Genomic DNA, 72,089 nt, shown 5'->3' with positions numbered 1-72,089 from the left:
GTCATTGTATTCAGGATACAAGATTAGTGGAACCACATACTGACATCACAATATTAAAACATTTATATTTAAAGCCCCATAAAAGCATGCAAAAAATGTTACTAACAGGGACCACAGCTTACGTATGAATAGACAAGGTTAACTGAACTAGCAAGGCAGACAGAATGCACAAAGATCTGAGACTGCAGTTTGGAAGGACGTCCATGAGGATTGGTGATGTTTCCCAGGTCAGACAAAGAAAGGAATCCAAAGAAAATAAGCAGGAACCTTCAGGATCTAAGTGTGTGCCGCTGATTGGATCCATATTTTATCTGGAGTGTAACGAGAAAAGCAATTCCAAGGACAAACATCCATGGACAGCGTTTGGAGCGATGCTTTAAATCTGAAATATTGGAGCTGTGATCAGATATTTCAGATATATCAGATATTTTTTTAAAAGCAAAAGTGATAAAAAAAAAAAAAAAAGTAATTTGTTTCATATTCTGAGATGTGGATATTGCCCTGGTCTTAATTGAAACTGCAAAAATGATACAGAAGAGGACAAGTCCACAACCTTGTTCTCCTTACCCTTGTTAAATTGGAATCAAAATTTTGAGTAAAATAAATAAAAGAAATGGGAATAATGTGTGAAAACATTACATTAAAATGTTAAAATGTTTAAGAAAATGAAAAGGCAGTGAGATAAACAGAGCCAACGTTGACAAGAGAAAAATTTATTTAATCAACCTTTAATTCGAACCTTCATTAAAAATAAAGAAGGTGACATGCTCTGAAATAAGATTAGGAGGGAGGGTAAAAAGGTCTTCCACCTGATGGACAGCTAGAAATGAGTAGATCTGTCAGCGTGCTGCATCACCTAAAAGAAAAAAAGAAAAAAGGTGTGATATCTCTCACCTTATGTACAGAGCTGGGAAGTAGTGCCAGGTAGAAAGAAACATTAGGGGGTCCAGCTTTCCAATTAGTGACCCAAAGCAAGAATGAGGGAAAAAAATAGGTGAAAGGTAGGTAAAAACAAAGAAAAGAGAGGAGAGAAGCAAGGTGATGACAAGGTGTGAAAAAAGAGGGAAACAGGTGTGTGGCTAAAAAGGCTGAATTCACAGTGCCTGGAAGTGCAAAAATATTCCAGCCCACGTTACTGATTACAATGCGGATGAGAGATGTTCCGTATTCCTGCACTGAACTGTCACCTTCCCGCTTTTCTTCCTCTTGGCTGTAGAAATATAACTGTCGTGCAGGAACATCCTCTGATGAGTCGGCCAAACATAGCAATGGAGGTCGATAAAGGTCATACATGACTCATTGCCCTTTAAAATCATGGTTGAACAAAGAAAGCTTCTAATGAGTCTTTTCTGATAACTTTTATTAATTATTGTACTTTGTTCAGCAGTACAATACTTTAAATTACAAGGTGACGAGTCGTGCCACATAAAGTATGTGCGTAATTAGACTGATTCTTTTAAGCAGCAGGGGTAGTTTTAATGAAATGTGCTTACAAAATAAATATTTTTTTGTTGGAGCTAATAAGAGGGTGTCGTGTTGTCTACCGTCTAATTGTTTGCTTCAAAAACATAATCACGCACTTGCAGCTTGAGCAGCAGGGCAACTCTGTTTTATTCCTAAAGACCAATGCTTTAAAGAAAAATGGCGCAAAAACAACCCTATATTCACCTCAGGAAAGCAGAACATGAGATATATATATATATATATATATATATATATATATATATATATGTATGTGTGATATGGGAGTCATATTTGTGACTTTAATCCAAATACACACTCAACAGTCAATTCATTTTCTACTCCTTCCCTGCAGGAGTTAAAGTGGGCTGGAAAGGTCTGGAACGGCATTCTGACTCCTTCAGTTAATGAGCAATTAACTCTGACACGCAGGTTAATGCATATTATACATGTGTATTTTTTTTTTAAGTGGCAGGACATTTCAAATGGAACTTTTGAAATATTTCAACAAATATCAGCAAACACACAAACATTTCTGTGCAGTTTGTCACAAAGTGTGTCTGTGAGCTAAATGTACAGCTGCTGTGTTTTCCAGGGAGAGGGTAAAAAAAGTTACTGTGCTCTGACAGATGAGGAAATTTTTAAGAAAGATGGAACGTGACAAGAACATGAGAAGTTGCTGAATTATTTTAAATGAAAAAATGTTGCGTTACTTAAACACGTTAACTTGGACTACTGCAGTGAAGTTTACATTGATGCCACTATGTTTGACTGGTGCAGAGCAGGCTGTGGTGTTCATGGTCAGTGATAGGTTACATCAAGGCTAAAATATATACTAAATATATACGGATGATTTTAAATTACATTTGCTCACTGAAATTTACCTCTTTACACTTGCTTTACAGTGATAAATAAAAAATAAAAATGTGCTTATATCTTGTTGATTAAATCCACAAAGATAGTTGAATATCAGGGCAGCAGCACGATCACAGCTTGTGCACAACAAAAACAAAAAGTCTATTTGTGCTGCCAAAAATGTTATGTGACCTATGTAGGAAAGAGCAGTGAGAATGAGCAGAACATCTTTCACATACAAAGTAGACAAATACATTTATTCATACTGGACTAAAATCCTATTTTAACCGGTTAAGCTTTTCTTTCACCGGTGGCCTGGGTTACATTTACATGAACATACAGACCCTCATCTCAAAGCTCAAGGTCAATCCCATACAGTATTATAGAAAGCAAGGGAGTCATACTGTATGTTTGCATCATCTCTGCACTTTACGACAAGATAAAGAGGTCAAAGCAAGACAGAGTCAGCGTTTTCCAGAGGCAGATTACACAGGCCCCTATAGCTGCAGGATTACACACGAGAAGGGGCCACAAGATTAATATTGAAGGGATTTAAAGGAAAACTTTGCCCTGTGTGTTATACAGTGTTTTCATTCATTCGTTGTCCTCAGGTTTTCAAGTTTTATGGCACTTTGAATTTGCTTCCGTCCTTGGTTAAGGTCATCAGAGAGCCTGGTTTTCCTGATTGCCAAAATTAAAGATAGTCAATGTCGGCAACCCCCCCCAAAAAAAAACAAAAACAAAAATCACTGTTTTCAAGGTGAGGAATGAACTTACTGTAAGCTGTTTAGACATTAATAAATGTTACACCATTAGCAGTTAATTTTGATTGTACTGTTTGTTTGCAGTGGAGGCACTGGATCACTTCTCTTTATAGTTCAGTCATTAAGGTTCCCCGTGTTCCCTAGGGAAACAGAAATGGTTCTAACAAGGACGAGGAAGAGAGACAGAAAGGGAAACGCAGTGTGGGGTTGTCTTATCATTGTGGAGCAGGGTCGCTCCGAGACTAAAAACCATGAACTAATTTCATACCAAATTTACATGAAAATTGCTATTAATTAGTTGGCGATATTAGGCATGTTGGAAACAATTATTCGATCCACATACAAACATTATTATGGAAATGTAATTTTGCTTGTGTTCCCTGTGCGAGGCTGTAAGCTGGCACTTAAAGAAAAAAGCCTAGTTTTTCAAGGCCAAGTGTGTGTGTGTGTGTGTGTGTGTGTGTGTGTGTGTGTGTGTGTGTGTCGGGGATCCACTCAAAAGTTTCCCCCTTTTGTTTTGATTTGTTGGATTCTGCGTCGTGTGATGCTCCAGGGCCACGACCCTTAGAAGTGAGCAGCATGAAGCGGTCGCATGGCGACAACCGGCGACAGGTTGCCACGACAATAACTGTTGTGATAGATCTCCCAGCCTTCTATTGTCTCTTGGCAATGCTGCGGTGTTTGTCTTACTATCCTTCGCCATGAGCGCTCATTCATCATCCTGCAGCTCAAAGCGGGCACATCCCTTGCTAACAGTGGACCTGATTAATATTTAATCGCTTTTTAAAACATTGCCAGATGTGTGTGTGTTCTTTTTTCGTTCCCCCCCAAACTTGGCTCTCTCTGAACAAAAGTAACATTTGCTCCACTTCCCACTGCGTGTCACCTCTGACACATTTTAAGTAATGAAACACTCCGGAAATTAAATCTGAAGGGCCACAAAAGTGGGGCAGCTCAGCGTGACAGTCCATTCTAATAAAATTTGTCTGAATATGTAAGCGTGTGTGTCTCATTGCTGCCACCCTGCCTCTTCCTGTGTACATCCTCCAAAGTTTCATGTTCGGCCATGAAGCACCACCATCTGAAGCGTTGATGCCTCAGGTTTGTGTGTGCGTGCACATCAGAAGTGGAGAGCAGCTGTTTGAAGCCACAGCAGATGGCTCCTCCTCCGCTCTCCTGAAGCTCATCACATCTAACCCTTTGAGAACATAGACCTTCACATCAGAGACAATAAGATCAGTGTTCATCTGTGCAGCATTTATATATTTACTGTGGGTTGTCTGAAAACAGCCTTGAGGCCTGCATTTAGTTACTGCTAATAACATGATTTGTTTTTACCTGCCTAATAAAACAGTTAACTACTTTCATCTTTATTGTATTTATCTATTACAGTATTTTTAGACTTTGTGGGATGTGGTGCAATGTTGGGAAAAATGGTACCCTTTAAACCCCTGAGTACAAAAAGTACATTTTGGTTTGGTGTAGACTGCAAAAGCAGTCATTTTCCCACATAAACATGCTGTTCATAACGCAAAAAAACAAACAAATAAAACCTGCCTTTTTCTGTTCATTTACATGTAAAGTAGTTCAGTGCATGCAGTCATTGAATATTATTGATTTATTTTATTTGAAGAAAAAACAGAGTGAAAAAACGGGAAGCTACAGGGCTGTGTCAATACATGATTTAATATTTAACAAAAATATAGTGTGTTAGACTTTTTCTTAATGAAACTGAATCATAAAGTAGGTTTTTAAATGAGTGATGAACTTTATTTTGTTTTTCTCTAAGCTACTACGGTCAGATGCCCCCTTTAACCTCTTGATGTCTCCCATTATCTTCCCATCTCCTCACTCGCTTCATCATCATGCTCAAATCCATGTCCCTTTTGGTTTTCTTTAGATTCCTACGTTGCTGAAAGTTTATCAACAAATCTCAATTAGGATTGCCACTCCAGTGACATAATTCTAGGATTCCTTCACCTTCTCTCTGTAGTTCAAATTCTATTTCAAGATAAACTCACTCCTATCCACTTGAGCCGCTAACACATTACCCTCAGTTCTGGAAATCCCAGCATGCTTCTCTTTAAACCTTGGTTGTTTGTTATTGCATGAAGCCACATATCGGTCCCAGACTGGATTCTTATACCCACTTCCATCAAGTTGCAGCAGATGGCAAGAGGTTTCTTCCTGTTGAAAAGGAGTTTTTCCTTACTATTGTCACCAAGAGCCTGCTCAAGGACAGTTGTTTAATTGTTAGGGTTTTCTCTATATTATTGTAGGTCTATTATTGTAGCACCTTGAGGCAATTGCAAATGTAATACTGAATAACAGCAACCTCCAAAATCTTTGTAAATCTCAATCAGTGCTGCTTTCTGCTCTCTGGGGATCTAACTGGCCTTGGAGCTGTTGCCAGTCCTCACTTAAATTTTCCCCTAAACTGCAGTTTCAAGCTCAAACATCTGCCGTTCTCTTTCAATAAATACTTTCTAATCATAATTGAGGTAGTGTCCCTGCTAGTGAATTTAACAGCTACGCTTTTAAATATGTTATCACTTCAGACCTTCTATAAAAATGCACTTCATTGCTGCAACAATGAAATAAAATTAGCCAGACAAGGCTACATCTTAAATCAATTAACTTTTTTTTTAATCTTTCTTAATAAACTTCAACCTTGACTGAATTTATTTCCCTTCACTTAAAAAAATATATACAAATTCTTATCCCAAACTGGCTCTGAGAAACTGCTCCATGCATTCATGTCAAACAGGATACTGTGACACTCTTTTTTGCAGAATTGTGATTTCATCTTATTCAGAATGCAACAACCAGAGTCAATACATGGAAATGTTTGAACATATTACATTAGTATTGAAATCATTTGCTGCCAGTTCAACACAAAGTTACTTTAAAATCCTTCTATTAGTTTATAAAGAACTCAGTTGTTTGGCACCCCAGAACATCTATGACTTGCTCAGTGTCTATACCAAGACACTAAACCTCTCAGATCATCAGGTACAGCTCTTCTAACTGTTCCCAGAATTAGATCTGGTGGTCATCTTCTTTGGAACACGCCTCTGATCTGAGGTCAGTTCCATCTGTGTCTACATTCAAAAACAGTAAATGTTTTTATTCTTGCAGGTTTATGTTTTTATGTTCTTATCTGTTATAGTAAGCACATTACGTTTACGTGCAATATGCTATATACATGAAATATGGTATGTAAATAAAACTGGCATTGACATTTAAAAACTAACCACTGTAACTTAAAGTTACAGTGGTTAGTTTTTTACCACTAGATGTCCATAAATTGCAGAATCCAGTCAAATCATAATATTAGCTTTGATCGCTGCCATAATCATGTTTTAGTCAGCCAGGATAGATTTAAAACTGTACGTCATAAAGGTCGTGGCTGCTCGGTGGCTTTCTACTACTTTTTGAACTGGATCCAGATGCACCTGTGGAAGGCTTTCAGTTTACTGTTTATCTCAGCTGCTAATGCTGGGTGAGAAATATCTACCCCTATTTGCTCTGGAAGAGGCATGGCTTTGTGAAAGGAGTCTGATATGGGTCAATGAGTCAGAGAAGCTCACTTCTGACCAATGACAGCCATACTGAGGTGAGTTGTTGAGGATATGTAGAACTGCTAGTAGGCCTGCTGTGTTTGCCACTGTCAGCTGCTGTTTGCTGTTGTTAGTGAAACTGTCTTTGAATTCAACTTTGCTGGACTCACAAGCTTAGTGAATAAACTGTCATATGATGCAACACTTGAGCCTAACATTAGCTGACATAGTTCTTGTTGTTATTTAACAAGCTCTTGCTGGCTATCCAGATTTCTTTCAAATCATTAAGTGCACTTTGTTGCCCAATCAGACAAACATGAAGAAAACATTTAAAACAGATTTTTTGCTCTGTTTATGTCAGATTTTCAGCAAGACCTGGTTTGTCCCCCACTCAGTTTCAGTGTCACAATATTTTGAACATTTATCTAGGTGATGTTTTGTTTTGGTCTGAACCTCCGGTGCTCTATGTAATATTCAAAATCTGAATATCATATAAGGCAGCTGATAAATGCTGTCATCATCCTGCATGTTACATGCTGCCAGCAATAGAAACAACACTGTTCAGGAAACAAGTTAGACCTGGTTTTTGTCAGATATAGCTCTTGGCATACAATAAAGAAAGTTTAGCTTTTGTTGTATTAAATGACAGATTTAGATGACGACATGCTTCTTGGAAAACCTCAGTAGAGGCTGTCATTATCATTTACCTAGAAGTGGCACAGAACTAGTTCTTCCATCTCTCCAGCAGAAATCTCAGTTTCAGTTCAGGCCTTCTGAGATAACCCCATATTTTGTGAACGTGAAGCAATTAAAAATCTATTGAAATATTGTCTAAAAAACACATGTAAAAGTCACACTAGGTTGTACAGTGCAACATGGCACAGAATTGAATATATTCACATCAAGTGATTGTGGTTGAAAAACAAGTTGATGCAAGGAGTTTTTTGTTGAAGTTAAACTCTGAAACCAAAGGATGAGGCGATTTCACTTGAAGCACTGGTTCTGACTGAAGGCAGAATTTGTGTTTGCTATAAAAAAATTAAATATCTGCAGTGAACCATCTAAGATTAATGGCAGATAAGCTGGTAGAAGAGGTTTGCTGTTTCATCTCTCAGCCCTCCTGTCCACATGCTGAAGTGTCCTTGGAGAAGACACTGGACCCCAGGTTTGCACCAGTGGCAGGCTAGTGCCTTTGTAATATGGGAGAGATAATCAACCAGCTTAACTCCCAACTACTCGCACTAACAAGGACGCATATGTCCGCTTTAAGACCGCTGACTTTGCCCTGGGAGATTGGAAAACAATCCTTCAGTGCAGCTATACAGACTGTGTTCCATAAAGCAGGATTTATGAGCTTTAACTTAAAATTAATGGAAAAAAAATGATCCAGTGAAGGCCCAGCTGCCAGAAATTAATTATCAATGTGGCCACGTTTTGGAATGCACATAGCCTACACATGACAAATAACAAAGTGTAAATAAAAGGGTAAAATAAGATAAACCCTAAAAAACACATGAGGCACGTAAAGTTTCACAGAAACTCTCAAAAGTTACTTTAAAAGCTCTTTCCATAACCTGCATAAAAGTTGTCCCCCACGTACTGTTAAGTTACATGGTAGGATTTTGCACTACTTAAATATGACGGGCTAACTCTTCAACTCCAATCGGATTTGCATCTAAAGTTTCTAAAGGCATAAGCCTGGATTTCCCAGTGTCACACATTGTAGCCAACCTTCAAATAGTAGGAATGGAAAGTAAACTTGTGGGCTTCAGAAAGACAACACATTGCAACTGCCTTGCATATGTGTATGACACCCAAATCAAAAACCCAAGAAGTAGAGGCCTTCATCAAAAACATCAACTCAATGGACAGAAACATCACCATCACTGTGAGGTAGCTTGCTGGAAAGCAGAAAGACTGGCAATCTGAAAAAATACAATAAAATCAAACACAGAGAGAAGAGTGGTTGGCACAGGGGAGCGGGAATTAAAAGCCACCTGGGTGTTTGCATGAGAAGGAGAGTGAGTGTCTTCTGAAGTAGGACAGAAGCACATTCTCACACACTCAGGCTTGATCACAACCTCTTCAGCAACACTTTTCAAAATACAGGCTAGTGCTCAGCCTTCGGGTTCAAGTACCACAGCGGTCTGACATTTTTTTTGTTTTCACTAGCTATTTAGTTTGATTTCAACATTGGGTTTATAGGGAAATAACCCATGATCTGTTGTAGTCTGAAGTGTTTGCTTATCCTTCCAGAAAGTGCACAGTAATGAGCCAAAACATTGTGGTTAATAACACAGGCATGCACTCGGTTACCTAACAGAAGCCTGTGGTATACTGGTGTGAACATGTTATTGGCCTCAAGTCCAGTTATCTGCAGACTGGAGCTGATGATGAGCTGAGCATGATTTATACTCCTTCTGAAGTCTCCACTTCAGATTGTTTCTTGTAGATGGATGAGCCAGTAAAGGCCGCCTTCTTCCTGAAAGAGAAGACACCATTTGGGATTTTAAGCCTGGGTTGGTAGCTAACAGCCCTGTAGCGGAGCCACCACTTCTATTCCTTCAGGAATACTGCTGCTTTGTGTTCCTTTTTGTGTTACTATGCTTTTTGCTATGTTTCTCTAAGAAGACAAAGAACAAGAGTTCTAAGAACTTAAAAAGAGAGTGGGGTCAGAAGAGCAGGTAACATGTAATAGACAGGCTGGTCCACTGTCCACAAATGCAGATGTGGGATTACTGCATGCAGAAGTTGCATAACCAGGAGGAGGAGATTTGAATGTTTTTTATTCACTACCGACTTCTTGCGTTAAAATGTATGAAGTGCTTTCCGGGGTGCTTAAATGCCAGATATGATTAAGCTAGTCAGCTAACATGTATATCTATGTAAATGTGTTAATAATACCTGTTTAAGCGATTTCCCATGATTATTTTCATGTTGGCTCAAAATAAATTATCTCTCCCTCCTGTTACTGCAACTTACTCCAACTTCTGCATGTGTGTCTGTCCTCTTCATATTTTGGAGAGGCACCCCCTCCCCCACCCCCCTTAAAATAATAGCTCTTTAATTATGATGCAAAATAACCACAAATAAATGAAAACTTGCAGGCAGGATGGGATTACAGTTTAGTTTTATTATGTTTTCATGAATGCTTGACTTTTCATGTGAAGATCTCTTAGTTTTGGAAATTTTCATTTGCACTGTTCTTCTAGTGTCTGTGACTTTAGAGTGTACAGACATTTTTATTAATAAGACCTCAAATTGCACATTTGTTCTACACAAAAATGGAGTAATTAAAAAGGCTTAGCACCTTAGAATTATGTGACGAAGACAAAGGACAAGTTACCAGAGGAAGGGAAGCAGGAATAATTATTGCGAGAGAGACAGATGCACAGACAGGAGGGTATAGGGTTGAAAAGGAGAGAAGCATGCTGAGTGCAAATTATCACACTGGGAGGTCAGAAATGTATGGTGAGCTTATGAACTGACAAGATAGTACAGAACGTGTCTAATAAACTGGGCTTGGGTGGGACATTTGTTTTGATCTATGTCCTCCTAGATGTCTTCATGATAACAGTTTTAGATCTTACAGCTGCAGGTGAAAGGGCTCACTTGTTCCCACTATTCACTACATCCATTCCCCAGATATCAGTGTGGAGTGCCGTCAGGTATCTTCAATTAATTAATTCAATTTTAACCTTTTTTTTTTTTTTTTTTGGATGTTCTCCTTCTCAAGACCTGCCAACCTGACAGCTACCCTGGTGCCAACTTCTGCCACTTTCTGAGAAGGCTGGTGTAAGCTGTGAGAAATCACTCTGGGTTTAGAGGAGACTTGGAGGAAGTGGGGGAAGGGAGGGCAGGGGAGTCCTTGTCCTTCCCCTTGATTATTTTGAATCTGCCAAAGGAGTTTACTTCATTCTCGGTACAGGTGAGAAGGATCTTACTTTCGACCTTACTTTCGTTGAGCTTCGACCTTCGTAGGACCCCCATTTATACCACAGATAGATTAAAATCTTGGAATATATGGGGGTCAGTGAATTAAAAAAAACATGATTTATTGTCCTATCCAACTGGGAGCCAGACTGGGAAGCCTAAAGTAACCCTGTTAAAAGTTTAATCAAAGCAGACATCTGTGCATACAAGGACTTTAAACTGGATGAAGAAAGGCCTGAGCCTTAATTGATGCTGAGAAGCAGATGATTAAGGAAAAACATGGGTATTGTCATTAAATTGGTCAATAAAAGGCCCCAAAAGAGTTCTCATGGATAAACAACAGTATAGGCTGTAAGCAAATAGACAGCTAGAAAATAAACAATACTTTAAGCAGATCCCCCAACACAAATCATCATCTAGTCCAAGGAAATTAGAAGACAATACACTTTCCATATCATGCTAAGTCCATACTGTACCTGTAAAGCAGAGGAACCTCTTAAGGACTAAGGACCTGCTTAGTCTGTTGTATCTGCTGCCCAAGATCCATAAAGCAAGCGCTTTATGGATCTTGGGCAGGTAAAGGTAACGTCTCACCTGACCAACCAAGCTATGTGAAGGACACCAGGACTCCAAGAAGGATATCACTTCTTGGAGATTATCCACCTGGCAGCCATGCCCCTAAGAAAACCCTCCTCTTGACAAGTGATGCTAATACTCAAATGGCTTTGAGGCCTGTTTTCAGACAATGTCCCAATGTCAAAAGACTGGATTAAGGAATCTGAAAAAAGCCATGAGGGGAGAAATGTTCACAATCATATGCGAGCATATATATGAGCGAGTTGGAGAGGGGTACACTGGCTTTGTGCTCTCAACACCAATCTTTTACTTTAGGTTCTGGGATAATATGTGCTCAAGGCTATGAGCGACTTTGAGGCTTTGCATACATACCCAGTGTGTATGCAAAGGCACTTTACTAGGCACTGTGGTGTAGTTTGAGCAGATTCAGGGAAGAAACCAAAACAGGATGTTGACAAAGGTCTGCTTCAAGTAGAATGATATGCATGCACTCTTGCATAGGTCCACCTAATATTCTTCACACACATTTGGGGGTATAGTGAAGTTTCAAATGATCCACTTCCACAGAATAAGAGTAATTTACATTGGGTGGCAGGAACCCTGTTTCAGAAATTCAGAGTCTCAAACGGAGGGGATTTCTGTTCAAGAAACAAATTTGCAGGGAAATTCTGACATTCTTCTCTTACACCTCTGACACAAACCCTCAGACACATGTCCTGTCTTCAAAGAATGGAGAAACTGTAGTTCATGTCCTTCAGAGGCCCCAGATATACAAGAAAACTATTTTTGCCCTTCTTGAGTACTTTCAACACTATATTGTTCCGGAGAGAACTTGAAAGAATTGGCTAAAATTATGGTTTTTGAAATGAAAAAAATTAAAAAATGGTTTGATGTAAATGAGTTATCACTGAATTTGGAAAAAACAAAGTTTATGATATTCGGAAACCGTGTAAAGGAGAAAGAGATAGTATTATCTATAGAGGGAGTATTAATTGAAAGAGTGACAGAATTCCGTATTCTGGGTGTAATAGTGGATGACAAGTTAACATGGAAATCACATATTGAACATGTTAAAAAAAAGTTGGCTAAAAGTATTTATATCCTGGGTAATGTTAGATATATATTAGATTACAAGACAATGAGAATATTATATTTTTCATTGTTTCTACCCTATCTGAGCTATTGTATTGAAGTATGGGGAATACATACGTGACTAATATGAAACCATTATATTTATTACAGAAGAGAGCGCTTCGAATTATGCATAATGTTAAATATAGAGAACACACTAATAATTTGTTTATAAAATCGAAATTGTTAAAACTAGAAGACATAGTGAAATTACAGATTTTAACTATTATGTTTAGGGCGAAAAATAAAACACTACCTCTTAAGTTACAAAGTTTATTTGTATTGTGTTCAGAAAACGGGGACGGCAGAAGGAAGTTTTATTTTAAGCACCGGTTTGCTCGAACCACACAAAGGCAAATGTGTCCAACACTCATAGGCATAAGAAACTGGAATTCTCTCAGTGATCATCTTAAGTGTTGTATAAATGTTTCTCAATTTAAAATCTGCTATAAGAATAAAATGATAAACCAATATGAAGAAGTTGAAAAGAATAGAATTTAATTGTAGAAAAATGATCCTTTTAGTTTGATATTTAGTGGTATTGCTCATTGTTGAGTATATTGTTCTGTTTGCTTTGTTTTGTTATGTGCAGAACATTGTCATAGTGTAATTTTGGTTGCCTACTTGTATTATCACAGATAGGGGGCAGGTATCAATAAGAATTTATTCTTCTTCCTGCTCCTTTTCATGCATGGAAACAGTGTTACTTTAATTGAAAGGACGGTTGTGTATGGGAATGCATTACTGCTGTACCATGTGTGAAATAAAAAATATTCCCTTTCAATAAATCCTAGAGACAAGCTTTGAAAACATTCAGGTGGAGTTATATGCCTCGTAGATGTAAGGGGTCATGAGGGCATAAAAAACATAGACCGATAGAAGGGTGGTGGGGGGTGGGTTTTGCACTCTTTTGCTTAACTATTGTCAGCAACATCCTGTCACCGCCTGGAGTGGTTGACTGGTGGTTGTAGATTCAGAAAGTAGGTACTTATGTTGAACATTTTTCATTTTCAGTGTGTAAGTCACAACAGATGTAAAGTTCCCCTCTTTACACAGTGTTTTGTAGAATACACTTTCCCCTTCCTGTTCTCCTCTTTATTTCTTCTCACTCTGCCGCTGTCTAGTTATGTACTATAATGGATAATCCTTAATATCCCAGGGGTGGCTGTAGCTCAGGATGCAGAGCAGGTTATCTACTAGTTGGAAGGTCGGTGGTTAGATCCCTTGCTGCTCCATGTCAAATAACCTTGAGCAAGATACTAACCCAAGTTGCTCTCCAGTGCATTCATCAGAGTGTGAATGCTAGATAGAAAGCACTCAAGCTTAGAAAACAGTCCTTGTATGAATGGGTGAATGAGGCATGTTGTAAAAAAGTGTTTTAAGTGCTCAGGTAGAAAAACATTATATAAGAACAAGTCCATAACCTCTCCATCATTGGTGGATAGTCACAGGAGCACATTTCAGGAAAAAATCTCCATTGATGCAACACAGGAAGTCATCCCAACTAGCAGTCATCTAACATCACAGCTCCTCCCTAGTTACTTATTTACTTTTGCCATATTGGCTCTTGAATGGCCTTAGTTTTTATAGAGTTGCGTATGGTTTTGATATTTTTCCTGTCTTCATATTTTCTATCTTCAGTATTTACTTTTCAGTTGTCTGCAACCAGTTTCCTTTTGGATTAATACAATATTCTGATTGTAACAGAACTGTGTCATTTCATAACTCACATTAAAGTTACCCAACATTCTCGGGATGCACACATTTAGAGGCCATTTTCATTTATGACTATAGCTTTGTAAAGAAAGCACAAGTAGCTAGATGTCATGTTTTTTGCACTTTGAAGGGCTAAAAAACACAAGGATGGGCTACTCTTATTTTTTGGGCCCAAGCTGAGGACACAGTCAGTGTTGATTGTAATATGTCAAATTAATTAATCGGCTCTCTCAGAAGTCCCAGGTGGCCTACATCTGAGTTAAGTTTATTTATTTATTTATTTGAATGACTCAAAAATTCAGATGAGTGGGTTAACAAGTCCAAAAAGGAGTTGTTTTCTAATAAGGTCCTGCTTGTCGCATTTAATGCATCCCATCTCCAGTTGAACTGATTTGGCCATCACATGTAAGTCACCGGTTAACTGAACAGAGCAGCTCTGATCACACTGCAGACACATCTGACATCAGGTCTTTAGGATGGTGTCCTTTGTCATTTATACATAATTATGCCAATGTGGATCCAAAATCACACTTCATGGTGTTGGGAAATATAGACTTCTGAAAATAAACCCCAGCAGTTTGTGAAAACAGAATGTCAGGATTTTGTTGTCAGTGAACATGAAATTGTAAACAACATTGTCAGGAGAATGTTTGTTTGTTTTTTTATTTATGGAGAGAAAGCAGGGAGCATGTTTTGCCAGTTGCCATGTTACCATGGTAACTGGCAAAACATGCTCCCTTTCCAATTTACTTAGTAAAATCCACCAGTCTGCCACAATAAAGGAAGTGACTGCTATAATTCTAAAAGCAATCTTGACAGATGCTTATGACTTTATCGAACAGATGAGCTTGTCCCTCTCCCCACACCATCCCACAATTGATTGCTACTGGTGCACTTAAGTAGAACTACAGACAAAAGATTTAAAACTCTTCAAAATAGAGAAAGATGCATGCACAATCAGCATTGTATATGCTCTAGTTGGGCAAGGGTCAGACTGCTGCAGATGTTTAAGTTCCTAAATCAGAAAGAGGACAGGTAAAGCTAAAAAAGAAATTATCCAGAGTAAGAGCTGTAAAAAACAATCTGCAGAACATTCAATCTAAAGTTTCAATCTTTCAAACGTTACAAGGTATTTCACTCACCAAACTAACGTGAGCATTTATCCTGAAAGTGTAGTGAATATAAAATGAAATTATAAAGCCTCCGTCTCTCTTTATCAAGCTGCTAATGAGGATCCATGTAGTGATTTAGCTGAGACAGTAGAGATATTCACCCACTTTTTCAGTAGTACTCCCAGTGAGATTGGATTTGCTTCTGTTGCAAACAAGAGAGATATGATGAGTGGAAGTTTCTGTTCAATCCAATTAAAACTGCGTCAGAGGAAGGACAGACTGAGGACGTCAAACCATCGTTTGTTAGTAATGAAAGTGTTTTTCTAAAAAAAAAAAAGGAAATTAGCTCATCTATCATTTCTGACTCTTTGTGTGTGTGTGTGTGTGTGTTTTGTGTTTAAACAGTTTTTGGCCACATTTGCCATAATCCCTGTGTTAACATTAATAGTCCAGAGAGTACTTTAGAGTGAAAGACCAGTTAATCTCATTTAAATCTGCTGATTATAAATACCAGCGTCACAGCTGTGCCTCTCTATCATTTGCATGCCACAGGGATTAGTGTAGGCTGAATGCCACTTCTGACCAAGCTACAGAATCAATCTACCAAACAAAAAAGGTTATTTCACTGTTCCTTTCAATGTGTCTTCTGGCTTCTGCAGAAAATGGTGAAGTCATGCCAGGTTTAGCATATTTGAAGATGTGGAGTCAAAATCTTGGACCTTACCCTTCAACTTGAATTTAATTTGGGGGGAAAAGGGGGATGAACTTTCAGGGAGCCAAATCAGGCTTGTAGGGCAGTAAGTAATGACGGTGTTTGTGTGGCCAAAAGTCATAATACACATGTAGTAGTGTAGCATGCTCCTGGTCACACGCTTGACCTGATATGGTGCTTGGGTTTGGATGCTATTGACTCACCCAAGGGAAATGGTTGTTAACTGACCCAGCTTTCATAAGTGAAGACTATGGGAGGGTTTCCAGCTATGAAAATTGGTTTGCTTTTCACTGTGTAGGAAGCAAACATCACTTATACTCCTGTATTTTCCCTTTTTTATTATCTCTGGTGGGTTTTCTCATAAAAACCAAAGAATCCCAACAAAATAACAGGGGTAAAACATTACAACATCGCTGCCTTAGCTGAGAGTGTTTGCTAGTGCTGCAAATTTCCTTCTAAAAAATTAAAAAGAAAAATACCTGGGATTCCCATGAGGGTATGGGGCTGTTTGGAGCTTTTTGTTTTTGTTTTGTTTGTTTGTTTGTTTGTTTTTGCCTCGTGCGATAATCCAACCCTGTATTCAGGCCAAACATTGTGTAAACCTCTGCCTGTCTTGAAGTGGCTGGGGTGCAAGCACACAGGGCTCCAGCAGACATCAAACAATCAAACCAAACCCACAGTCATGTGACAAGAGACTTAAACCTTTGTCCAGTTCTCCCACAGTTGAAACATGCAAGCTGTGACCTAAAGCATGAGATCATTCCCTCCTAAACATCACAACAAGCCACAGTACAGATATCAGGCTGCACTGTTTAGTATTCACGATAAAAACTTGCTAACAATTACATATTTCTACTGCTAGACTGCCACTTAGTAATAGATGGAACTCTTTTTTTTCCTGTGTGGGAAGGAAGGTAGACTGATGTAAATCAACACAGCGTGCATGAAATATAATGAGCTGACAATAATAAGCAATAATAAAAGGGCATCCAGCTGTGAACTGTCTCTTCAGAATAATGAAACGGAGGCTACCTCTGTCACCGGCACGACTGTCACTGAAACCATGTTGATGATTATCCCATCATATCCTGTGGTACTTCATCAACTGGTTACCTCAAGTGAAAAAGTGAGTCAAAGGTGGCTGACAAAATTATTTTCAGGCAAAATTGAACATGTGCTTCAAAAGCACAAAGACGTGTAACCAATCACGTAGAGATGAACTGACAGTTCATACAGAAGAAGCGAGATTTGTCTTTGTCACGTAAAGAATATGGAGATGAACGGCACTTATTTATTTGCTTACTTCCCAGACACTGTGCTTTACATTTTCTGGCAACCACCTCTTTAGCTTTCCTGTATTTGGTTCTTTAAAAAAAAAAAAATAAATAAAATATATATATATCTTTCAGTGCATTTTGCTCAGAAATATAAACAAAGAGCTCTTTTTAAAAAAAAAAAATTATTAAGCGCTCAGTTTGACTTATTGCAATTGTCAAACATTTTCTGACTCACTAATTTGGCTCTTGTAATACAAAACATTATATAACCTACTGGTACTGTTATTTCAATTTGTAACATTCAGTGCCTGCAACTTCTCAGTATAATTTGATTAAAATACAAGCGCTGTGTTATGACACTCCATCACAACAGAGTAACTGTTTATGATCTAGTGTGATATAAAGGGCACTGCAGTTAGTTGGAGATGTCTGGATCTGATAATCTGCAACCATCTAATCTGTCTGATTATGTAATTGGTGTCTCTGCAAGTGATAAGGCCATGCTGCACAGTTTATGATTACATTCCAGACAGATAGATTCAACACAACCTTATATGTACATGCAGGAAGAAAACCTACTGTGAAATATTATATTCATGTTGAAAAAAGGCCAAAGCAACTTCATGTTTAAAAAAAAAATCTATTGAAAAAATTAATTCTACATGTTTTTCTGTAGTATTTATGCTGTTCCTTTTATAATATTTTAATAGAACTGGGTTGTCCTTGCAAATAAGCTTGAAATAACTTCAAGCAAGTGTGATTCTCAAATGCACACCAGAACCACTTCTTCAGGGGATTCAGTCATTTTGGTTTATAAGCCTTCATCCATTTCTAGCCTAGCACAGCATGGTGCTAATTCCAAAAGGAAGCATAGGTCTGTGCAGCAAAACATTTTTAATTGGCTAAACTATTTATGCAACATGGTGCAACATCATCACTCAAAAAACATCCTTAGATTACCTCACATGTGCAAGCGTGCATCCAGTGTAATATACTGAATAAGTTGCGATATTGAACACATAGTGTTCTATGTGTTAGTATTATAAATTGGTGACACTTGGACTTCCTGTAATACCATCTCACTGTACCTTCTATCTACCTGACACATCACTAGCATGTCAGAAAATGGGGCTCCCCTCTAACACAGCAGTAGCTGACACTCATGTACAAATAGTGACTTTGCTATACCTCTTGTACTAAACCTCTCTACTACCTCAAAGTTAGAAAATGATTTGCATTTCACTGAGATAAGTATTTGATCCCGAACCAAAACATGGCCTATAACACAGCAGTAAGATGCTTCTTGTAGTCTGTTACCAGTTGGTTACTCAGGATAGATTATGGCCCACTCCTCTTCACAGGAACTCTTTAAATCCTTTAGGTTTCTTGCCTGCTGTTTGTCAATGAAAAACTTCATCTCCCTCCATAGATTTTCTACAGGATTGAGGCCTAGAGATTGGCTACTACATGACCTTAATGTAGTAATGTCTTCTTTAACCACTCCTTTTTTGCCTTGGCAGTATACTTTGGGGCCAGACCTGGGGTGATTGATGGTTATTTTATATTTCTTCAGTTTCCATATATTAAGGTCAACAGCTGTCTTCTTACCAACTTTCTTGCTGATGGTTGTGTAGCCCATTCCACCTTTGTGTAGGCTCACAATCTTATCCCTGATGTCCCTTGACAGCTCTTTGGTCTTACCCATGGTAGTGGGCGGTGTGGAGTGGAAGAAATAGATTTTGCAGACAGGTGTTATGTGAGCTGAGATCAGTAGTACAGGGAATTGACTGATTATAATCTGTGTACCGCATTTCTCTCCCACTGTAACATCTTTTTATACCTTCTAATTTCACTCCTCAAAAATGGATCACAAACTTTTTGGACAAGCTATGCCATCACAGCAGACCATATTATTTTTTATTTTATTCAATTAAAATGCTTCAAATGATACCAGCAGTACAAATATAGTGGAAAGGTTCAGTTCAGTGACTTTAATTAGAGTAGGGGAGGGCTAGCAGATGATATATCCAAATGAATAAAAATTTCCAAAAGACTTCTAAATAGCCTTCAAGTCTGCTGGCTGTTTGATAATAAACATGATAAAGGTGTCACTTTTCATACTGGAGGAACTATTTCTTTACACTTTTTGGGGCCAACTTTAAGCGGCAGTTAAAACTGTTTTTTGGTACTTCTCCACTGATGAGGTAGTGACCTAGTGGTAACATGTATGAAACTAAAAATCCCTGATAAAAGTGTTTTCAGTGTTTTCAGTGTAATGTAACTGAAACTGTGTGGAGCCACACTTAATTCCTGCAGCATACCATCCTCCAAAAGATGAGATCAAGTAATCCACTATGAAACCTCTGCTACTGACTTGAGTGAGTGTGTTTGCAGCCGTCAGCTCATTACATATTCATGGCCGTCATTTTGTAATATTCCATTCGAATGCTCCAAATACTGTTTGCTTCTCAAAGAGGCCAAGACTGGTAATCTGTTTTTCTCTCTGTAATAATGCCTGTGTTAATAATTCATGGATTAATCACCACATGTGAATATGGAGAAAGTAAACTGACACAGTAACAGTGAGCTAAAGCTTCTCAGGAAAGAGACAAAAAAAACTTTCAATGAAGGAAAAATACTGAGACATCCCAATCTGTTTCGGATATTATTTCATTTATGTTGCATAAGCAAAGGAAAGTACATTAGGAGACAACACAAAACCACACTGCCACCAAACAGAGAGACGCAGCAGTTTTAGAAATATCAGCAACTCAAAACACTGAAATACCTTACATGTCCCATGTAACATGGTGGAAGGTCCCTTTAATGGCTTTTGTAACAGTCCCAGCTCTGGTGAAAGGAGACTTATATGCAGCAAAGTGTAAATAAAGATCTAATAAAAACCATCTCAGTACTAAATTGCATGAAATTACTCAAAAAATCCTTAATACTCTGTATCAAATCCTCTAATAGCCTACTGGTTTGGAAATTGGGTCAGGAAAAAATGCTTACCCTCCTTCTTCAACCAAATTGGAAAAAAAAAATCCTGCTACAGTATCTGCAAACATAGTTGACAAAACATCAAAAGCATCATCCAGGTAAGGAAATTCCAAAAAGTTGATTCTGCTTATCTGGACGTAGCGTTTTCATCTAAGTGACTTCTTCAGTCTCAGCTGACTGCAGGTTTCCGCAACCTTATAAACAGTGCATGTGCATTATGAATGAAACTAGCACAACTGACGAACAATGGGCCGTGATATCAGTTTCCTGATCACAAATGATCAACAACCACTGATCAAAGACCACTGATTAATGACAATTGACAAAGGGCCACGAGTAACAATTTACAGAGTTCAGGAATGGCTGCAATCACAGCATTGTAAGATGGGGAAAGATGTACCCTTAGGTCCCCTCCTCGATTCAGAGATGGCCTTTCCTTTTTCACATAAATGGCCTCCTCGACTCCCTGATCAAACCAGCGTTCCTCCCTGTCCAGGATGTGTACATCCTCGTCATTGAAAGAGTGTTCATGGCCTGTAGATAGGCTAAGGAGTCTTGGTCTGACGAGTTTGCTCTTCTGTGTTTTGCATTTCACTTATCCGCAGGTTGTCTGGTTTCCCCGATGTATAAATCATGGCACTCCTCCTGGCACTTGACAGCGTACACTATATTACTCTGTTTGTGTCGGGGAACAGGATCCTTGGAGTGGACCAATTTTTGGTGCAGCAGGTTTTGGGGTTTGAAAGCCATGGAGATGCTGTGTTTATAGGAAATGCATCTCAGCTGTTCTGATACTTCTGACACAACAGATCACTAAGGGCTTTTGCTTAAGCAGCAGTTGTCCTTATTCTCTCCTGGATTGACCTGGATTTCACAAATGTCCAACTAGGATAATCACATTTACTCAGGGCCTTCTTGATATGATGTTCTTCTGCTTCCCTGGCCGCTGTATCTGTGGGGCTGGCGTTGTAGTGTCCTGAGTATGCCCAGCATACTCCAGTGGATGATGAGAGTCATAGTAAAATGGACTGATTCTTATATAGCGTTTCTACTCTCCCAGAGTACTCAAAGCGCTGTATACAACATGCCACATTCACCCAATCACACCCATTCTCACAAGCACTGACTCTAAACCGAGTGCTTTTCTAACGACATTCACACACATTCACACTCCGATGGATGCATCGGAGGTAGTATCTTGCCCAAGGATACTTGGCATGCAGACTAGAGGAGCCAGAACCACCAACGTTCCGATCAGTAGGTGACCTGCTCCACCTCCTGAGCTACAGCCACCCCGGAACCTTAAATAATTAGTCAACCCCAAGGATCAGGTCCCCCAGCACAGAGTAATATAGTGTATGTTGTTAAGTGCCACAGGATTGCCATGATTTATACATCAGCGAACCTAAACAATCTCTGGCTAAGCAAATGGCACCACACGGTATAGCTAACTCGCCAGGCCGGCAGTGTATTCACACCTACAGACAAGTGGACACTCTTTCAGTGATGAGGATGTACACACCTGGACATTGAAGGCCATTTATGTGAAAAGGGAAAGACCATCTCTGAATCGAGGAGGGGGCCTAAGGATACATCTTTTCCCATCTTACAATGCTGTGATTGCAGACATTCCCCAACTCTCTGTGAATGGGTCAGTGGTTGCTGATCAATGGTCATGACACTTTGCATATTAATGATCAAGGAACTGACCTCACAGCCCATAATCCCTTTAGTGTGCTAGTCTCAGTTATTATGCAAATGTACTGTTTGTGAGGTTGGGGAAACCTGCAGTCAGCTGGGACTAAAGAAGTCACTTGGATGAGTGACAAAACGTTTGTCCCAATGTAAACACTACGTCCAGTTGAACAGAATGAACTTTTTGGGATTCCCCCTTTGCACAAACAAAACAAAATGAAAAAAAAAAAAAAAAACAGGGATAGTAATCATCACCAAACAATTCAGTGGTTCTGCAAAATGTTCCTGAATTGGTTCTGTTAGTTACCGTACATAAAAAAACCACACACATATCCATACAAGCAAAAAGCTTAGCTTTTTTAAGCACTCTGTGGTTTTTTTCATTTCTCTTTGTAATTGATTTACCGGCACATCTTCCTCTCCATTGGGACATCTGAATCATTAAAGTGCAGTCGTGCTTATTTCCATACCCATTACTGACATACTAGCAGTGGCCTAATAAACATGCTAATTACACACACACACACACACACACACACACACACACACACACACACACACACACACACACACACACACACACAAATATACACATCTGAATACACGCAAATAAAGGGTTTAATTTCAAACGCAATTAATTACATAAAGACACATACTTGCAAACACATTACAATGTGCTATAAACCATTTAGTAAATCTGTATATACAGCTAGTAACTGCTAAATAATGGGGGCTCAAATCAAAGTGTTGTCGATGTATCCGTTCCAAATGCACTGTTGTTAAAACCAAGCATGAGTCCGTCCACAAAAACAACCATTATGTAAGCAGAGCCCCCATCTCATCGTGATTAAACAATTAGTAAAAGCGAATATCCACTTTTTCTAAAACAGCAGGCTTCTTGTTTTGTAATCTTCCTCTCCACATTGGCACTGCGTGGGTCATGTTCTGACCATACATCCCTGACCATTTCTGCAGAATTAGGTAGAATTATCCGTCTTCCAGTGTGAAAGAAATACATGGTCCTTAATGGTAAACTTTAGGCAGAGGTAAGTGAGCTTTAATGCAACATTTGTGCTCTTGTGTACAATGGATGTGATTATGTCGGATACCTCCTAATGGCAGAAGTGTGTGGTTTTAACACATAGCACTCTGTGTAGCCCTAATCTTCAAATCTGTCTTCTGATTTGTACACAGAGCCTCTATCCCTGTTTGCCGACCTCACACAGCAATGATAACCTGTTCTGGGCATCCCAGCTTGTATTTAAAACTCCCACTGCGGTCCCACTGCAATCGTTCTTTCCAGCTATTAAGAGGATTTGTTTCTTAATTGGAGACCTGTTCTCCCGCTCGTTTGCGCCTTCTTGTTTCTCTGAGCAGTCACCTCCTGTTGTCTCTGTTTTTATTCCCTATAGTGAGCCACCAGAATCAGTTTAGGTTTGAGGCTGACAGCAGTAGGAGTTTGGGAAACCACACAGTCTCTTTTTGTTGGAGATTGAGCCACGTGATTGGCTTCCTGCGAGGACTCATGAATGGAGTGGGGTGTGGGCAAGGCTGTGGATGGAGCGGCGGCAAACACCTGGGGTTCCTTCTCATGGCGGTTGGAGCGGAATGTCTTAGTCACCCGAGAAAACGTCTTTAAGGTGGAGCTCTGCTCAGGGATGGAGCAGCTGAAGAATGCTGTGAAACACCTGTAAAACTACACAAAAACACACAGACACACACAGGATTAGCCGCAGAGTGGTAATGAGTTTGTTAATGGCTGAAATCTGTAGATTTGGGTGTTTGGTTAGGAGGTAAAAGAGGTGAACGTGACTGCAGGTGACTTTTGACTTGATGAATATTAAGATCTCTGATCACCTTTTCACCTCACCAGATAAAGCTTGTAACCTCTTACCAGAAAGAAGGCCAACTTTTTCTAAGCACATTTTGCAATATGTGTAATATATTGAATAAATGTTTTAATCAAATGCCACTACTCAAAGCTTAATAAAAAGGATATCGAAGAATAAACATGATATAAAAATGATATAATTCCCACAAGAGACATAACAAGACTTGTTTCAGTAGTTTGCAGTAAAATTTAGGAATAACTTAAGCTGCTTTAGACTGAATAGAACTGTGGTACATCTACACACTGCTTTGCAACCCACCTCAATGCCAATTCACCCTTTCATGACTAAATAATTCAGTGTCACCTCTGTCACTGATGCTTGCTTTTTTGTGTTGAATACAGATTACTGAAGTTCAGAATAACCATCTTATTTTGACTTCCAGGGGTAAAATCCTAATGCATGCTGTAATGACATAGTACTATGAGTAGAAACAGGTTTGGGCTCCAAGAAGTGACTGACAGCGTTCCGTTACGTTTGCGTGTGTTTTATGCTGCTGCACATCAGATGCTTTCCGCATGGTTTTGCATGGTGGATGGTGCTTTTCTGCAATCATAATTGACTTGACTCTGGACAAGATGTTGATGAGGAATTGAACCACATATCAGACCAAATGCCACTGATCTTCAGTCCAGTTTGTGTGTAATTTGGCATACTTCAGCCTTTTCTCACTGTTTCCCTTCCTTAAGAATGCGTTTTTGACAGCCATCCTTCCACTGAGTCCATTTCTGATGAGGGTTGAGCAAACAACAGATGGATCGACTCAAAGGGCAGCTGTATCTCTCAGGCCCTGAGTCAGGTCTTTGCTGTATTTTTTCCCCTTTTTCTTAAGGACGTGCCTTTCAGATACTTTTATTTTGCTGTAAATAATGCTTTAGGATATCAGTACACACAGCACACCGTTCTGTGATATATCGTGTTTTCAGCTAAAGCTCTTTGGGAATCCCTTTGTTGGATCAAAAGTGCTGTTTCATGCCTGTCTGACGGTTACCTTTTGTAATTTTTAGACAGATCACTAATAACGATGTGATTGAAGATCCTGAACTGAAAATGAGTGAAAAATCAGACAACATCCAAAGAAAAACTAGGAAAAGAGATTCAAAAAGGATGGACAAGTTTTGCACAATACTGTAAATCCTGTACTTACTAGTAGTAGTAATAGTATTTAACTGAGGTTTGCACTGAGTATAAAAAGTGAAACAGACAGCACAGCAGAAAGACTGGAAAACAATGGAGAAAAAAAGTAATAGTAATCATTCGGCAATAACAGCAAACACTGAAAATACTGATAAGAATAGATGTTTCTCTCCAGTGTTCATAACTTTGGTATATTTCAGATATTTGTTAACAGAAGTGTATTAATGTAAGGAATAAGAGACAGCAACGAAATGACCAAGAGATCAGAACTAACTGGATGTTGCACAGACAGAAATACCATTTAATGATAATCATAGTGAAGTCATTGAAAAATAAGAGGAGGTTTGCAATTACACACTTTCAAGTTTTCTGTCTTCTGCATGTTTTGAGTCCGGCAGGCATCCCCTGGATAAACGTAGTGTACTTAGTATACTCCCCAGTTCCACATGTATACTTAAAGTCTACTACATTTCCCCAGGGTGCTGCAGATCAAACAAGCGTGCTGCATGAAACACGACACCTCGGCATGCAGTTTCCTCCAGCATGTTAGCACCCTTTGAAAATGTAGACACCCACTTATTGATATGACAAATGAGACCAGTTTGTAGTGCTTTTTAACTAAGACACTTGAGCAATTGGCTGATAATTCCTCATATGAGCCAATTAATTTCTGTTACCCTGAGGAAATTATGCAGCTTTCAAAATTAGCTGTGTGCTTTAAATCTGCTCGTCTCAAATCCCAGTGTGTTAATCAACTAGAGAGATGTGCCTGGGGGAGAAAAAAAAAGAAAATGTTGGTTTGAAAGTAAAACCGCAGAGAAAAAAGAAAAGGAGAGAAGTGGGAAGGAGAAATTGGGGAGGAAGGAGGGCGAGCTGACGTCAGGTGGGATTACAGCTGAGATCAGACACAGACTGGGATCTTATGATGAACTGATGAGTGACCAAATCCTCACCTGCCACTCCAAACCTGTGGGAGTGATTAACACAAATGAACATGTGATACCACCTTGATGTGAAGTGTGGTCTTTAATGCAAGAGACTGGGGTTGGTGGGTGGGAGCGATGATGTGAGGGTTTCACAGTTGGTGGTGTGTTTTTCATCTTCGATGGGCGTCTGCAGCTATTCTTTGCAGTGCAGTGTTGAAAACAAAAGCCAGGCTCATTCAAGGGATTTACTTTATTTTTCAGACGTATGAAATAACACCTGGCAGTGTTAATAAACATGCTCAATATCATCATTTCTATTGTGCAGAAGTTCTGGTGGTATACAGCAAATAGGAGTTTGCAAAAGGTAAATAAATAGACAGTCGTTTTATTATTTCAAGACAAACTGGAAAATCTATTAAACCTCTAGAGTTTGTGCTGTGCTGGAAAGGTGTTCACAAGAATAGAGCCCACATTTATGATTCCAAGAGGAACTTATTTATTAACTTATTTCAGTCATGTATACTGTTAAAACCTCTGATGCTCGTATTAATGTGGCCAGAGTTTCAAATAATGAAGTAAAAATGCAAACAAACCCTATAACTCCAAAACTTTAAATACTCCAAACACTATGCTACTTTTTCCTGAAGAGATATGTAGCCCTCACAGCACACCAGAAAACATTAGTAAAAACTGGCATTAGTAATACTAATCCATACATTGAAACACTTAAAAGGGACGATTTTCTGCTGAATAAGTACTTTTAATTATTTATGTACAGTTGGCCAGTCATACATTTTATCTGTAGGTGTTTTTACATTGTTTTATTGCTCAGTGAATAGTTCTACAAAAGAAAAAGAAAATACCTCCAACACACGACATTGGCAGCTAATGTTAAACATTTTGCAGCTCACTATATAGGAAATACTATTTTACAATTCCTCAGCCAGGAAGCAACGCTAAAAGATGAAGACGTCCATACAGAGTGCAGCAAGATGCAGGCAGTGAGCACACAAAAGGAATAAAATGCATGTTGTACAAAATCATGAAAAGGTCCAATTTACCTTGGTATACTGTGGAGGAAGGTTTTTTTTTTGTGTGATTGCCCTATTCACAAAATGTTGTTGTCTCCACTAAACTATGACATCATTGTGGATATTAAAAGCAATAAAAACGCTTGGAAAAAACAGACCTGCTTGTGTGGTAGCCTGCTTACATGCTGATGGTGGTTATATTGATTTCTTTATTTGATTTCTCTCAGCTTTGGTAACTCTGGTGAAATGGACTGCATCACAAAGAGAGACTGAAAACGTAGCTGTGTGGCCAGTCTTCTGGAAACAGACACAAGTGATCAGTGCTGCATGTGTCCAGTTGTTTCATATCGACATGATTTCACCTCTGCGCTGCGGTCGGCCCCCGTGAACTGTCTTTATGTGTAGTTTCTGTGTTCGTTCATCTCCTGTGTCTCCCCAATCAGTCGTGTCTCCTTGTCAAGTCCGCGTCTCCATGTCTGTCTCCTGTTTCCTGCTTTATTTTGATAGTCCCTGTCCTGTGTGTGTGGTGTATTCTGCTTTGCTTCCTTTGTCTCTTTATGTTTAATTAGTCCCAGCTGTGTTTCCCTCATCCTCGTTGCTCCCTGTGCTTTCCTTTGCTCTTTGTTGTGTCTCCTCCATATTCCTAGTTATCCTCACTCCTAGTTTAAAGTTCCTAGTTTCCCAGTGTCTTAGTTCCCTCGTGAACCTTGCAAATGGTTTCTGAAGTACAAACACAGATGGCCTATTAAAGTAAATTAAGTACATAATGTCAGATAAAAAATATGTAACAGCCTCCAGCCTGAATTTGTTAAAAAAAATCAAAGAGCTGTGTGCAAAGTTATATTCAGTTACATCATCGTTAGCTATAGAACAAAGGAAGCTCCCTGAAGATTGTTTCTAATGTAACTGAAATAAGACTGAAGTCCACTGTATTTTTGTCCATTATATGATAAGTTTAGAGTGTGGTAAGGTGGATAAATATTGAATTTTTGATGTGTTCGCCTGGAAAGACGATTATAAGAAGAGCGTGCCCATATGGAAAAGAAATAGTAAAACCTTATAAAAGACTTGCATAAGATGTGGCCTACTTCATATAGTGAATATAAGGCTTATATGATTTACTCATGAAAGTGGCCACTTTCTCATTACTTTCATATATTATTTTAGTAAAACATACAAGTTTCATTTATATAATTTTTCAGGGGATCTTATATCTGTTTTCACTCTTGTATGCTTTTCATATAAGTTTCACACAAGACAGATACAAACTTTATAAGATTTATATATATCTTTTCCATATGGGTGGGGCTGCTTTTGTTTTGGTGAGCCTACAACAGAAGACAGTAAAGCTCTTTGTTTGTAATGTAAGAAGTGGGTTTTTTTTCTTATTATAATTGTGGGCTGAGTACTTTTATGCGCTTGACACAATTAACTAACCACAGTGTGGCAACTCTAAATCAGCAATATTAAGATTTCTTCTTAACTGAAAGCACATGTGCTTTTAGCATCAAATCAAGCCAAAATCATGTCTGTTAAGTTTTAAAAAAGAAATTGGTTAAATATACCGCTGCTTTAATGTGTAATCAACTGAATATTGTAGCTAATAAAGATGAGGCTTTTTTGGAAATGTTTGATTTCAGGGCATGAGAAGTAACCACAATGTAACAGCCAATAAAAAGAATTTCAAACACATAATGAAACATCACGTTACACATGGAATGTCTTAAGAGAAATCCTCGAGGCAGGTTTGTCTGTCTTGTGACTGATAAATAGCTAGTGACCATCGCTTGTGACTAATAGATTTTATCTCGCTCTGAATTGGAGATTGCTATACATGCATTTATTTCGTCACGCTTGGATTATTGTAATTCGCTGTTTATGTGTCTAAGCAAAGGTTCTCTGGATCGTCTGCAGGTTGTGCAAAACGCTGCAGCTAGACTTTTGACAAAATCCTCCAAGTACTCACATGTGACACCGTTGTTATCTCAGTTACACTGGCTTCCTGTTAAATTTAGAGTCAATTTTAAGATCCTGGTCTTGACCTACAGAGCTGTGCACGGACTGGCACCTGCCTACATCTTTGATCTGCTACAGCCCTATGTCCCTAGCAGGTCTTTGAGGTCATCTGATCAGGGCTTACTTGCTTTAAAAAATACTAAGAGGAGGACTAGAGGTGACAGAGCTTTTGCCACTGTGGCCCCGAGACTGTGGAACTCTCTCCCCCAAACATTAAGAACTGCGGACTCAGTAGCTGTTTTAAAAAAAAACAACTCAAAACTCACCTTTTTAAAACTACTTTTGGTTAATTTTTTGCCTGTTTTATTTTCTCTTTTTATGACTTGTAATGTGCAGCACTTTGTGATTCTGTCTTGAAAGGTGCTATATAAATAAAAATGTATTTATTTATTTATTTAAGGTGGTGAAGGCTGAAATATTGAGAGCTTCAAAATCAAGATGGTTGCCAATGACGATAGCTTAATACATCACTCTACGGATATAACAGATCTTTATAAAAAAAAAACCTGATGATGTTTCATTCAACATTCTCAGTAATCCTGTAAGGTCAAATTGTTCATGAGTCACGAGCCACTCAGTCCACAGTGTTTTGCAGCACAAAATATCTTGGTGGAGAATTCAGGGGAGAGTCCAAACATACACCATCCTCTCCAAAATAAACAAGCTACCAAGCAGCTGGTCTCTTTGGGATGGAACTGGCTTTGGGCTCCACATTTGTAGTTCAACTAGGGGCGTCAATTACATTAAAACATCATAATTCCTCATTTTATGGCATTTGGCACTGGAGTAAAAAGCATTTTTCTTACACATGATGAATTTGAATTATAAGGAAGAATAGAATATAAGTATTCAAGTCTAAATTCCTATACATTGTACTTACTTTCAATATTTAGTTGAAATATTGAAAAAAAAAACATACAGCGGGTAGGAAATATGCACTTGCTTAGATGAAATGTAACAGAAATATAAAAGATAGTGTTAAACAGCCAACATGTAAAAAGTAAATAAGATGCTCATTACATTGTCTGTATAAACTGGGCTGGAAAAAGTAGCAGCTGAGGTCCGGGTCGTGAATCTGCACAGCGCTTAAAGTCTTCAACTCGCCTCAACACATTGCTGCCATAGTTATGGGCTGGGAGGAACTGAAGACTGAAAGCGCCACACAGTGCGGCCTCCCACATGGCCTCCCGAGAGCTTATCCGAAGTCCTGAAAGTTCAGTTAGTTGCTTAATCGTCACATACAAACCCTAAAAACTTTACCGTCGTAATATGTCAGCCATCAAAGACGGTTTAAATGTCTCACGAGCTCAAAAGTGACAACTTCAGCACCTGAACGACAGGCAGAGGCAGCAGATAAAAACAGACAGAGGCAGATAAAAGACTGTTTGCGTGAACGTATGAGAGAGAGGAAAAAAGGAAAAGGTCACCACGGCACTGTGTCGCTCCCTGATAGTAACATGCTAATCAAAATCAAAGCCACGCTACCTTTGCAAGATTAAAAAGAACTTCATCCTTTACTCCTCCTGCCCATCACCTTTCTCTTTCCCACCTTTCCTTCATCTTAATGTCTTGTATACTTTTCCAACTTCTACTATATTTCTGACATTTCTTCTTCACTTCCAGTCTAACAAATTTTCATTTCATTCCTTCTTTCTTGAAAAAAGTTTCTTCATTTTCCTCCCCTCTTTTAACATCCATCCTCCAGCCTTTACGTCCAGCTTCCTCATTACAGTTATTTCTCCTGTCCTCCCTTCCTCACCTTGGATTTTTTTCTGTTTTCCCCTTTTCCTGTGTCATTTTCCATTTCCTTCTGTAATTTTTTTTACCTGCCTTCTTTTACTCTTTCATCCTTAATCTAACCTTGCATATTATTTCCTTTTTCCCGGTCAAGTTTAGCTTTTTCCTCCACCCAATCAACACGTTTGAATACCTCATATTCCCCTCATTTTTTCTTATGATTCATCGAGATGTCACAAGGTATTAAAAAGAAATAATTTTGTTGAGCTCTGGAGGTCACCGCTCATGAAAATGTAACACGGGGCATCTGAATCCTGTCAAAAACCATCCTGCCGTGACAGATTAACACATTAAAAAAAAACGCCTTGCGTCACTATACAAAGTACCATCGGAAAACATCAAACGATAGCTGAATTTAAAAATGCATATATCACAGATGACAGGATATGACGGAAAGAAAATTTTGCAAGAATACAAATGGATGAGATACGTTACGTTGATTTTGATGTAATTTGGCTGTTTTTCTGAGCTTGTTTTTTGAGTAAAAAAGGAGAAAAATATGTTTTAAAATTTAAATTACTGTGAGAAACTACTGAGTGGTTGTTAGGACTGTCATCACTCCTCCTGCTCAGCACTTTATTAGAAGGTTCCACTCTTGGAAAGAAATTGGCAAGAACAGCGTGAATCCAAAGACACAACTGGCTTTGTGTCAGCAGTTTGCACTCTTCCTGGTGTTGCTGTGAAGGTGTGAGGAAAGTTTTCTTGGCAGAATTTGTGCCCTTTAACACCAGTGATTTGAATACCACAATGTGAATGTCACTGCTGATTATACACAGCATTATTATGCTGGCTTGCTGCAGCATAATAATGCACCATATTACAAAGGAAAAATCCATCCATCCATTCCGTTTATCCTTTTCAGGGTCGTGGGGGTCGCTGGAGCCTATCCCAGCTGTCATAGGGCGAGAGGCAGGGTACACCCTGGACAGGTCGCCAGTCTGTCGCAGGGCTAACACACAGGGACAGACAACCATTCGCACTCACATTCACTCCTGCATTCACACCTATGAGCAATTTGGATTAATCAATTAACCTATTCCCACTATGGAAAAATCCAGTTTGGCTAAAATAACAGGCTTCTCTAGTCACCCAGACAGTTCTCACTCCCAAGATGTATGCTGAGATTTTGTCAAAGCCACGGGCATAAAGATATATATAACATCAGGTGTTGTAAACGCTTGTATCCATTCTTCCTACTATATGCCATTTTTCTTGGGAAACAATCCAGGTAGTAAAAATGATTAAAATGGGGAAATGAGTGCACCTGAAAGGTGGGAACAGCCAATGTTTCAGTTAAGTCTCTCTCCATTTGTTTGTACATCCATTTGTTTTGTTTTGTCATTCTCACACCCCACTGTATTTTGGTTTAAACAGAACTGAATAAATAAACTTTTTTTCTTTTTTTTGAGTTACAGGGAGGCTGGAGCCTATCCAGGCTGTCTGTCGCTGCCTCTTAAGTTCCAAAACAGAAAAATAGTCCACGAAAAGGCCGTGGGTGGCAACAGGTGGTTTGTTTCAGAACACACTTCTGACTTCTTTGAAAATATATGGCGTTTATTTCATGGTAAAATACAAAGAAAAAAATCAACCCAATAATGTCTTACAACTTAAACATAAACGAAAGTTAATTTGATTATATTTCAAAAAGTGGTCAACAAATCATTTTAAACCCTCGTCCCAACTGACATTTGTTAAACAAACAAAAAAAAAACATTTCCACCACACCCCCTAGTGTGCTCTTAATCCCTTAATTAATGGGAGGGTCCAAAAGTTACCAAACTAACCACTTTTCCAAAACTTTCCCAAAAGTAAAATTAATTACAGACTGACAAAGCAAACTATGATATTCTTATTGTATTAAAGAAAAATCAAAAATGGATACAAATTATGTTTCATAAAAATTCAACAAAAATGGCCACAACACTGTCCTAGGGTAAGAGACCAGGTGCATACTTACAAGTCACTAGTGGCTGGGCTAATGCAGAGTGATGGACAGCCACTTACACCCACATGTACACGTACAGCCAAATTAGACCAGAGCCATACTGATATATCAGTCATATGTGTCAATATTTATACCAGCTGATGAATGAAACTTCAATAAGTAAAGCGGAGGGAGCAGAAACACCTTTCACGCATGTTTTGAGTTTTGACACTGCATAGTTTGTCCACTAAAGGACACTCTGCTCAGATGGGCTGGTTGTTGCAGGGCGTAAAAGACTAATTCATAACTTGCTCTGAGAATTATAAACAAGATTATTTTTAAGCTTCATTGTCATCAGTTTTGTGAGGATGAGTAAATAACTATACATAACAAATGTTTGGGAAATATGTTTTGTGTGTCTGAAAGCAAATAAATATAAAAAAAATACTCGATATTGTCTAGTATCAGTCTAAAAACTCCCACATTGGTCGGGCTCTAATTTAGAATCCCAATAAACCTAACAAGCATGTCGTAGTACTCTAGGAGAAGGCTGGAGCGCTTGGGGAAACTTCTACAGGAAACTCTACACAGAAAGACACCCCTCCCACCCCCCGACAAGTTCGCAGATCTGAACCAAGTGCTGAGGCAAGAGTACTGATCACCGCATCACTTATGTTTTTCCCTTACTCAGTAAGGCAGGAAGATGAGTCCCAGGTGGACTCTTGCTTTAGATGTCAAATGCCCAGCATCCACCTGACATGACCTCCTCAGGAGAGGTCGTCAGGAGAGAAGTCTGACTGGAATGGTACACCTGTCAATCTACAATTCAGGTGTCCTAAGATGAACTCAGAAAGGACACGAACCTCCCCTGAAGAACAAGAAGGGCAAAAACTTGCTTGCTCTTGACTTCCAGTATGAATATGAATGCAGTGGATAAATCTGCAGAAATTATGCGATGCAATCATGTCTGCATGGGGCAGAAGCTCAAAGGAATCTTTCTAATGACTTGTAGAGGTAAAAAAGAAAAAAGAAAGTAGATTTTACCCAGTATCATTGTTTAGATGAACTTTTGACAACTGTGATAAGGTTTTAAGGTTTACTGACATAACAGGAGAAACCATAGAAACCATCGTTTTTTTCTCACTGTAATAAAAATAATTGCGTAAAGCCATCCTCTGTGTGCTGATCTGATTTGTTTGCAGTCATTAAATTAATCTGCTAATGACTGCTTTAAAGATTTATCGACAGTGAAATTGCTAAAAAGCACCTTGAAGTTTGATCTGCTGTCATTTAGGAACAGCAGTAACATCAACTAGATTTTCCATCGTCCGTAAATGTCACTGATGTGTATCACAACTGAACAGCGGGGCGAGGTGGGGGTGTTTTATGACTTTGACACCGTTAGAGTAATGTCAGCTCTGTCTTTGTCTGCGCTGCGTCTTCATGTGTGTTCTAGCTGAATATGTAAAGAAAGAGACAGCAGAGGGTGAGAGGACGTCTGCTTGCTTTCTCCACAAGTGTAAATCCTATATTTCTTTAGTCACTGGATTTTTGCATAGAAACCTTTTGATACTCTGACAATTGAATGTTCTCATTTTTTTTTCCAAGCAGCATATTAATGGACAGAGCATCAGTCCTTACTGTTTGCAAGCATACATCACTGTAAATCACTGCATTTCACCTGCTTTGGTACTAACGAAAGTGAAAACGGGTGCACTGGAGAGGCAACAAACAGGCGACTCCCAAAAAGTGATTTTTCTAAAGAACAGCACAACAGAGAGGCCTCCCAGTGGCGTCCGCTCTGTTCACAAATAAGAGCAAAAATGAGGTGTAAGAACATTTTGTCCAATTTAAATACAGCACTGTTTTGTTCTCTAACAGATCATTATGAGCCTTTGGTAGGGACAGTGGCTGATATTCAGATTATTAACAAGAAAATATTTAACTTTTATTGTTGCCTCTGGTTGAGAAGTTTATGGATTTAATTGGAGTCAGAGCTGATACAAATGGCTTCTGGCAACGCTCGGTTAAATCAGCAAATCCACTGAACAATCAGCTGCTATGTAATATTTTTGTTTAGCTAAAAAAAAAATATCAAGGAGAGATAAAAAGATAATAGATTATTTTGCCTTGAAGATGGAGCGAGTGATGTTTTGCTCATATAAAGCCACAATTCTAAAGCCTGCATATGGCAGTTCAAAGATGAGTTTCTTTGAATGTCAGTGGAAGATGCAAACAAAGATGACGCTGCCTTGATGGTCGGCATGTAGAACGCAAAACTGAGAAAATGAATGTCCTTGAGAACTGTGCAACAAAAAAACCAAAATGACAATTGACTGCACTCCTAGAAAAGTTGCAAAGAAGCATTAACAGTGCAGTAAACCTTAAACAACCAGCAGTGAGCAACTGCAATATGAAGTTGAACCAGTCTTAATAACTACACCCAGTCAGCCATCAAGACAAGCTGAACTCTCTGTTTTAAGCATTCTTTAAGCTATCTCAATAAAAAACATCCACCCTCCAATTGTCATCCATATTTTATGAAAACCCATAAATTTACCAATAGCCTCAGAATAACAACGGTATGATCTTTGGAGAAGGTCAGAAGGATGTAGTGTCCTTTACATGCCTTTTATTATGTTTGCACTGTGTGTTTCTTTCTAAGATATCATTGATTTTTAAAGTTGTCCCTGTCAAACAAAGCACCTCTCTGTTCTTGTTCTCATGCCGCGTAGTGCTCATGCATTGAAAATGTCTGCAAATCCTCAGATTGTGGTAGTATATGTGCATTGTTAAGTGAATGCAAGTCAGCTGGTTGGAGTTTGAGGGTGCAGCTGTCTCTGGAACCGGCTGGCCATTAGTGATAATGTTTTCCCCTACTACTCACCAACGTTGCTTCTGGAATGACCTAAGGGAAGCTCCTCAGGGACATTGTGAGTGGAGTTAATTACATCATCAAGTATTATATCAGATTAAACTTGCAAACCATGTGACAGACTAGAAGAAGACTCAATCTCACTGTTTAAAAAGGTTCTTACTCAATTTATTACCCTCTAAATGTTAAATGTATACATCTCTTTTACTCTGTGTAAATGACATTAAGCCAGTGCTGTGAGAAAATTTTTTGCCCCTTTCTTGGTTTTGAAAACACCTAAATTTTATGGTTCCAGCTTTTAAATGTAATGTAATGTAAACGATCTCGTCTGCCTTTCAGTAATTTTGATAAATCTAGAAATTTGCGCTGTTGGTTGAACCAAGCAAACATTGAAAAGGTGTCATTTTGAGCTTAGAGTAGACTCAGTTAAACCATTTGTGCCATCAATCAGAGCTGTGAAATCACAATTTAGTTTAGATATAGCTTCCAGGTGTGAAAAGAGTCTCTGTAAAAGGGTCAAATGTTTAATTTTTCATTTTGTCACAGAAAAACTGCTTTCGGTTTGGTTTAATTATAGGTAGGAAGGAAGGGCCACACAACATCCATTTGGGTAGTTACCCGCGTTTATGTCTGCATAAATTAGGTACCATAAACTGTATGCTTATATCTCCAACACTAACTAATCCAAACAAGATGTAGACAACCTTAAATGAATTATGATGGATCTACAGTTATAAAAGAGATGCTGCCTTTTCTACTGTAAGCATGTTTTAGAATAAAACTGAAGAGATGTTGAGAGAGAGTGATGTTTGCAAAAAAGTCATTAAGACAAATAAAGAGCACTAACCCACCTGTTTGTTCATGAATATGTAGATAAAGGGATTGATGACAGTGGACAATTTGGCCAGCAGTGACGGCATGATGGTCGCCTCTGGTGTCAAAAGATCATGCGGGCCGAAGGTTGCAAGCAGAGCTGCCACACCATAGGGCAGCCAGCAGACCAGGTAGCATACCACCATTGTGACAACCATCACCAGCACCCGCTGTTCTCTGCGACGGGTCACCACTGAACTCACGCTGCGGACCTGACAAAGAGGAAAAGACACTTTACTGATCTACTGTCATGATGCCAAAAAAAAAAAAAAAACAGACAAAAAAACAGTGGTGCTGCAATTTCAGCAGCTTGTAGACTTTTCTCCCCCAACAGTGGCATTAATCTCTGCTTTATTATTCCCTATGTCTGTGCCCCCCTGACCAGTTATAAAGCTGCCATACCTCCCCTCCAAAAGCACAACTCAGAGCTGACTTATGTAAAAACACACCTTAAACCAGAATGCAAACATTAGTTTTCAAAAACCAAAACACCTGATGCACAATAACCTAAGACCATAAATGCAGACAGCAGCACGATGAACATCAAATAATTCAATCAATTGGCGGGACCCACAGAGGCCTAGAGCAGTAAAAGCAATATTCTTTTAGCAACAACAGAGACTAATCTGTATGATTTAATACGCTGGAAATCATAAATAAATAATTTCTATCATACATAAAAGAAGATGCGATTTTACTCAGGTAAGAAAAGAAAAAGGAGAAAACATCATAAAAAGTTACTTTTGTCTTTTTTCCCCATTTAATTTTCATCAAACTGAATTTTCAAGGTGGGTTTACAAACTCACAAGAAAAGAAAGAAGACGTCCTCAGACTGAGAGTGCTTGGAGATGAGTAAGAATTTTATTTAATCTAATGAATAATTAAGTGTTCATATTCTTCTCAGTATCTAGATTTATACTTATTTTGTTGATGAAACCTTTAAAAAAAAACACAGGTATGGCTTTCTTGTGTTAGTGAGTTTATGACGTTATCAGTTAATGCCGGTGAACGCTTTAGTCACTGGGATTAAATCAGAACTGAAGCATTGTCTGTGCTGTTAAATGTTAAATGGACAAACATTAAATACTGGTCTCTTGTGGCATGTAATTAATTTAAACATGGACGTCATCCAACATGTCAACTACTTCCAGGTTTAAACATGCACTTGGCACGCACTGGTTTGTATTACAGACAACAAACATGCACTTGTGTTTAGGCACTTGTGCTTGTTTCCATTATGTGTCAACTGTTGAAATTTCAAGTAAAAAAATGAACATTTGGAGAACAAAATCACGTCTTCCACATTACTCTCAGCAAACTGTAGCCTCTCAATCCATGTGACAGCTGCTGTGTCAGCTGGACGTGGAGGATGTTTGAAGATTATTTCAAGCCTTTACCCCCTGAAGCACATTTTTAAGGCAGAGTGTGCTAGAAAAACTAAGATATGTTTGGACATGTGACAGCATCAGGTCAGACATAGCGCACAAAGTGTCACACGATCAAGGACATGTTCCATCACATTGCTGGGTTGACGGTTGGAGTTTGCATACAAGCAGAATGTGTGAGCATCTCTAGCTTTTCTTTGGAAATGATGAATCTGAACTAAGTTATAGATGTTAAGTAGAATGATAAGTAAAACATGGGCATCAAAGGCTCCTGTACACAGCAGTGGACAGAAGCTCAAGACTTTCCCTGATGAGTTTCTGCAGGAATCAAAATCTCATCAGTACTAAGCTGAACAAACATTTGCCATATTTCATGCCTGAGAGATTTAAAGCATGTCCTACAGACCTCATCTGGTTGAAAGAAGAGTACATCTGGATCTTCTCTGTAAATAAATATTGTCTAATGTTATGAATATATATTAGTTTGAACTAGTCTCAAAGTAAAAAGTGTTTGTACTGTGGCACAAAGGGCAAAATTGCAATTCAGCCCTTCTGGTCATTTGTCCCAGGCAAAAGCAATTCAACAAGCAGTCTATGCATCCGTAATTCCTGAATGGAAGGAAAGTCCAGACCTTACTGTCCAATATACTGAAGGAGCTGAAGGATGAATGAGATTAAATGTGTACAGTTGTATGCAGAGCAGAAGGTTCAGTCTGCATCCTGAATCTTAAGTCTGCAACTCTTCACAAGGAGGAGATGAAAAGTTCTTGCCAGCCCATAAAACTGCAACTCTAGGCAGCACAATGTTCTCATCATTTCCTAATCAAATAGATCAGTTTTTATGGACATCAACTTCATTTTTATAAAATCACCCAAGAGATGACAGCACGGGGATAGAAAAAAGTATTATTAAGAAAGCTTTGTGTAAACCAGAGGGACAGATGCAGAAAGGAGTGGAGTAGTCAGATTACCAGATAAATAAAACTGTCTAGAGGCAAAATGTACAGCTCTGTGAAAAAGCATTCTTCTTAGTTTTTATATTTCAGATAATCAAGCAAAATTTAATATTAGACAAAGATAACCTGGGTAAATCCAAAATAAAGTTTTAAAATGATGATTTCATTTATTAAGGGGGAAAAAAGCCATCCAAACCTACCTGGTGCTGTGTGGAAAAGTAATTGCCCCTTAACCCTAATGACTGGCTCTGCTACCCTTGGCAACAAGAACTGCAATCAAGGAATTTGAATTAACTGACAATGAGTTTTTTGACTAATGTACCCCAAAACTTTCATTTTGTTTTTTTGTCCTGCTGCCGAACCCAAGCACCATCGAGCCTCAGGACATAAACCAGACATTATCCAGCCCCAGACTATCACACTACCACCACCATGTTTGGTATGATTTTCTTTTTATGAAATGCTGTTAGTTAGATTTTTTTGGAAGGCTTAATTTCTGTAACAGATTAGACTTTTTCTCATCAGTCCACAGGATATTTTCTGTGAGTCTTTCTGTTCATCTTGGTTAACGGTGGCTTTCACCTTGGATCTCTTTCTTATTGTTGAATCATGAACTCTGACCTTAACCAAGGCAGCTAATGCCTGCAGTTCTGTAGATGTTATTCTGTTGCTCATTTAACTGCATTTTGCATTTACTCGGGTCACCATTGTCTAACATCAAACTTTGTTTGATGATGTGAAACATTTAAAAGCGAGAAATACTCAGTGCTATTGAATATTCTGACCTCACATTTAGTCCTATTTTGGTAATATAAATTATTACAAAAATTCCAACTTAAAGGGGTCAACTTCAAGGGGAGGTATTAGATTTAAATTATTTGCTCTAATTGCATTGGTGGATGCTTAAATTAAACATAGATTAAAGATGGTTTAAACAGGTTTAAGCAGAGATGGATAAACTCGCAAAAAATAAGGTCAGCCAAAAGCTTAGGCTTTGTGTTCTGACCTAAATGCTTTAATTTAATAGTTTAATTCTTAAAACATTAGCTCAATTTTTTGCTAAAGAATTGGAGACAAATAAATGAATTGAATTGAAATAGTGTGCAGACTTGTTCCCCCTTTTAGAAAGACAAAAATATATTAAATGGTGCAGCCACCATTTAAAGTGTATGACTATTAAATTTTATCAAAATTATTTCGCATCACATCAAACTTTGGCAACTGTTTAATACATCTCATAAGCTGAGGGTTACATTAAGAAAGCTCCTTTTAAAGTCCTAATGGTAGTTATACAGAATCTCCTCGAAAAGACAACCCACGGTGAAATTTCCTGTCTGTTTCACCAGTTCCAAAGTATTAAATTTAACCATATTAGTAAGACTGTTACACATAAAGCAAGCCAATGGTTTGAACTTCCTTTCATTTTCAGTCTAAGAGTGGTGAGGTTACTCGAGGCTGTCACTCTGTTTAAAGTCATCAAGGTTGCAAAGAAGCTCTAAAAGGTCAGGGACAAGGGCACAGAGTTCCACAGGAGGCAACAGTAATGTTGCTTTTTCCACTCACTGGGGAGAAAGCTGTCGCATCCCATGTCAATTACAGTTTTGCAGACTGAGTCTGAGTTGCTCACCTTAACAGTGAATGACTTGCAAAACAGCTCTACCTGCTCTATCTGCAAAGCTTCTGCTGAGGTGTTTTTCAATGCTGCTACCAAACCACTCCTATAACCTGCTATTACTGGAGGGATCTTCTCTTTTGGTCATTTGTTTACATTCAGTGCCAGTACGTACACTCTACTCTTTCATCGCTATGTTTGTCATTTTAGCTTATTTTAAAGCCTCCTTTCTACTTTCTTTTTCAGTCCTGACTGGTAATCATGGGTACCTACTACTCTTTTTCTTGTCTCTTCATTCTGAATAAGAGAAAAAACTGGAATCCAATAGCTTTATTTGCACTCAATAGCCAATTCTTGCCTTCTGCTGGAGGCCTCCAGCTAGTCTGTGGAGATGCATTTCATCGCCTTCCTCTCGTCAGTCATGTGTCACATTGTGCTTTTTGTTTTTGTTTGATTTGAGGTGCAATATAACTTTATTCTCATAGGATGTCAATCAAAATTTGATCCAAGATGATCGTCATGGGGTTTTTTTTTCAAGCTAAAATAATTGTGCTTGCCTTTGCATGTTTGCAGACTGAGATTCGGAGTCATTTTTAGTAGTAGCACCTGTAGTATCAGTTTATAAACCTGTGCATCAGCAATCAACCAAAAGTAACCTAATAATAGAATAAAATCTATATAGGCAGAAAACAACAAGTACATTTAAAACAATATATTGATATATATCATTATGATAATTAATGCATAAAGATTTGATGACAAGTCTTTGTGGTACTTCACACACAAAAGCTCCGTCAGCTGAAAATTATACACCAGGTTCTTGCAGTACACGTATTCTTAAAGAAGCTTTAAGGCTAAGAAACAGAAACATTTTAATAAATATGTTTGAAATCTCTGACGGGCCCCATCAATAAAACAGATACTTTGCTGACTTTGTTTTTCTGCCAGTGAATGGGAGTAGTGCATTTCAGTAGATTCTCATTTTTTTTCAAGGTTTAACATATCAGCTGTCAGTGTTGTGTGCTGCAATAGAAAAGAGCGAAGTGTTTACAGAACCAGGATGCTGTGTTTGTTAAACCAAGAGCGGTTTAGTTATGAGATTGTTTTAGAATGGGGAACACTTTCTGATTAATTTCACTTAATTTAGCTACTTGGGGATTAAACTATTTTTATTACATATTATCAGGCACATTAAGACTATGAAGGGAGAATGATGGTTTTTGTTCTTTAATTAGTGGCAAAATTAACCAGCTTTAAACCGCATCTTTAGCCACTTTGTTAGCAGTTTGTCTTTAAAAAAAACACATTTATTCATATAATTATGTAGCTTAATCTGTGAAAAATGCCACAGATAATACAGTTTGACTGGCATTAAACGGTATTTCTGCACCAACAAGGTGATTCCCAAAGAACTATTGGTTATTGTCCACTTGACATCTCTCAACATGGTGTGGAGAGAGTTTAAAGAAGTCTGAAGAAATTGAGTGGAAGCTCTGTCATGGTTAGGGGCTGCATTTCAGCCAGTGGTACTGGCGATACTGGAAAATTGAAAGAATTATGAACATAGAAAAGGCCTGCCATGCAATACCAACTGGCAACAGAATTTGCCTCCCCAGATTTCAACATTATTAAAGCAGTGTTGGATCATCTTGACAGATAAGAGAATAAAAAGCAGGCAATATCCAAAAAAAGAGCTTTGAATGCATCACACCAGTTGCACCTTGCTGCTGTCTGTGAAGGTTGTATGACGTCACATCAGTCACACAGGTTAGAAACGCGCTGCTGTCACACCCGTCACACTGCCCGTCACACCTGTCACACCATGCTGCCTGCGCGGTTTAACTGGCAGCTCGGTTTAACGGGTATTACAGTTTCATGGGTAGTGTGTTTTTATAGGCAGCGCGGTTTAACGGGCAGCGCGGTTTTATGGGTAGCGCGGTTTTACGGGTAGCGCGGTTTCACGGGCAGCATGATTTCACGGGTAGTGTGTTTTCATAGGCAGCGCGGTTTCACGGGCAGCGCGGTTTCATGGGCAGCATGGTTTCACGGGTACCACACTGTCATGGGTAGCGCGGTTTGTCACACCTGTCAAACTGCGCTGTCTATGAAGGGGTATGTTGTTCGTGTGAACTGACCATGTGAGATCCTCTGCCAGATGTACAGCTAGGAAACGGAAGCTGTTCAATCTTTCCACAGCAGCGCTGTTGATGGTGATCGGGTATGTGCTTTACTACACCTCTAGAAGGTCATGGGTGACTGTGGCTCATGGGGTTGAGAAGCGCATCTGTAACTGGAAGGTCGCCGGTTCGATCCCCGGGCTCTCTGTCCTGGTCGTTGTGTCCTTGGGCAAGACACTTTACCCTACCGCCTACTGGTGCTGGCCAGAGGGGCCGATGGCGAGATATGGCAGCCTCGCTTCTGTCAGTCTGCCCCAGGGCAGCTGTGGCTACAACTGTAGCTGCCTCCACCAGTGAGTGAATATTCATTCGCTCACTGTAAAGTGCTTTGGGTGCCTTGAATATAAATCCAATCCATTATTATCATTAGAAGTCCACTATCATCTCTTTTTTTTTTTTTTTTTTTTTTCTAAATGACATCAGAAACAGCAGTATGCGACATTACGTGATGGCAGAGCTTCAGTTCATCCTTTGTCATTTTTTTTTTTTTTTTTTTTAATAAATAGGACAGGGGGAATGAATGAGAGAAAGAGGGGGAGAGGAAGAAAGAAAACCAAAGGGGAGAAGAGACGGTGAGAAGGGGGGGGAAGAGAGAGAGAAAAAAAAAAGAACTCCTGGGTCACCTGTATGGAGAAAAAAACAAAAAAAACCAAAAAAAAAACAAACAGAGGAGACAGCAAACAACAAAGAGCAACATAATAATAGAGAAAACAAAGCACCATCACAATAAACTAGCTAGTCATAGATATCAATATTTACTAAATAATAAACGATATTGTGCAGCACGCAAGATAGACAGCGCACAGTGTGCTTTGAGGCAGCAGCCAAGAAAGCTTTAGTCCGCGTCTGTGAATACCCATGTGTGCATACCTGTGTGGATCAGCATGCTTGCATTCCAAAGGTTTCTCCATGTAATGATCTGCTAGGGAGTGTGGGGGGGCCACAGCCCCGTCTTCCAGGGTGTGAAGCGGGTATGGAGGAGATCAAAACTCCAGACATCCAGAGGCCCCCAGAACACAAGAGACCATGGAAGACCAACAGAGGGGCAGCCGCGCCACTGTTCCAGTAAGAGCTGAGGAGAGTCCCAGATGAGGGCTCGCCCAGCAGCCGCGGAGTCATGCAGCCACTATCATCTCTTCTGTTTTTGTGACATTGAGGGTGAGATGGTTCTCTTAGCAATAAAGTTTAAAGGCACTGAGATCCTCCTTCACAATAAAATAAGAGATACTAGTGGCCGTGCAGTCGTAGGTGTAGAGTGAGGATAGGAGAGAGCTCAGTATACACCCCTCACGTAACAACGCGCTGCCATCTGCAAAGGCTGCGTAACATCATACCAGTGACATCGGATACACAGGTCACACCTCGCTGCGGTCATACCCGTCACATAATGCTAATGCTAATGCTAAATTGTTTTAAATTACGGGCTCCGAGGTTTCAATAAAACTGTAAAGGATTACAAATGTGGAGTAAAGCAAGCAAAACTCACATTGCTAGCAAAGATGCAGAAGCCTGAAGGAACTCTTCTCCCTCTTCAGTTTCAGTTTCTTCTGCTTGGTATGTGGCTTGAACAAACACACTCAAGAGATTCAATCGCAAAACTAAGGGGATGGCTTTATTTGTTTGTCCTGCAAGTGTGAAAAATACATGCTGTGTAAGCAAGGGATTATCTTAACCCCAGGTAACCTTACGCCTACGCCGCTGTGAGACGACAAACATCAGCACACATACAAGGCAGCAAAGCAAAGCTAAACGCATTCCCCAGCTGATGCCAATCTTCCTCACCGTGAGCATTTTCTCTTGTCTGTCTCCACGGGAAGCTGCATTTTGCTGCGGTTAATTAGAAAACTTGCCAGCGATCCTCACGCAACATTCGATTATAAAATCACCACATCACAACAAAGCTGAGAAAGTATTTTTAGTATTTTAGTATTTATTTATTTATTTATTGTCATTGTCAAGAACAATGAAATTGCGTTTGGGGCTTCCATACAACCCAAAAAAAAAGAAGAAAATAATAAATACCCCTTAAAACCCAAGTGTACATATTTAACCCAGTGTGACTCCAATGCAATAAGACAATCCTTAGCAATAATGTTCGTAGAAATTCAGACAAAGACCTGAGAAACATGACAAAATACAACAATGCAACCCATTCAATATTATTGTACTGTGAGATATGATAGTTATCTATTTAAGAAAGAGGGGGGGGGGGGGCAGGAGGGGGAAGAGAATAAAGATATGATGCACCAATGCAGACCAGTTCATTGCTATTAAGAAGTTGGATATGGTTATTGTCCGTGAGAGGGGGGCAGAGAGTTCAGGAGCCTCACAGCCTGTGGATACAGGCTGTTGGCCAGTCTGGATGTTCTGGCCTGTATAGACCTGTACCTTCTCCCTGAGGGCAGCAGATGGAAAAGGTGGCGCGCAGGGTGATGTTGGTCCCGCAGGATACTGTGCACCCTCCTCAGACAGCGAGTGGGGAAGATATTACTGATCTCTGGCAGACTTGTTCCAATAATTCTGCCAGCTTCTTTCACCACCCGCTGGAGTGCTTGCTGATCGGCCTTGGTGCAGCTGGGGAACCACACTAGAAATCCATACGTCAGAACGCTGCTGATGGCACAGTTGTAGAAGTTCAACATCAGAGATCTGGGAATGTGTGCGCTCCGCAGTCTCCTCAGGTAGTAGAGGCGCTGTTGGGCCTTCCGTACAACTGAGGTGATATGGTTGCCCCAGGACAGGTCCTCGGTCACAGTTACCCCCAAGAATTTAAAACTGCTCACCCTCTCCACCGCCTCACTGCCAATGAAGAGAGGCAGATGGTTGTTATGACCCCTCTTCCGGAAATCTACAATGATCTCCTTGGTCTTTTTGATGTTTAAGACCAAGTTATTGTCGTGGCACCATGACTCTAGTTGTTGCACCTCTGTCCTATAGTTTGTCTCATCATTGTTGGATATAAGTCCGAGCACTGTAGTGTCATCTGCAAACTTAACAATGAGATTGGACGCGCAGGAGGAAATACAGTCATGGGTGAAGAGAGTGTATAGCAGAGGGCTCAGAACACACCCCTGAGGGGCACCGGTGTTGACCACAAGGGTGGAAGAGGTGTTCTTACCCACTCTGACACTCTGTCTACGGTTAGTGAGGAAGTCCACAATCCAGTTGCACAGAGAGGAGTTAAGTCCCAGTTGGTGGAGTTTGGGACGGAGTTTGTATGGCCGGATGGTATTAAAAGCCGAGCTGTAGTCTACAAAGAGGAGCCGTGCATAGGTGTTCCTGTGTTCCAAGTGCTTCAGTAATGTGTGCAGCACTGTGGCGATCGCATCCTCGGTTGACCGGTTCTCCCTGTATGCAAACTGGTGCGAGTCCAGGGATGGTGGAAAAGCAGCTCTGATGTGTTTAATGACCAGTCTCTCCAGGCATTTGGCGGGAATGGGGGTGAGTGCCACAGGTCTGAAATCGTTCAGACATGTGACATTTGACTGTTTTGGGATGGGAACGATGGTTGCTGCTTTGAAACAGGATGGTACCAGTGAACAGGACAACGAGGTGTTATATATAGAGGTGAAGACGTCCGCCAGGTCCGCAGCACAGTCTTTTAGCACTGATAAGGATTAGGATCCTTATCAGCTCATTAACCAGAGGGACTATCAGTTCAACTCTTGTTTTAAGATTCTGGCAACAAGTTTGTTTTAATAAATCACTTATCAACTTGGTAATTAGAATGATCGCCACCAGCCGTGAATGAAAGATTTCTAAGTCGCAGAACTAATACATGAAACAAAGAGCTATCTTCCTGCCTTAGGGGCTTACTCTGTAGAATCATGGCTTAATTTAGTGGACAGAAAGAAACAATCTTTCTCAAACTTTCCTCAGTATCTTTCTGTGAAAACAAACTGCATATTGTTCTTTTATTGACCAGCAAAACCAGCAGATCTGATGTGGTTAAGCGAAATGAAAATGTCACTGACTGTTCAGTATAAAAGAAAATTCCCACTGATTGCATCCATTTAGCTTTTTATTACAGAGTGACAGGAAGGATTTATTAGCACACTTTCTCTACCACTGCAGTGATTGTTTGGCTGTATAATATAGCTGACATATTTATCAAGTTACCTAACAATTCTCAACCTACATGTGTCTCCAGTGAATAAAAGTCCAGTATTTACACTCCTCGTTTGCTCTGCACCAAGTCCTGAGACACCAACTTCTGGGTCATTTTAGGCGCTCTCCCTTAAAGCCAACATTTTTCTGATTGGATGCCGGTGGCCTAGCAGGTGACTTTGACTGAGATGATTGAATATAGAGCCAAGAATAAAAACTCCCTGAATGCTAGTGTCTGGATCACTCGTACATGTACACATGTACATATACTGACTTAATTATATAAAACTTTGGCTACTTATGCTTAATCTGAACCATGTTAGGAGTGCACATTTGTAGACCAATTCTGCTTTACAATAATGATCTGAGATCATGAATGAAGATGATCTGTTGTAATCTTACAAGAAATCCAACTCTACAGATGAGCCTTTAATGGCAGATGCAAATAGGAAAAATATGGAGTGCAAAAATGTAAAGAAAGTGGAAATCAAAGCACAAGGAAGCATCCCTGAAGAAATTAACAAAGAAACATTACCAGACGACTTGACAAGGACAGAGAGGAAACACGGGTCTTTATACACACAGAGACTAACTGGTAATGAGAAACAGGAAGGAGAGGGTCACAGATGAATATAATTAACAAACAGGTAAACACACTTCATAGTAAAACAGGAAGTAAACAAGGGAAACATGGTCACAAACAAGAAGTATGAGACAAGGAAACAAAAAGGACCAATGCATAAACACAGAGTGAGTCAGGCACAGATATAACAGGAATGCTGGGAAACCTACTTTGACCATATAATAATAATAAAAATAGATTAAAATGAAAAGACAAGAAAACAAAACCTCAACAGAATATATGTCAAATAGACACAATAATAAAATATTTTGCAATGTAAAATTCTGTCCAGAGACCAGTTGGCAACCTTCTGGCAACCACTGATCACAGGGGAAACGTGTATTTGGGGCTAGGTGAAGTTGGTTGTGGAGAGGTGTGTAGTGCTACACCACAAGCATCCTTGCAATTGCTTTGGCAGTGGATAAAGATGAAACCATGAAGTGCAACAGATACCAGAACTGGAGACAAACCAACATGTTTCAAAAAGCCCAACTTTTACTTTGAAGGGTAAAGTTTCCAGTTAGCATCACACTTTCCTCACGTGTTTTCAGTGCAGCAGCCTTTTTCCAGCTGATTTTACCTGGAAATAGTCAGCAGACATTCACCAACTTGCTGCTGAATCTACATTTTATATCTCTAGACCTGTGTGACTGAAGACTAAAGCTACGTCCACACATACCCGGGTATTTTTGAAAACGCAGATTTTTCTCTGCGTTTGCATCTTTCGTCCACACGTAAACGACGTTTTCGGTCACTGAAAATGGAGATTTCTAAAAACGCCTGCCAGGGTGGAGACTTTCAAAAACTCAGTTTTTGCATTTACGTGTGGACGAGAAAAATGGTGAAAACGCAGCGTCAAAGGTGTGCGCCACGTTATTGTTTCAGTGAAATGAATTTCTACAATACTGTTACTGTTAATTGTACTCTCTGCAGTGTTTAAATGCTTACATATACACACACAGTTACTGTCCCTCCACACATACGACTCGGTTCTGCTTCTATGCCCCATCTTTGTTTACTTTTTCCCACCGAGGCTTCTAGACTTCTGATTGGCCAACATTTCTGCACGGTTAGGAATATATCTCCACCTGTTGCTTTGGCATGTTCCTAGCAGCGTTTTTCTTCATTTCTGCGTTTACGTGTGGACGGGATTCTTTTTTAAAACGAAAATGAAAAATCTCAGTTTTCAAGAATACCCGTGTACGTGTGGACGTAGCCTAAGAACCATAGATGTAGAAAGTAAGCACCAGCACAACAACACAGAGAACATTAACTGAGACTCAGAAATCATCAGAAACAAGAATGAAGACAGAAGAAACCATCTGTCTATGACTATATCTTTTTTTTGTTTGTTTGCTTGTTTGTTTAACACACTTGTTTAATATGAATAAAACCAGACACAGTTTTCTAAAAAATCTTAATCATTACCAAAAAAAAACTGTTTATGTAAGATGATCCAGGTTTGACTTGGTGTCGACCACAGGAAACTGTGAAGGGCATTAAAAAAAACAGAGTGTATACAGTAACTGCCAAAACGACATTAAAAAAATATCGCAGCTGTCAATCTCAATAGTCATCTTCCTGCTCAGCTATACTCTCTGCTTGTTTTTTTTTTTTTGGGGGGGGGGGTCCTTGTTCTCTACACCTACATCCATCAATGTACCTGCCATCACTGACAGGATGCAGTATGCTAAGAGACTTCTCACTACATCTGGCCCGTCTTCCTCTGCTTAATTAATTCAGATGGCGTCACTGATAAAGTAACCGAGTCTGCAGCATCACTTTCTTTATCTGTACCAACTGCTCCACTCCTTGTCTCCATATCTTAAGGAATTTAATCACAGTTTACAATAGAATGTGAATTTAAATGATGCTTTGAAATCTGATATGGTTAATGTAATAAGGTTTAATCCTCTTTGGACAACAAACATGCACATTTGCAACATATTTTTGGGACAATCCATCTGATGGGTTGAAATATCTCAGTATGGATAAAAGGAAGCCAACTGATGGTGACCTCCAGAGATTACCAGCCTCCACGTTAGCGATGCAGAAGAAGACTGACTTTGAAAAGTTACAATGTGACGTGTTTGCATTTAGTATGGGGTCATGCTTTTAATGTTAATACAACCAAAAAAGTTGCATTATTGAGACTTCAGTGAAGGTGTGTAACTATTTTCTTCTTCGCTTACTCACAGGTAACACTGCAATACAGATAATATTTGAACTAGTGATTATTGCATACAGTTACACTTAAATTGAGTCTCTGCTCCAAACAACTAGTAAAAAAAAGTTCCTTATGCTTGCAGGCATGGAAAAGACCCAGAGAAGCACGGTACATGAACCAGCAAATGGTGTGGCAAATTAAATTCTTGTGCAAACAACATCAACACAGACAACACCCACAGGGCTAATAGAAACGAACAGTTCCCACAGTTAATGTGAAGACATATGATGCACAGCCGAAGACTGAGGCAACCCTAATTCTTAGACTCACTGTGCATGTAGCTGTCACAGATTAACATGAAGGACATACATCACAACGAAGGCAATGACAAACAGGCATCCATGCAGAAAGAGAACAAGGGGGCCATTGTTTGTGTATAAACAGACAAGCAGAATATTTACAGCAGTGATTTGGAAATAGTTTTATCAATTAACTTATATAATTTTTTCATCCATCCATTCGCTTCCGCTTATCCTTTTCAGGGTTGCGGGGGGCGCTGGAGCCTATCCCAGCTGTCATAGGGCGAGAGGCAGGGTACACCCTGGACAGATCGCCAGTCTGTCGCAGGGCCAACACACAAGGACAGACAACCATTCACACCTAGTGGCAATTTGTATTATCCAATTAACCTATCCCCACAAGCTGCATGTCTTTGGACGGTGGGAGGAAGCCGGAGTACCCGGAGAGAACCCACGCAAACACGGGGAGAACATGCAAACTCCACACAGAAAGACCCGTCCTGATGGTGGAATTGAACTCAGGACCTTCTTGCTGTGAGGCAACAGTGCTAACCACCGTGCCACCGTGCTGCTTTTTTCAAATGAATTTATTTCAACTATTTGACGGGTTAGGCTCAATCACTCAACATGATCTTCACTTAGTTTTATATTTGTGAAAGACATTTTCAGATTATTATTGTAAATATTTCCCATTTTTCCTTCAATCATCACAGATTATGACCCTAAACCCAACACTAATGCTATACAGAAGACACAAAAATGCCCATTCTGACATGCTTCAAAAGCTATATGTTTGGTACTTTTTGATGTTCTCTAAAGTTAGTGTTGGGGTTACCACTGACAGCTTAAACACATTTTGCCTTTTTAAGTTTGTTGCAAACTGATTTTGCATTACTCTGTTAAATCCTTCACCGATTTCTGGTTGAAGTGTAGAAGATTTTAGCCTAAACTCTGAACCTCAGAGATGGTTTTATTAATTTCATCAGCACATATAAACTACTAGGTACAAATCTTTATAGGTTATGAGATCCTAATAACAAATTTTGAGATCTGTGTTTATATCACAAACTAACACAAAGAAAACTATCTGTCCTTTTAGCAGTACAGCTGAATCAATGTGTCCTCTGCTGCCTGCAGTAAATAATGCAGGATTATCCATGATGGATTACAGTTTGTTCAGTGACCTTTCTTCCACAGCTGTAAAAATGTCCAATTTTCAGCCAGTCACAGAAACAGCCTTCCAAATACGCTTATTCAGCCTGGTGGTGTTAATCGCTCTGATGTCTGTGTAGGTTCTCAGTCATCCAGGAAAAAAGAAGGCAACTGGACTTCTTTAAGTTTGTGAATACATTTCACTTGGCATCCAAGAGGCTTCTCCAGAGTCCCAGGTATTAGACACCTGGAACTACTCACCAACTTAAAGAAGTCCTCCAGTCGCTTTCTTTTTTCAGATTTCAAGCTGCTAGCTAAAATGCTGCTCTCCCTGCAGACCACAGCTAAGTGCACTACTTCATTTTGCTGCACACATTGAAGGATCAGCTTCCTTAGAAAACAGAGCTCTTGCTCTTGCACTTTTATGCTACAGCCTACTGTTGAAATGGACAGCCAGGTACACGTACCCCTCTACCACATAAACATCCCATCCTAGGACAGACACAGACTGTAGCTGTCTTTTTCCTTCTGAAGTTGATCACCATTTCTCTGGTCTTATTCAGGTTCAGAAGCAGATTCCTCTCACACCACTCCACAAATCCACTAGTGTTTTGTACTCCTACTGCCCATTCAACCACTGTAAAATCAGATTATTTCTATATGTGGCATGGTGAGCAGGAATGGAGGAATGGAGACAGCACAACCCCCTGTGCAGCTCTGCGCAGTCTGACATGCTGCAGCTTGTTTGTCGGGTAGTCAATAATCAATTTTTGCAGCATGTCATAAAGATGACACAACAGTAGGACAGTGGGAGCACTGTTTGTTCACAATAGGAGGGCCCTGTGTTCAAATTCACCAGCCAGCTGTGTGGACTTGTGCCTGCATGGGTTCTGCAGCCTCGTCTCACAGTCCAAAGACAGGCATGCTGGGTTAAATATCCCTAGATGTGAATGTGAATGGGCATCTATGTCTCTGTGTTTGCCCTGCAACAGTGGTGAGCTGTTCAGGGTGTACCTCACATTTTGCCCAGTTTGATTGCCCAGTGAGATTGCTATTAAACATGAAGGAGGAGGTGGGACCTCAATATCACATCTCCACCCCCATCTGCTTTACAGAATATCCTTACAAATGAGCAGGGAGCCCACTGGCTCCACTTCTGTTAAGTTTTATCCAAAGATTCTATGTTATGCACCCACCATCATATGGTCCATATGGTTTAGTAACTCATCTCTGACCTTGAGTATGTAACTCATCCCATCTCTCCACCTAAAGAACAGCTTACTTTGGAGCTGCTTCTGTGTAAATTGTTAAAATCATAATATTATAATGTTTAACCTAATTAATGACCCTAATAGAACGACATATTACAGACAGGCACCATCAGCCTGAAAAGAAGAATGCATTTATATTCATGAATAAAAAGAAGTTAACATGTGTCACCATCAGAGATTGGCAGTAACGCGTTCGCGTTACTGTAATCCGATTACTTTTTTCAAGTAACGAGTAAAGTAAGGGATTACTATTCCAAAAACGGTAATTAGATTACCGTTACTTTCCCGTAGGAACGCTGCGTTACTGCGTTACTAAAACCGTGATTTTTTGCGAGAATGTCTCATGACAGTGACGTAAGCAAGTGCAACGTTCGTGACTACAGCTGTGTGCAGATCAACAACGGACAATATATCGAGTGCAGGAGAGAGTATGAGCATGCAGCATTTAAAGCGTGGAAGTACTGACCTTACTTTGAGTTTGATTCCATAAAAAGTGACAAAAACATTAGTGTCCGTTGTGCGTGGGAAGAAAACTTCTTTTTACAGCGAAAAAAACCCCGTAACTTCCAAGCAAGCACCAAGTGCGCTACAACGTAATGGGAAATTCACAGAGAAACTCGCGGAGTCTTCCACTGACCGCTGCGGCACACCTGCACCAGGGTAAACCTCCACCTACCCAACTCCTGCTTTACAGGTGAAAATAGAGCAAAAGGACCGCTAGTCTTTGACTTTATTTATTTTCTGCTGTGTTTTACTTGCATCTATTTGAAAGAGTGAGTGTAAACACAAAAAAAAAATTATTTTATGTGCTGGAGTGTGCAGAAAATAGGTTTAAATATTAAACAAATTTCTTCCAGTCAGAGAATGTTGCATATAATTAAATTTTTGCTTGATGCATAAAGTTAAAAGATTAAAACGAATAAAATAAGTTTTAAAAAGGGACTTTTCCATTTGATTACATTTTGTATGATGGATTATGCAGAAAAAGTAGAATTGGGCTATATCACCTTTTCAGGTTGTAAATTGTGTTTTTAAAAAGTAACTAAGTAACTAAGTAATTAATTACTTTTAAAAATAAGTAATCAGTAAAGTAACAGGATTACGTTTTGGGGGAAGTAATCAGTAATTAGTTACTGATTACTTTTTTCAAGTAACTTGACCAACACTGGTCACCATATTACATGCAATGAAATAAAAGTAAAAGAAACATTGGCAAATCAGCGTTCCTTCTCTTGTACATTTTTCATAACATTCACATGTTTTTTGTTTGTTTTTTATTTGGGCTTTTCCATAAAGAGTTTTCGGCGCTACAGTTAGCCGGCGCTGAGCGTGAAAGCCTGTATCCTCGAGGTTTAATGAAGTGCCTCAGCAGTGTGTAATGGAGACAGTTGCCTATAATCTTGTCATTAACACCACGCTGCAGACTGAAGCTCTGTGCTGCTCTTCATTTTTCTTACCAAACTACCATTTTCAGCTTTCTAATGTGAAAATCAGTCAAAGTCAGGCTTTAAAATATTGAATGTTACTGTTACTAGTTATTGATATTCACTGACCAATCACAATATTTACCTGATTGTTGTTGTTTTTTTGTTACATGAAGATCTTGAATGACCATTTGTCATCTGTTTCTGTGCTAAGTATAGTACGATTGTATGTGGCAGGTAATGGAGTATTTTGCTTTACAGTCCACTGATTCGTGCTCTTACGTTTTAAAGTTATATGGATTTTACATATGAGTAATAATGTCACACTGATGATGTAGCTAATGCTACTAGCTGGTAAAAACACTGTGCAAGGCAGACTTAATCTCATTATTGTTGGAATGATTGAGGCATTTTCTATCTTTGCATATATATCTTGCCCTTATGTCTGATTAAAATGATGTATTTTCATAAATACAGCAGTATGTGGTAAGCAAGATAATGCAGAAGTTATATTTAAGTTTAAATTAGCAGAAATTCCATTATTTTAAATAATGGAAATCCCTATGGCCCAGAAGCTTACTTTTCTCCACTCTTAGATCCTTATGGTGTCAAAAAGCCAAGAACTATTTAATATGGGCATAAGGCAGAATGCTAAAAAAGAATGAAGCTGGAAATAAGCAACAAAATCCTAGTTTAATCCATAGAGCAAAGCACTTTAAACCAGGAGAGGAGGGAAATAGAAAGATTACACCTGAAGGGAATAATAATACTCTAAATCCTAAAGTGTGAAATTTATCTTCAGCTTTTTCCTCCAAGTTATAGTCCTGTGGTTTGTGTTTGTATTATGTGAAGTTAAACTCATTTTGAAAATAAATAAATAAACTACATCAAAATAAATTATTAGAAAATGTTTAAACAACAAACCAGAAGCACTCTGAGAGCATAAACCTCCTCCAAATTTCACTCTCTAGGTAGTATTTAATTTTAAGGAAAAATTATTAGAATTTGACCTCCTTCAAGGTCATAAATACAGAAGTCAAATGTGAGATGATATCTTAAATATCTATGCTGTACTTTCTATATGTTGACAATACACAACACACAAAATGCTTGAACTAGAGGAACTCCAAACCTCTGATTGGTAGTGTAAATAAAACCATTAATATTTAAAACAGAACTGAGCACACAACCTAGTTTCAGACATAACCGGAGCCGTTACAACAGTTCACCGGCTCAGCAGCAATATGAAGACACAATTTATGACTGTCATCCAGAATTCAGGTCATGATTTCCCATTTTTCTCTGTCTGCTCTTTCTTGCTTCGAGGTATCAATTATGCTCTGGCACATATGATGTGGCTTCAGAGGCTTTTAAAAGAAAACTCACAGCTGCAGTTTGACCCGAGCCTCCCCGACCGGCAGCGAAGGCGTAAAGTTAAAGACAAGAGAAGAAAACGATGTTGGCAGCTTTAATGGACGGTTGTTGAAAAGTCAAACCTGATCGGTGGTTCAAATTTCTCAGCTTTCAAGCTCAAGTCTTTGAAATGTTTGTACTCATGTTACCCGCTCTCTTGTCGGCTTTGCAGCCCCGGGCTATACAGTAAAGAGAGGCTTATGATACACTCGTGATTCGATTGAAGTCGTAGATAAGGGGCCGCTCTTGTGCTCTACATATAAATCACATAATGTATAGATGACCTTGTGGTGTCTCATCTCAAATCTGGGTCATTTCCACACAACTGTCTTGACAGTCACATCTCATGACAGAATTAGTGTTCTGTTTCTCCCGAAAGGCTCATTTTCTCACTTTGGAACAAACGCTCTCATAACATTTATATTGCAGATTCGCACCTGTCTGATGGCGTGCAGCAGCTTGCCGTAGGAGTAGAGGATGACGCCGAACGGCAGAACGAGGCAGAAGGTGAACAGGCAGATGATGTAGGAGATATTGTTTGGCGTACGTGTCCTCCAGTCAACCGAGCAGGTGGTGCCGGGACCCTCGGGACCATATCTGCTCCAGCCCAGCAGCGGAGGCACGGTCCAGGCCACGGAGTAAAGCCAGGAGAAGCAGATCCCTGCCAGGGTTGGGCGGAAGTCTCTACCGTCTGCAATAGTCTGCGCCATCATGGTGCAGTAGCGCTCGTAGGACAAAACAGCCAATGAGATGAGGGAAACAATACCTGAGGAGGGAGAAGTTCAGAACAAGTGGTCAGACCCAGATATCAAGCAAATTTTGGGCTTTTGGGAGTCAGTGAGCAGAGGAGAATGAAAAAGCTTTCCTCAGAACTGGAGCAACTGCGTTCTGTTTCCCTCAGAGTTATTGATTGATACATTTAGATACGAAGTCATGTCAATTTTCCGCTCGCTTTGATCATCTTAATAGCGTTTAACTTTGCATTGCTGGGGCACAAACAGAGGAGAATGAACTTCATTAGCTGGCATTTGCTTTGAAAGCTTTACAGTAACTGTGATGGCAAAGGCCTGCTAGATTAATTTCAATTTGTACATCTTGGAGCGCACTAAGGTTTGAGCTTTTTGTTCATCCACACGTGTTTACTTCAGGCATTATCATATGTCAACCGAATCAGAATGTTTTTGTCTCTTTGCTTATGTACTTCTTTCCACTACAGGGCCTTCAGCCTGCTCCACTCTGGGTGTAGTGGGAGGATCACACATACAACGCATTCACTGTTATTTGACTTTCTACATTCATTCATATTTATGAATTCCCATGCCTCGTAATCCCAGGTTTAACCCTCAAACAAGTCTTTGAAATGGTATGAAAGGTAAAGATAGGTGGCCATGTTTAAATTAAACTGATTGTTTCTGCCTTTGTTTTCCTGTGAGAAAATCTTGTTTCAATGACTGCTTCTTGATAAAGCGGCAACCTATAATCTATCCATTCTGCACAGCCATGTTTTGAGCAGGTGCAATCAGACACATGTGCTGTCTTTCCTCTGTGTTAACTGCAGATTGATGAAAGAAAATTGTTGCTGAAGTGAGTTAAGTCTTAAATCAGAGCTAATCAACACATACAGGCGAAAGTACTGGTGCAGAGGCACTTTACCTCCATTATGCTGAGTCTGCTTGGGAAAGAGACTTTGATTACAGGCAATCAGAGTGCCTTAATGCATAATGAAGCCTTCTGATTGGCTGAAACCATGCCATGTTGGCGTGGACAGCACACCGGGGCTGGGCGCATGATGTGTTGAGAGGAATAGCAAAGGGTGAGTGTCTTGAAAATAATGGAAATGATTTGGTGCTGGCATGTCTTGTGAAAGATGTGTGTGTGTGCGTGTGTGTGTGTGTGTGTGTTTTCAGGTGGCTGAAGAGGGAGTGAGAGCTCTCACTTTTCATTACTGGCTAGATAAAGCATGGACACTTCAGATGTGTAGTTTTCCAGGTCAGACAGAAACTTCATTACACTCTGTACTAAGACAAAAACAAAAAAATATCAGTTTAAAGTTCTTGATAAAAGCCAACACACTAAAAAAAAAATGAAAACAAATATTTTAATTGCCATATATTTAAAGTCGCCACTAGGGGTCTCCAAAGTCAGTTCTTTGGCCAGGTTGGCTTTGCATTTCTTTAATGTTTTTACCCTAAAAATTTATTTTTTCAGAGTGCAGCAGTAGTGTTTTATAAAAATGATCTAAACAGCTTGTGTGAGTTTGTGGTACTGTGTACCACGTTCAGGGAAGCAATCTGCTGATACATTGCAAAGAATGGTTAATGTTACACTTTGTCAGTCTGCCCCAGAGCAGCTGTAGCTACAACTGTAGTTTGCCTCCACCAGTGTGTGAATGTGAGAGTGAATGAATAGTGGAATTGTAAAGCGCTTTGAGGGCCCCGAAAAGTGCTATATAAATGCAATCCATTATTATTAATATTATTATTTGTGGATTTTGTGCTCACTCCTCATTTTAAAAGGATCGCCTCCAACAGTGTGCAGCTACTGATTGTGAACACAGCTGCAGCTGCTTCACCCAGCAGCTGATGTGGTGGCATCCACGGACACATCCAGCTGTTACTGTCTGAACCTGTGTGCTTCATTATGTTGCCGACATACAGTAGCTTCAACACAATAAACCATCTCTGCATACATACAGAGTCAGACTCATTAAAAAAAATAATCAGAGCAAGAATCATAACTAATAAATCTTAGTCATGGTTAAAGTCATAGTGACAGCCGTATCATCACAGCAGCAGTCTGTCTCTGTTTAGAGAGAACACTTCCCCCAATCCACTCATCCATTTTCCACCAGAGGAAGTCTCAGAAGACTTTTCCCACTCTGTCCCCACCATTCTAGCCTAGAGACAAACCCTCCATGGCATGTTCTGCATCTGCCGTGGGGTTTCATCCCAGTTGGAAAATTCCTACATAACTGACCTAGAAGCTCTTCCACTTTTCCTTCTCAAGGCAATGGCTGAGACTCCTACACACAAAATAAGAGAAAGGCACACCATAGAAAAGACACAAATTGGCGAACAAAGTGTTGGAAGCAGTGCAAAGAACCTGGTCTGAGTATAGAGTCTGTATGTGTGTGGCCTGAGTGATGAGGGGTGCTCACACCGTGGCTCAGATTGGTGAGGTGAGTAGGGAGGAGAGGGGGGTGGGGGATAGTGTTTGTTGGCACTCTGAATGGCTCAGGGGAAGAAGCTGTTTGTGAGATAATAATATTGTATTGCTGATTACGTTTAACCATTAGTGTCAACATTAACCTGCACTAAAGGAGCCATACAGATAAAGATTATTTTTGAATAACAATAAAATTGGACAAGGAAAAATAATAATAATTTTTTCTTTACCTCCCTCTGTGTTTTTTTTTTCTTAATGAAAAAGACTTCCATCCATCAGTTTTCTTAACTGCTTATCCAGTTCACAGTCGCAGGGAGAAAAGGCTTACATCCTTTAATACAACAGCCCCCAAAGGACAAAGTACAAACAAGGCTGATAGCAAAACATTTAAGAGTGAAATTCTGCAGTTCGGTAAACTCAACATCCACAAATTAAAACAACAACAACAACAACAACAACAAAAACCCAGCATCTCATTAGGCATAAGGTTGACTCCTGAGCCAGGCCTATTCTCATCTCTTTGAGTTCTTAGGTAATTTACAATTGACTCCAGTGTCCAACATCTGATTAAAAAATGTAATTAAATGAAATTAATAAATGAAGCTTGTAATATTCTTAAATGTACAGTTATGTGAACTCTAGCCCATATTTTCTTTCTCTATGACTTTTTTCACATTTCTCTTAAGGTCCCACCACAGCATTTCACTATGATTGAGGAGTAGACTTTGACTGTTTCATTGCAACACCTTCTTTTCTTTTTAAGTCATTCTGTTGTAGATTTGTTGCTGTGCTCAGGATCATTGTTCTGATGCATGGGCCAGGCTTTAGCTGTCAGGCAGATGGCCTCTAGAACACTTTGGCATACAGAGGACTTAATGGTCAACTCAGTGACTGCAAATTGCCCAGGTTCTATGGCTGCAAAGCGACCCCAACATCCCTCCACCACCACACTATATTTGTGCTGACATGCTGAGTTTGGCTTACTCCAAAAGTGAGGCTGTGCATGATGGACAAGCATCTCCACTTTGGGCTTGTCTTTCCAAAGGAGATACAGAAGATACAGAAATCTTTGTTTGGATGCAACTTTGAAAACCTAAGCTGTGCTTTCAACCTCTTCTAAGAGAGAAGAGGCTTTCTGCTGGCAACACTGTCCACGTGTCATTTGCCAAAGAAACAAGGGGGACAAGCTGAAAGAACCACTGACATCTATCCATCCAAAAGGGTCACCTGTTAAATCTAATACTTGCGCCACACTCATCTTATTGGTTACTTCCCTCCCCCCCACCCCTAAAACACTTCTAAATACTCTCTGTAGTGTGATTTCTTTCATATTTTATATAATTATTCAATCTATTTGCACAGTAAAAGTATAGCATTGATCTTACTGTTGTTTTAGGAAGCAATATAAAAGCTCATGAAAAGGACAAGAAAACCAAATGAGTATTGTGGAAAGAAATTAATTGCATAATCTCCGGTAATCAATACACTCTGGTAAATATATAGTGGATTCTCTTCATATGAATGGTCTGCCACCTCAGCAACTGGGCAACTTCTAAAGGCAACAAATCTTCCATTCATTTCCTATATTGACTGCACAGTCTGCACTTGGAGCCTGGTTAGAATATCAACCCCTAAAAGTTGGCTTTGATTCAAACTTGGCCCACTCTGATTCTGCAACATGCATTTTAATGGGATTTTCACCTGAGGCCCGATTCTTCCCCATCCAACTCCATACTAGTGTGGAATAGATTTATGGTAAAATGAATGACCCCACGTTCCAAGCCTGAGTCAGCACAGGAGCTAATCATCTTTCATTGTCTTTTTTCTTCTCATTCTTTTCCTTTGTCTCACTCTCTCTTTCTCCTTCTTCATCTCACTCCTGCTGTCTCTTTCCATCCATCTTCCTCGTACACTCCAGCTGACATAATTTTTTTTCTTCATTTCTCTGCATTACCCATCACTGCCACCTCAGCACAACATGCAGCACTATGTTTACTGTATGCAATTCCTTCAGTATTATGTAAATACCTAACCTGGTTTCTCTGATCAGGTTAGGAGATTCTATGAGTCTGATTTCTGCCACCACATTTCTGAGAGCAAATGTCATGTCATCTGCAAACTTTAAACAGGGGACGTATTGTAAAATTGTAATATAAGCACTATTAGATTAAAAGAATAGGGAAAAGAAAAGAAGAGAAAAGTTTCCACAGATATAACAAATCCATTAGACCACTAAATGTTTTACCTCTGAAGTGGAGACTTTTCTATATGTGAGAGTAATCTAAAAACTCAGGCTTCAAACTCAGTTTCAGACTGTTTTTTCTATTCTTGGCTCTGTGATGATATTAAGAGTGGATTTAGCTGGAAATGATTGTAACAGGTCCACTAAGTATGACTCAAGCTGGCAACTACAATATTAATTGCTAATGACTCCTGTAAGTTCAGTTTTTGTGGGTCGGGCTTATTCCAGTGCATTCGTGAAATCTTTAGTGTGCCGTTGCCTTGAGCACCTCCAGGTGGTCCTGAGCAGTTTTTGTGTTGTTGTAGTTTGTCCCACTGAACAGTTGGGGGCAGCCACTGCTGTCTACAGCCCAACTGATTCATCCGCATATTGATTTAGCTGATATTAGCTATTTGGCATCAGCATTTATAAACGCTAATAAGAGAAAATTGAAAAAGTAAATTAGAGAAACACCCTTCAACCCCTTCAATGATGTTGCATCATTTGTCCACCAGAGGGCAGTCTCTGTTGCATACACAAATAGCTTTCCCTCAAATTTGTGTATGTTTTGTGTCAAAGACAAAAAATTGAACATATATCTAAATATCTGATTTTGAAATCACCAAATATCTGTATCTGTCTTAAAGACTGTATAACATTGAGGCTCTCTCAATGAGTGATAAGTGGCAAAGTCACATCCATATGAATTCTAAAACCACAGGAGTTGTTATAACAAAGTGATCAATGTCATTCACTTCATCTGTCAAATATGTTTAATCTGCAACAGAAAAAATGTTCAGTGCCAAAGTTGACACAGACTGGTGGAATATAAGTGACATTAGCACTACTTCCACATTTCTTTCAGAAAATGATTCATTCCCCCAACACAGTTAATCTGATCTGAGTATAATTTCTTGAATAACATGCACACGTTTGTGCATTAAAGCAGGTTCACAAGAGCACAAACATCCAATAAACTTACAATTAAAGCCATAGAAAGTCTTTCCCATGTCTGTTACCCAATTATACACTTCCAATAGCTTGCCCATTAATCAGTGTTGGCTTGTTCACAGAGAAACAAAACAACAACAAAAGACAGAGAAAAAGAGAAAATGGTTGTCAGTGACTTCATGAGAATGACCTTATTCCAGCAAAAGTGACCTGATGAGGCTTGATGACAAGCCTGCTAACCATCACCACTGTAGCTCTGCTGTGCGTGCATCAGAGCAGACAATGTCTCATTAGCGAATTAAAAAACAGACAGAATTTCACCTCAGCTCACCCAGACAGGGGATGAAATTAGGTCTCAGCTCTGTTTTCACATCAGTCTCGACAAACTGAGTAGCTTATTTCTAGACCTATAAATTTTGCTGTATCCAGTTTAATACATATTTCTAGTAACACTCGGATAAATAAAGGTAGTTCTTATTTATTTCTTCAATTCAGTTATTTAGTTTTTTTTAGTTGGAGCTGCTTCTAATGCAGGCTGGTAAGATTTGTAGCAATTGAAGTGCACAACAGAACTCTGCCATCACTTTGTGCCACTGCATTTCAACAGTATGAAGCTTCTTACATGCAAACAAATTGCTGAAATTTGTTAAGCTGTTGCAAATATTTAATCCACTGAATACAAATAGATTTTCACCAGCAGAAACTCATTGAAAAGATTGATATGTAGTTGAAAAGTGAAAGGGAATGTATGGGCTCAAATTGTGGTCATAAATATTTTGTACTTGTAAATCAGGATTTGTGTGTGTAAAAAAGATTTGTGTGTGGACTTAGCCAAAAAATACGTGCGAAACTCTGCAAGTTACAAGTACGAATTTTGACCCGACTTTTCTTCCTTTGATCTGATTGGCCAATGTCATGTCAATCACAAATTTAACTATCCAATCAGAGAACAGATGGGTTTGGCTATTGGAGGGGTGCTTTATGGTAGGGGTGCAACGATACACAAAATTCACGGTTCGGTTCGGTTCGATACTTTGGTGTCACGGTTCGATATTTTTTCGATACAAAAAATGTTCATGCATTTTTAATTTGTCATTTATTAAAATTATAAATATATATTTTAACTCAAAAGTACAGTTTTTAAATTTAACCCTAACCCTTGTGCGTGTTTTTTATTTTGACAGCGAATGCGCACCTGCGGACCACTTATGTGCAGCCCTGGTTATTTAGCTCATCATATCGCAGCCACAGAAATTCTTTTGTCCATGAAACCATAAAGCTGCACTTTCTTTTTGCCTTATAGTCTGATTTGTCATAACTTCTCCGTTTTGTGGTAAGCTTTTCTTTGGCTGTCACTTCTTCACCCTGACCTGTCTTATTTGGCTCAGCAGAACTGAAATGCTTTTACACGCGCACTCACATAAGCTCAGCGATTCTCTGCGCGATCAACCTCTCACATGTGTAAGCTTGCTGCGGGAGATTTCACTTGTCATGTTTGCATAGTAAGCTAACGATTAATAAGACGATGTCGGAGGAATTGGTGCACAAATTATCATCACTCACAGATCAGTGCTGTCGCTCTCTATACACAGTTCGCACGATTGCAAAGTAAAAGCAAAAAAACAAGCGCAAATTCAAACACGACTTCAATATGTCACATATTGACAGTGGCTCACCGATGCCAATGACATAATTACCCAGCTACATTTCTGAAAGAATGCAAAAGCATTGACATATATTTTTCCTACAATAGCCCGACGGGCAGGGAAGAGATAGATTTTGGTAGCCCGACTGAAAAAATCGCTAGCTCTGGGACGTCGGGCTAGCGATATTGCAATCCCTGTGTCTGATTGAGGAATCACTCATCTTTGGAAAAGAGAGTTTATTACAGAGAAATGGCTCTTTCCAAAATAAAAGCTATACTATCCGCTTCTTCTGGGCTATATTCTCAGCAGCATAAGGAGAATCATGTGCTAACAGCTGTCTAAATGACTCGGCTAAAGTTAGTAGCATGCTTGCTTTTTTTGTCTGCTTCCACTTGTCTTTGCACTAGGATGGTGTAGGCGTAAATGTGCAGTCATATTCGTTGTGTTCCCGCTAGTGCTTTCAGGTTAATCTCGTTGAAATGACCTTAACGCCACAACACGGCAAATCTCCGTTAACGAGCTACCGCCGATCACTCCGTGCATGGGGCTAGACGGCCAACACGTTAACGAGCTAACTGCGCTAACACACTAGCTCCCACCCATGTAATTGAGCATTGCATGGCACATCCAACATACTGTTTTACTTTAGTCCATGACTTGCTTACCTTCAGGGTCATACCTCACATGAAAACCAAAATAATTCCAAATGCCAGATCTGAATGAGGGTGGGGGAGGTGCCCTGCCCTCTTCCTTCTGACATGCTGTCTGTGTGGAGCGCTCAGTGGATCTGCGCTGGACAGTGCAGCCTAGGCAGAGTAGTCGAACGCAGATTCACTGACAGCATCGTCAGAAGGAAAATTGATAAAATAAATTACAAATGTTGTATTGTTCATACATATGCGTACCGAACCGAAAGCACTGTATCAAACGGTTCAATATCGATACGAATATCGTTGCACCCCTACTTTATGGAGCTTCAGGTCCTTGAAGGGAATAAATGCCCTTTTACATGCCAGCCCAGCGTTTTCCTTCATCACCACGAAGGAAAACAGTCTGTGGTGGTTTGGTGATTTTTGTGTCGCAGGTTTATGTGCTTAATACAGGGACTTCCACAGCCTTTTCAACAGCGCTGCGAACCGCGGGGGAGGGGGGGCAGTGTTTTGGAAATGACAGTCTTCACTAGTGGGGATAGTTACAAAGCTTTCTTCGTTATGAATTAGCATACATGTTTTTATTGAACATTTGAAGAACTGGCAAAAAAAAAAAAAAAAAACTCTTATAGAGAACATAAAGTCAGAGATAGAAATGACAAGGAGCAGGTGCATCTAGTACAGGTAGAGCTGCTGCAAAAACCCACAGAGCTCAGCAGCCAGCGCCTTTGCTTTTAGTTAGCATTAGCAGCACATCCTGCATCCGATGTGAAAGGACCTTTATGCTGCGCACTGTGACTCACAGCCATGGTCCTGGGTCTGACTTTGTGTTAAACTAATCCTAAAGTAATAATGGTATTTCTAACCACTGATATACCACAACTTTATCCTTTCAACAGCTGCTGAAAGTTATGGGACCTCGCTTCTATCGGATATTTATATAGAGATCCTCCAGCTTCAAACTGTATTACCCTTCAAGGACCTGCAGTTCAAAAAAGCGCCCCTCCGACAGCCAAACCAATCTGTTCTCTGATTGGATAGTAAAATTTGTGATTGACATGACATTGACCAATCAGATGAAAGGAGGAAAAATAGGGTCAAAATTCGTTTTTGTAACTTACAGAGTTTCACACGTATTTATTTTGGCTAAGTCCACACACAAATTCTTTTTTTCACATATAAATCCTGATTTACAAGTACAAAACCGATTTACAAGTACAAAATATTTATGACCACAATTTGAGCCTATAGGAATGCTCTGATCTTTGCAAACTCCTCAAAAAACAGAAAGTTGGAACCCACTACTGCAACACCATGACATCACAGCATGCAGACAATAAGCTCTGATCTTCAAGTTGCAGGTATAAATAAATTCACAGTGCATATGGAGCTATGAGTCTGTGTACCCAAGTAGGTGCTCTGTAAATGTGATTACTATCAAATCATAACCAAATCAAATGTCATGTTAAAGCATCCACTAATCTTTTTTTTTAGATAATAATAACAAATTTATGTATATAGATTTTTTTTAACATTATTACTTTATATTTGGGATAAAACCACACATTAAAGATTAAAGATAAGTATACATGTCCACACAGTCAAACATACAATCCTACATTCATTCTTGCATGCACACTTTCACACATACAAGAACAAGAGCTAAAAGTAAAGAGCAGAACGATTAAGAAAATGAGTCAAAATGAGTTTTCAGCAGATGTTTAAAATTAAATTAAGCCAGCCTGTTCCAAAGTGTAGGAGCTCCAACTTCAAAAGCGTGGTCACCTCTTAAAATAAAAGCATGAAACAGATGATCAGATGATTGGAGAGGCCAAATGTTGGAATAAAATCTCAGCAGGCCTGGTATACATGCCTGTCGTGTAGGTCTTTACATGTTATTAATGAAACTTTAAAATTCTGAATTTCCCAGGCTTGTTAGGAGCCTAGCTGCTGAGTTTGGGCCTGTTTGACACAGGCTAGTTGATCATTGAGGTTTGTTTTTTGTGATGTTTCTTAAATGAAGGCAACAAGACTGGATTAGATATGAGATTCAAAATGCAAATACTGATGAAACATGATACCAAGGCTCTTAGCAGATGATATGATATTGCTGGAGTGGGAGCCGGTGTAATGACTGACCTCCTTAGAAAAATTGTCAGGGTCGAACACAAGTACCTCAGTTTTGCCAGAAATAAGGTCTTTCCAAGCATCTGAAAAGATTACTTTTCTGTGAAATGCAGGCAGTGATGTTTGTTGGGTTATATCTAACTATTTATTCTAAAGAGACAACACAATTCAAGTTGAAGCTCCTCCTCAAGTTCCCTTTTATTCCACCAGAAAACAGTCTAGCTTGAGCTCTGACTCCTCTTCGAGATGAAAGAAACAAATCCCACAGCATTTTATAAATAAATACCACAAGCCTCACTCAGTATGATGTGAGGTTACCGTCTGTCCATACTGGGCTGCACATTTCCTTGTTTTTCCACTTGTCTGATCAATTCAAACCAAAAAGTCATCAATCACTCCCGACTCAATTCTTTGATGTCAGGGTGCCCATCTCTGAAACATCTCTGAAGCATCTCATTCAAGGGTTTTTTTTTTTGTGTGTGTAATTTTTCAGACAACCCTTTGATCCCATTACGTACAGTTTTGATCCTCTTGGTTATTGCTTGTTTATTCCACAGTTGTTCCTGAACGTGCACCAGTGGAAAAAATTATAGTCCAAACTTAAGTGCTCAGTTTTCTGGTTATAGATATATAACCAGAAAACTGGTTATATATCTATAACCTATATAGGTTACCTGCTCTGATTACCCATATAGGTATAGGTTATAGATTATAGAAGACGATGCTTGTAGCATCCAGGGCTTTATTGAGCAGCTGCTGACCAGGCCAGTAACTGTGAAGTTGAGCTGGGTCAGTGGGGAAAAGATGAGAAAACACAGGCCAGATTGAAAGTGGTTTGAGGGGGGAGAAACTATGCTGCAGGTCAGGACTCCAAAGAGAAAACGGCAGATTTAAGAGTGACAGACTCCATAAAAAAGTAATTTAATTTAAGAGATTTGACAACTGACTTCACTAAACCGTCCTGACTCCAAAGAGAAAACAATACCACCGTAGAGCACCTTATATCACACTAGACTACTCATAAAATGGCTGAGTCAAGTGCAATATTGTACTGCACCTTCCTCCAAGTGCAGACTCAGAAGGTAAAACAATATATTTAGAGGTGACAGCAACATCCTGCTGCACCTTACACTGCTTGAATTCCAAACTTCTAAGTGAGAAGAGATTTAAGAGCAACAACATCTCAGTGCACCTCCCTGAAAGTCCAGGCTCCACCATGAAAACAGCTAAATAAAGAGCAACAGCAGCGTACTTAACTTTACAGCAAGTTCAGACTCCACAGATGAAACGGCAACAGCTTACTACATCTATGTTCAAGTCAAGGTGTAAAGAGAAAACTGCCAAAATCTTCCCAAACTTCACTCCAAACTCCACAGACAAACCACATAAATTAAGGGGAACAGCACATTCTTGCAAATTCAGACTTCACAAATGAAACATCACATTTAATAGCACTCAAACTTTGCTGTCAAGACTCCTTAGAGAAAACAACTGGTTTTATAGTGACATTTTTGTTCTCTCTCTTTACAGGTGAAGACAGGTCTGTATTCAAGTCTATGGGCAGGCTGATTGTTCACTTAAAACTTGAAAGTCCCTTTAGTGCAAAAGAAGAACATCTGCATTCAGGGGAGAGAAAAAAGTCTGGCACAGCAGGATCACCTCCCAATCATCCTGGTGTTCTTCCCTGGTTTTCATCGCTCCAGTGGGTAGAAAATCAGGATTCTTTGGTTTGTGAACATGGGGCTGACATCAATCAATCAATCCCAGACAGTAATTACAGTGATTGCCCCGAAACCGAAAGCTCACTGGTTTGATCCCAGCTCTGTCAACAGTCCTGTGCGCACAAATCTGAGACAAGACCTCTGAGGATCCAGATAAGAGCCTTACAAGAGCAGATTTATTGCATAATGCGATCAGAAATGCTTTTTCCATGTTTTATGTTTATTTTAGCGTTCATCTTTTCAACGCCAATCATCTTCTCCCTGCAAAAAAATGAAAATAAAAAATCTAGCTACAGAGTCCTCTTCACCAGATCGCATTATTTATGTCCCTGTAAGGGAAGTTTGGAAGCACACCACCATCAGATGATGCCTTCATAACAAAACTCGAATTACCTTTAATTAATATTAATCGTTTTATGAAATTACCTGGAAAATTAAGCTGTTAATCATGCCGAATTTCTGTTGCCCATTGCTGCAGTCGAGGAATGCATTGCAAGCTGCCATTTAATTTTGCCTGTGAAACAGCTTTGGATAAAAATGATGATGACATGAGATTTTCACACAGGCTAAATTTGTTGGGAAAAGACGAAAATTGTATGAAATTATAAACAGACCCGGTCTGACAGGCAACAGAATACGATGCAATAAGTATTTCGATTTTTGTTGAGGGGAAATAAAAGGAAAGCGAAGATTAGACATTAAAAGAAATTAAAAGAAATACTTCTGTTGTTTTGGCCATTCATTCTCCAATGAAACATATTAATTAAAATAATTATAAAAATAATAAATTATTAATAATGATAATAATAAATATTCTTACCCAAACATGAGTTAACGAACCCATACCAAACGCACCCAGCGCGTCCGATCAACCACCGCCCCTGGGTGCTGGCTGCGAAGCTGAACGGAGTCCCCAGCAGACTAACCAGCAGGTCGCTCGCGGAGATGCTCACCAGCATGAGATTCATGGGCGTGCGCAGAGCCCGGTACCGGCAGAACAGCGTGAGCACCAGGAAGTTACTGAGAAACCCGAAAGTGCCGATGAAGCCCAGGCACACCGCCACCACAAGGTGCCCAGTCGGGCTCAGGGACGGAGGGGGCAGGGAACCGGATACCTCCTCGTACGCGTCCGTCGCCTCAGTGCTGCGGGCTACTCCCTCGGGACAGTGCGCGCAGCTCAGGCTCAAGTTGGAAATTATCATACCGGGATGAGCCGCGAAGTTTGCACCAGTCAGAAGTTTGTACCTCGGGAGGGAACCATCCGGTCTCGGTGCTTTTCACTCATCTGGAGAGGCGAAGGCGTACGGATGTCTCCACAGTCTGCGCGCATGAAGGTAAGGCAAGGGGGTAATTTCTGTAAGTAATCTACTTTCTAGTCTGAGAGAGACACTTTGCGAATGAATGAGGAGAAGAGATGCTCTGTCCCGTTAGACCCGCCCCTCCACCGTGCGCTCCGGAGAGGTGCGCTCCTTTTCAGGCGCGGCCACTTAAGTGCGCCTGAGCTTTTATCACCCACAGCGCCCTTTAACGGGCTGGGAGACAAACACCTCAAACAAGAAGCGGTGGGTGGTGTTTGTATGTGTGGATGTGTAGTGGATGTGTGTAACAGGCTCGAGCCACGGTCACACCTGCACCATCAATCAACGCGTTACACAACAACATGTAGGGAAACAAACTTAAAAGCTGCGTGACGGGTGAAGGGATTCAGATTTGTCCTGATTTTTCTAACATATACGTGTAATTAAAAGGAATCACTCAGTTCTCATGTCAGGATTGAAACAGAAAATCCATAAGCTGTTTGACAAGAGATCAGTATGTTACAGCCTGAAGGGGGAAGGGCTCCATCCTCTTTTGAGCTCTCTGATCTGCTGGCTGATCACAGACTGATAACCATGTTTGTATATTTATAATTTACATAGGGACCTATTGGTCACAGCTTGATTTCAAGGTCCAAAAGCTATGCTATGCTTTTGATAGCTAACTATCAAAAGCATTTTGATAGCACACTATCAAAAGCATGGGAATCAATGATACTGTCTCCAGCTCACAGCCTTCCTTTCTGTCAGTCAAGGGTTTCCTGTTGCTCTTGCTGTGCTTATTCTTAGATGCTGCGTCTGCTGTCTTTCCCTCTCCACTTTTGACAAACACACAAAGAGACATGGCATCATTTCAAAGGGAGTTCTTAGTAAGAGCGAACAGGAAAATGTGGCATATATGACTATTAGCAACTCGTGGTTAGAAAAATACACTAACAAGCACTTTGTTGCTATACTAATACTGGGTAGAACCTCCCTCTGCTCTCAGTCGGTCTCTGTGTCTTTGTGGATTCCCCAAAGATTTTGGGAATAAATCTTTGAGGTTCTGCTCCATGTTGACATGATTCCGTCATATACTTTCTGCAGATTTTTCAGATGTCAATCTCCCATTCGTGCGCATCTCAAAGCTGTCTGCCAGATCCAGATCTGGATTGAAGGGAGGCTGCTGAAGTCTGAGGAACTTTCGGGTTTTTTTTTTAGATATTCATCATCCTGCAGGAAGTAGCCATTAAAAGGTGGTAAGTGAGTTACTCAGGAGCTCAAAGTGTGCCAAGAAAGCTGAATTCACTGTTCTGGTCTAATTTATGTTTTTTCCTTTGGCTTTTACTTATTTTGCTTTTGTGGTTTGGTTTTTCCGCCCATTTTCCTGTGACTTATACTTTTCTCTGTGGCACCCCCTGTTTGTCTTTGAGTTTCTTTCAGTCTACCTCATCCTCATTAGTTTTATCTGTGTTCAAATATCTGTGCATTTATCATCCCCCTCTTCTGCTTGTTTTTTTTCTTTCTTGGTCTTGTGTTTTATTAGTTCCCCCCTTCTGAGGTTTGTGTTTTCCAAGACTTTTTATGTAAGTTCAGTGAGCTTTGTATTAACCCATAAGAACACAGACCCATTTCTCCTCAAAGGTTGTGAGTGAAATGTCGACATGCCAATAGGGTCTGAAAATGGCTACCTGCCACAATGGGACAGCTTGTTTCATTTTCCCAGTACGGATGGTTTCTTGGCATTTGGCACAGACCCATGCACAGACAGAGGCCAGTCAACATGTTGCTGTGACTTTCAGAGATTTGTACACTGTACAAACGTGTCTGTTTCTTCAGTAACACAAAGATGTCTGCTGTTTTGACCTTTGTGAACACTCCAGGGGAGTATGGACATCATCTGAAGGTGTGAAACTCAATTCTTTGAATTTAAGCACTCAGGGGTCTCAGAAGAGGAATTTCTCCAAGAAAATAGTTTTCTGTATATTTTTTTCTTGGAATCTTAAGTTTTGCTGCCCAGGATACTTCATCACAATCGATAAACACTATCCATCAATTATCTCCCGCCTATCAAATTCAAGGTAGCAGGGTGGACTTGAGCAGGTCGCCAAACTATCGCAAGACTAACACAACAGTTCACACTCACCAATTTAAAATAGCTAACTAATCTAACTCGACACGCCTTTGGAACTTAAGTCAGGAGTTCGACTGTATCCGGTAAGGCTAGACCCCCATGCTAACTTTAGATATGAGGGAGAGAGAGAAAACTGAAGCCGTATAGACTCAGACGTCGCCTGGATTAATATGGTCCGTGTTAGGTGTTGAGGAACCAGGACACAGTGATGAGAAGTGGGCTCCTGGCACAAGTGGGCAAGAGATGAGAACAGGGTGCTGTTGGAATGCTACTATGCAAGTATCCCCAGCGGAAGGAGTTACATGAATAGGATACGGAGAAGGAGTACGGAAAAGGAATACGGGAAGCTTGAGAAGTACCAAGGGCTCAGAGAAGAGCTCCCTTTAAGGCTGGGAAATATCGTGATAATAGTTACCGACTAGTCTAGAAACTCATCATATCTCAAAAATAAACCTTTTTTTTTAATGAACCTTTTTGTTTAACTGACTCTGAGTTCCTGATCAGAGTTTGCCACTTGTGTACATGATCTCTGTCCAGAAGCTTTGTGATGATGGAACAACAGCCAGTGAAGGAATCAAGATCTACACATGTATTCTGTCTCTGTGTGTGTGTGTGTGTGTGTGTGTGTGTGTGTGTGTGTGTGTGTGTGTGTGTGTGTGTGTGTGTGTGTGTGTGTGTGTGTGTGTGTGGTTTGATTGTTGCTTTGGGTTCATAGTTGATCACCTGTGCACACTGAGACACAGCAATCTGTTTCTTTTGACCTCTGCGTGTTTGTACCTCTGATTCTAATAAGGTGAGTCCGAGGAGAGATTGGATTTGGCTGTATGCTACCAACCCAGTCAGAGGTTAGAAAAGGGTGCTTGTACTTTCTGTGCTGCTTTTTCCATTTGGAAAACATTTTTTTTACTTTTGACTGGGTGGGCAAGACGACAGGTCATTTGGCTGAGCCCACCCCTACCTGTAATTAGATACCAGAAAAGGATGTTTGATACTGATACTGGTATATTGGCATCACGTACCCCAGAATGACGAGAGTGGCATAAATAGACCAGAATAGGGGTGCACTACTCAAAGACACCTGGCTTCAATTAAGCCACTGAAGCAGAGGCAATTATGTGAACCCCCCCCCCCCCCCCCCACACACACACACACACACACACACACACACACACACGCAGAATCTCTCCAAAAGCAGTGCCCATTAACTATAAGGCAAGTCAGTGTAAAAATGATGCATCTCTACCTTTCTACTTGTCATGGACCGACTCATTAGACATAAAAAAAATGACAGGAGAGGCGTGGATTTGCAAGTAAAGTAGATAACTTTATCTAAA

At 39.7% G+C, this 72,089-nt stretch overlaps 1 protein-coding gene across 1 annotated transcript; it reads right to left on the bottom strand.

The window, feature by feature from the left end:
• Positions 1 to 21,543: 21,543 nt before the first annotated feature.
• tmtopsb (teleost multiple tissue opsin b) lies at positions 21,544 to 68,677 on the bottom strand. Its single transcript, XM_085468008.1, has 4 exons — positions 68,147 to 68,677; positions 55,283 to 55,611; positions 36,239 to 36,472; positions 21,544 to 23,488 (listed from the first exon to the last, which is right to left on the bottom strand). The coding sequence occupies exons 1-4, from the start codon at positions 68,526 to 68,528 to the stop codon at positions 23,192 to 23,194; spliced, it is 1,242 nt and encodes a 413-aa protein (XP_085324134.1). The 5' UTR covers positions 68,529 to 68,677; the 3' UTR covers positions 21,544 to 23,191.
• Positions 68,678 to 72,089: the final 3,412 nt, after the last annotated feature.

The sequence above is a fragment of the Copadichromis virginalis genome, linkage group LG9 (assembly GCF_057382275.1).
Source record: "Copadichromis virginalis isolate Kocher_CV1m ecotype Utaka linkage group LG9, C_Virginalis_male_GT1.1, whole genome shotgun sequence".
Lineage (NCBI taxonomy): Eukaryota > Metazoa > Chordata > Actinopteri > Cichliformes > Cichlidae > Copadichromis > Copadichromis virginalis.
Note: the sequence above shows the minus strand (reverse complement) of the source record. Positions and strands in the feature narration are given on the sequence as shown.

Coding starts and splice junctions, on each gene's coding strand:
- tmtopsb (XM_085468008.1), bottom strand. CDS start 68,528: ATGATAATTTCCAACTTGAGCCTGAGCTGCGCGCACTGTCCCGAGGGA. Junction 36,473..55,282: donor TGCTGCACGCCATCAGACAG/GTGCGAATCTGC, acceptor CCTCTTTGTCAG/GTCCGCAGCGTGAGTTCAGT. Junction 23,489..36,238: donor ACATATTCATGAACAAACAG/GTGGGTTAGTGC, acceptor GTTTTTGTGTAG/TTTTACAGGTGTTTCACAGC.